This window comes from Coregonus clupeaformis, unplaced genomic scaffold (genome assembly GCF_020615455.1).
Source record: "Coregonus clupeaformis isolate EN_2021a unplaced genomic scaffold, ASM2061545v1 scaf0978, whole genome shotgun sequence".
Lineage (NCBI taxonomy): Eukaryota > Metazoa > Chordata > Actinopteri > Salmoniformes > Salmonidae > Coregonus > Coregonus clupeaformis.
In genome coordinates this window covers 8,325-72,500 of record NW_025534432.1, presented here as the reverse complement: position 1 = coordinate 72,500, position 64,176 = coordinate 8,325, and the positions used below count along the sequence as shown (strand labels likewise).

Genomic DNA, 64,176 nt, shown 5'->3' with positions numbered 1-64,176 from the left:
TCTGTTAAGGTGAGGTGTTGTAAATGTAGTGTAGTCAGTCTGTTAAGGTGAGGTGTTGTAAATGTAGTGTAGTCAGTCTGTTAAGGTGAGGTGTTGTAAATGTAGTGTAGTCAGTCTGTTAAGGTGAGGTGTTGTAAATGTAGTGTAGTCAGTCTGTTAAGATGAGGTGTTGTAAATGTAGTGTAGTCAGTCTGTTAAGGTGAGGTGTTGTAAATGTAGTGTAGTCAGTCTGTTAAGGTGAGGTGTTGTAAATGTAGTGTAGTCAGTCTGTTAAGGTGAGGTGTTGTAAATGTAGTGTAGTCACCTCTGTTAAGGTGAGGTGTTGTAAATGTAGTGTAGTCAGTCTGTTAAGGTGAGGTGTTGTAAATGTAGTGTAGTCAGTCTGTTAAGGTGAGATGTTGTAAATGTAGTGTAGTCAGTCTGTTAAGATGAGGTGTTGTAAATGTAGTGTAGTCAGTCTGTTAAGGTGAGGTGTTGTAAATGTAGTGTAGTCAGTCTGTTAAGGTGAGGTGTTGTAAATGTAGTGTAGTCACCTCTGTCAAGGTGAGGTGTTGTAAATGTAGTGTAGTCAGTCTGTTAAGGTGAGGTGTTGTAAATGTAGTGTAGTCACCTCTGTCAAGGTGAGGTGTTGTAAATGTAGTGTAGTCAGTCTGTTAAGGTGAGGTGTTGTAAATGTAGTGTAGTCAGTCTGTTAAGGCGAGGTGTTGTAAATGTAGTGACGTCACCTCTTAAGGCGAGGCGTTGTAAATGTCCCAACACAGGAAGTCCATGTATAAGGAAGTAGAGGAAGAAATGGACGTTATGGGTAGAAGACAAAAACATCGGAGGTTTGTAGCTTTCTTTTACAATTTAATGTAGAAAAGTGTTCTGGAGAAGTTAGGCTATCATAGAGAGACAGATGATTTAGGGGTAAGACATCTACAGAAATGTAAAGTTAATACAATACTGATTTCTACTTTCAAGAATGCTAATTTTACTGTACATTGGTGTTGATTCATATTGCTTAGCCTAATCAATATGATCCAATGTGATGTGATGTTATAGGCTACAGGGCTATGACGTAGGGTATTATTGGTAAAGGCGATTGACATCACATTATCGTGATTATTATCCGCATGTCGAAACTGCGTTAGAAAGACGTGCATCGGAATTATGTAAAGCTGTCACTAAAGAAAATAGTCTGTTTCGACAAGTCAGTCAAGTAAAAATGACGCGCAACAATAGACATAGAAACTATTTAAATGTTGGGATAAATCAAAGTTCAAGTTGAAAATGCTTTCTGGCGACACGGATCAGAAAGGCTGTGGTCCGTTTTGCTCAGTGCTGTACGCTTCATATAACTTGGCCAGCGCACTGTTGCGTAATGTTCCGCATCGTTGTCGGCACACCTGAATACAAGCCCGGGTGCAACGGACGAGATAAACTGTTGGCACCTCATGTGAAGTCAAGCAGTGCATGGGTGTATTCACTAAGGGCACTAGTCCAACTTATGAAATGACGCCTTTCCTACGCACTGCTCATAGTTTCTATTCAGACTTTACCTTATTAAGTTGCACAACGGGCTTTGCAGGCGTGGTTCGCTTGCGTGCGCTGAATACATGTAATTCAACTGCTGAAAACACTCCCACTTGCATCGTAGATTTAAAAATACTCCGATTTTGTAGATTATTTAGGCACATTTTAGGGTTTGGAAAGTATGTATGAATCATTAAAAAAAATTGGTTTGGAGAACCTTTACACACTAAATATATTGATTAATAAAAAAATACAGTGGTTTGATTCATCCTGAAAGTTGTCATATTCAAGTTCAATCCATGAAATATTGGAAGGTGGAAAAAAAGTGTACAATAGGGGTTGAATAGGGGGGTCCTATACATTTACCCTAATTCTCACTAATCATGGAACTGTATGAAACCGGTTCGGTCGTCGTGAACCGTGAACCAGGCTACAGGTTTAACCTGCTACGTGTGGTCTGAGTTCCATAATGATTCAAACAGGCTACATGTCCTAAATTCTTGCACAACGTTAGCCTAATGCTAACGACCCTCAGGAACAACTGACGTGACAGAGGAAAGAAAGGGAAACAGAATGGAATGATGCAAAATGTAAGCTACACATGGAAGAAAACGAACACTAAAGTGACAGTTATAAATATATGTGGGTTTTACTGACGGTGGTTCTCGATAGTGGCTGATATTTAACATGATACAACTTGTAAAATAAACGGAGAAAAGCCCGGGCATAGCCTATAATTAAAACATTCCGAAGCTCATACATCAACTCGGCAGGTTCAGTCCTACAGAAGCCTAAAGCTTGGGGGTCCAAATTGCATCCACGCCTATTATGAGGTCACACCAGTAGAGGTGCGTGCGTAAAATCACTGGGGAAGACAGAAAAATACAATACAACCTATGTGTTGTAATAATGTTTTTGCTCTATAACCTGTTAATTCATATGCCTTGTGACCCTGATATAGGCTATAGGTCTAAAGGTCGAGACAATAAGAAGACACAGTGGGAGAATAAATTCAACCACACCTTTGTTTTATCACAAAACCAGAGAGCAACTTCTGTCTGGTTAAGTCCACAAAGCATATTCTATGTAACAGACAGTTACATGACCTACATCATGGTCAAGCAAGTTAATGTTTCCGATCACTAAACAACTATTGATTTAGAACCACAGAGAGTTACCGCAAGTTGTAAATGCAGTGTAGTCACCTCTGTTAAGGTGTGTGTGTGTGTCTGTGTGTGTGTGTGTCTGTGTGTGTGTGTGTGTGTGTGTGTGTGTGTGTGTGTCTGTGTGGTGCCGATCACTAAACAACTATTGATTTAGAACCACAGAGAGTTACAGCAAGTTGCAAAGAATGGTTCATGGTCCTGATTTATGTGTTTGTTCAAGTAGAAAAAAAACATGTTGACTCACCCTACTTGTAGAGAAACGGCAATGACATCCTCCTCTCTTTCATGTTGACAAAATGGTCTATCACTCTGTCATACAGTACACGGTCTATCACTCTGTCATACAGTACACGGTCTATCACTCTGTCATACAGTACACGGTCTATCACTCTGTCATACAGTACACGGTTTATCACTCTGTCATACAGTACACGGTCTATCACTCTGTCATACAGTACACGGTCTATCACTCTGTCATACAGTACACGGTCTATCACTCTGTCATACAGTACACGGTCTATCACTCTGTCATACAGTACACGGTCTATCACTCTGTCATACAGTACACGGTCTATCACTCTGTCATACAGTACACGGTCTATCACTCTGTCATACAGTACACGGTCTATCACTCTGTCATACAGTACACGGTCTATCACTCTGTCATACAGTACACGGTCTATCACTCTGTCATACAGTACACGGTCTATCACTCTGTCATACAGTACACGGTCTATCACTCTGTCATACAGTACACGGTCTATCACTCTGTCATACAGTACACGGTCTATCACTCTGTCATACAGTACACGGTCTATCACTCTGTCATACAGTACACGGTCTATCACTCTGTCATACAGAGCTTTTAAATCAAAGGCCAAATGCTCGCAGGCTTCCCTTGTCTTCAATGCTACGGGCAACAATGTCATACTCGTTTGGACCAGACAGCATCAGATAGATGGCCTACACATAGAGAGACAGAGGGGCGCTGTTTAGCTCGCTCGGATACTTTCTCCTGTGAGATACATTCAGCCTCTTGCAAATTAAAGGACAATTATGAAGCAAAGAGAGACGAAAGATACATTATAGCCTGGCTTCCCTTGGTATAGAATAAATACCTGTCAGCTATTTTAACTGTATATAATGTCTACTTGGTAAATGTTTATAATGTCTGTCAATCTAAGCTGTAACGTATTTTTTTGTTGTGTTTTCCCCAGGTAGACTAGCTGTTGTTATGGAGTCAGCTAATGGGGATCCAAGTCAAATCAAATCAAATTAATAACATATTGGACTGTGCATGTTTAAATGCAACATGAAGTCTCTGTTTGAACTTTGACCACAGACAGTAAAAGTGTTGTCATTGTTAATGTTCGGAAATATTGACTGTTCTGTTATTTCTTATTGTAGCTGAGTGAGCAGTGACTTACATCTAAAATGAGTCTCTCTGGGGAGAGAGAGGAGGGGACCACTGCCTCTAAAATGAGTCTCTCTGGGGAGAGAGAGGAGGGGACCACTGCCTCTAAAACGAGTCTCTCTGGGGAGAGAGAGGAGGGGACCACTGCCTCTAAAATGAGTCACTCTGGGGAGAGAGAGGAGGGGACCACTGCCTCTACAATGAGTCTCTCTGGGGAGAGAGAGGAGGGGACCACTGCCTCTAAAATGAGTCTCTCTGGGGAGAGAGAGGAGGGGACCACTGCCTCTAAAATGAGTCTCTCTGGGGAGAGAAAGGAGGGGACCACTGCCTCTAAAATGACTCAAGACACTAGTTCTAAGAGGTAAGTGATGTAAAATATACAGTTCTCTTAAATATATAAAACTAAAGGGAAAGGTTTTCCCAAATTACATCAAATGTAGGCCTATATCATTCATTTAAAAGGCCAAAAACAGATTTACCAATTGCAGACTGTAGCTTTATAAAGAAACATCAGGACTTCTATGAGTTCAGCTATACACTTGTTGAAATGATGTAGATGAGGTACTGATGAGATATTGATGAGGTGATCTGCCTCCCTGTTTTGTTCAGTGTCCAGAAGCCCAGAGCAGAGTCACCTGCCCCCAGCCTGCTATCAATGAAGAGTGATCAGCCACCTGCTTTCAGCCAGGAACCATTACCAGATGACAATAAGGAAGTGGAGAGTTTGGACAGTGAGGATGCATTAAAGATCATACACAACCTTCTGGACAGAAGAAGTAAGACTGTGTTTCATACAATATTACAAAGAACGGGACAAAGGCCCCTCTAACACACACACACACACACACACACACACACACACACACACACAAACTTATGAGTCCCAACTCTCATTGTTTTCCTACAGGTCAAACTCTTCTGACAGTCCAACAAGACATTAAGGCTAAACTGAAACACAAGTATCAACACATATCTGAAGGAATTGGACACCATGGAAACCAAAGTCTGTTAAAGGACATCTACACAGAGCTCTACATCACAGAGGGTGGAAGTGGAGGGGTCAATAATGAACATGAGGTGAGACAGATAGAGATGGCATCCAAGAAACAAACCACACAAGAGACACCAATCAAATGCAACGACATCTTCAAGCCTTTACCTGGACAAGACAAACCTATCAGAACTGTGCTGACAAAAGGAATCGCTGGCATTGGAAAAACAGTCTCTGTGCAGAAGGTCATCCTTGACTGGGCAGAGGGAAAAGCAAATCAGGACGTTCATTTCATGTTTCCTCTTCCTTTCCGTGATCTGAACCTGAAAAAGGACCAATACAGTCTGATGCAACTTCTTTCCCACTACTTCTCAGAGCTGAAAGAGATTGACAACATTGAAGATGGTGAAACCAAAACTGTTTTCATTTTTGATGGTCTGGATGAGTGTCGACTTCCTCTAGACTTCAAAAACAATGAGAAGTGCTGTGATGTCATGAAGCCAACCTCAGTGGACGTGCTGCTGACAAACCTCATCAAGGGGAATCTGCTTCCCTCTGCTCTCCTCTGGATAACCTCACGGCCTGCAGCAGCCAATCAGATCCCTCCTGAGTGTGTTGACCAGGTGACAGAGGTACGAGGGTTCAATGATCCACAGAAGGAGGAGTACTTCAGGAAGAAAATCACAGATCAGAATCTGGCCAATGAAATCATCAAACACATGAAGACATCAAGGAGCCTCACATCATGTGCCACATGCCAGTCTTCTGTTGGATATCAGCCACTGTCCTTGAGATGATGCTGAAAGAGGCAGAGAAGGATGAAGTCCCCAAAACTCTGACCCAGATGTTCACACACTTCACGCTCATCCAAATCATTGTGAAGAACAAGAAGTACAACAAAGCCACAGAGACAAACCCAAAGGAACTGTCTCAGTCAGACAAAGAGATGATCCTGAAACTGGCAAAGCTGGCTTTCCAACAGCTGCAGAAGGGCAACCTGATCTTCTATGAGGAGGACCTGAGAGAGTGTGGCCTTGATGTCACAGAGGCATCAGAGTACTCAGCATTGTGTACAGAGATCTTTAAAGAAGAATCTGGGCTGAACCAAGAGAAGGTCTACAGCTTTGTGCATCTGAGCATGCAGGAGTTTCTAGCAGCAGTGCATGCTTTAGAATCATGTCTGGACAAGAAGGAAAATGTTTTTTCCACCACTAGTGAGGATGAAGAGGAGGAGTCAATCCAGTTGTCTGACTTACACAGGAGAGCAGTGGACCAGGCCTTGAAGAGTGAGAATGGACACCTGGACCTGTTCCTCCGCTTCCTTCTGGGTCTCTCACTGGAGTCCAATCAGAATCTGTTACGAGGCCTTCTGACACAGACAGGAAGTACAACACAGAGCAATGAGGAAACAGTCGAGAGAACAGTCAGGTACCTTTCAGACAAGATCGAAAGGGAATCCTCACCAGAAAGGATCATCAACTTGTTCCACTGTCTGAATGAACTTGGTGCCAACTCTCTAGTTGAAGAAATGCAAACCTCCCTGCGATCAGGAACTCTTTCAGAAACAGAGCTAGAACCTCAACAATGTTCAGCCCTGGCCTACCTGTTACTGATGTCAGAGGAGGTGCTGGAGGAGTTTGACCTGAAGACATACACCACATCAGAGAAAGGTTATCAGAGGTTGCTGCCGGTAGTGAAAACCTGCAAGAGAGCACTGTAAGTTCTGTTATTGAGTTGATGTATACAGTATCATTATTCTGAAGGATTTGTATATCTAACAGATGATCTCCTCTCTCCAGACTGGATCGCTGTAACCTCACATATAAATCCTGTGAGACTCTGGCTTCAGCTCTGCAGACACCAAACTCCCCACTGAGAGAACTGGACCTCAGCTACAATAAACTGAGAGACGGAGTGAAGCTGCTCTGTGTTGGACTAACCAGTCCTCTCTGCAACATACAGACACTAGTGTGAGTTAAATATCTTCAGTATCCACTGTGAGTGTTTATATATTATGTATGTAGTTAGTATGTGTATGTTTTTAACATTATTTGAACATCTTAGTAAATATGCAGAAACATACATAAAATGTGATAAATATATCAAACTAAGGTTAAATGTCTTGAGTGAGTTAGTATGTTTTTAACATTGTTTAATCATGTGTCCTTCTGTTATTGTCTTAATGCATCTCATTATTCTTAAAGCTTTGCATATTTAACAGTATATCACTATAACTCCTCTCTCCAGACTGTCTGACTGTGAACTCACATATGAATCCTGTGAGACTCTGGCTTCAGCTCTGCAGACACCAAACTCCCCCCTGAGAGAACTGGACCTCAGCTACAATGACCTGGGAGACAGAGGAGTGGAGCTGCTCTGTGTTGGACTAACCAGTGCACTCTGCAACATACAGACACTAGTGTGAGTTAACTATCTTCAGTATCCACAGTGAGTGTTTATATATTCTGTATGTACTAATACTGAACAAGAATATAAACGCAACATGCAACAATTTGAAAGGTTTTACTGAGTTACAGTTCATATGAGGAAATCAGTCAATTGAAATAAATTCATTAGAACCCTAATCTATGGATTTCACATGAATGGGAATTCAGATATGCATCTGTTGGTCACAGATACCTTAAAAAAAATAAGTATGGGTGTGTATCAGAAAACCAGTCCGTATCTGGTGTGACCACCATTTGCCTCATGCAGCGCGACACGTCTCCTTCACATAGAGTTGATCAGGCTGTTGATTGTGGCCTGTGGAATGTTGTCCCACTCCTCTTCAATGGCTGTGCGAAGTTACTAGGAAACTGCCGGGAACTGGAAGACGCTGTCGTACACGTCGATCCAGAGCATTCCAAACATGCATGTCTGGTGAGTATGCAGTCCATGGAAGAACTGGGACATTTTCAGCTTCCAGGAATTGTATACAGATCCTTGTGACACGGGGCCGTGCATTATCATGCTGAAACATGATGGCGGCGGTTGAATGTCACGACAATGGGCCTCAGGATCTCGTCACGGTATCTCTGTGCATTCAAATTGCCATCGATAAAATGTGATTGTGTTCATTGTCCGTAGTTTATGCCGGCCCATACCATAACCCCACCGCCACCATGGGGCACTCTGTTCACAACGTTGACATCAGCAAACCGCTCGCCCACACAATGCCATCACGACGCCATACATGCTTTCTGCCATCTTCCCGGTACAGTTGAAACCCGGGATTCATCCGTGAAGAGCACACTTCTCCAGTGTGCCAGTGGCCATCGAAGGTGAGCATTTGCCCACAGAAGGCGGTTACGACGCCAAACTGCAGTCAGGTCAAGACCCTGGTGAGGTTGACGAGCACGCAGATGAGCTTCCCTGAGACGGTTTCTGACTGTTTGTGCAGAAATTATTTGGTTGTGAAAACCCACAGTTAAATCAGCTGTCCTGGTGGCTTGTCTCAGACCATCCTGCAGGTGAAGAAGCCGGATGTGGAGGTCCTGGGCTGGCGTGGTTACAAGTGGTCTGCAGTTGTGAGAACGGTTGGATGTACTCCCAAATTCTCTAAAACGATGTTGGAGGCGGTTTATGGTAGAGAAATTAACATAAAAGTCTCTAGCAACAGCTATGGTGGACATTCCTGCAGTCATCTGGCCAATTGCACGCTCCCTCAAAACTTGACACATCTGTGGCATTGTGTTGTGTGACACAACTGCACATTTCAGAGTTGCCTTTTATTGTCCCCAGCACAAGGTGCACCTATGTAATGATCATGCAGTTTAATCAGCTTCTTGATATACCACACCTGTCAGGTGAATGGATTATCTTAACAAAATGGATTATCTTAACAAAGGAGAAATGCTCACTAACAGGGATCTAAACAAATTTATGCACAACATTTGAGAGAAATAAGCTTTTGTGCGTATGGAACATATCTGGGATCTTTTATTTAAGCTCATGAAACGTGGAACCAACACTTTACATGTTGGGTTTATATTTCTGTTCAGTATAGTTAGTATGTGTATGTTTTTAACATTATTTTAACATTTTGGGACATATCCAGAAACATACATAACATATATCAAACTAAGGTAAATATCTTGAGTGAGTTAGTATGTTTTTAACATTGGTTAATCATGTGTCCTTCTGTTATTGTCTTAATGCATCTCATTATTCTTAAAGCTTTGCATATTTAACAGTGTATCACTATATCTCCTCTCTCCAGACTGGCTGACTGTAAACTCACATATGAATCCTGTGAGACTCTGGCTTCAGCTCTGCAGACACCAAACTCCCCCCTGAGAGAACTGGACCTCAGCTACAATGACCTGGGAGACAGAGGAGTGGAGCTGCTCTGTGTTGGACTAACCAGTGCACTCTGCAACATACAGACACTAGTGTGAGTTAAATAGCTTCAGTATCCACTGTGAGTGTTTATATATTATGTATGTAGTTAGTATGTGTATGTTTTTAACATTATTTGAACATCTTGGTAAATATGCAGAAACATACATAAAATGTGATAAATACAGTGGGGGGAAAATGTATTTAGTCAGCCACCAATTGTGCAAGTTCTCCCACTTAAAAAGATGAGAGAGGCCTGTAATTTTCATCATAGGTACACGTCAACTATGACAGACAAATTGAGGAAAGAAAATCCAGAAAATCACATTGTAGGATTTTTAATGAATTTATTTGCAAATTATGGTGGAAAATAAGTATTTGGTCACCTACAAACAAGCAAGATTTCTGGCTCTCACAGACCTGTAACTTCTTCTTTAAGAGGCTCCTCTGTCCTCCACTCGTTACCTGTATTAATGGCACCTGTTTGAACTTGTTATCAGTATAAAAGACACCTGCCCACAACCTCAAACAGTCACACTCCAAACTCCACTATGGCCAAGACCAAAGAACTGTCAAAGGACACCAGAAACAAAATTGTAGACCTGCACCAGGCTGGGAAGACTGAATCTGCAATAGGTAAGCAGCTTGGTTTGAAGAAATCAACTCTGGGAGCAATTATTTGGAAATGGAAGACATACAAGACCACTGATAATCTCCCTCGATCTGGGGCTCCACGCAAGATCTCACCCCGTGGGGTCAAAATGATCACAAGAACGGTGAGCAAAAATCCCAGAACCACACGGGGGGACCTAGTGAATGACCTGCAGAGAGCTGGGACCAAAGTAACAAAGCCTACCATCAGTAACACACTACGCCGCCAGGGACTCATATCCTGCAGTGCCAGACGTGTCCCCCTGCTTAAGCCAGTACATGTCCAGGCCCGTCTGAAGTTTGCTAGAGTGCATTTGGATGATCCAGAAGAGGATTGGGAGAATGTCATATGGTCAGATGAAACCAAAATAGAACTTTTTAGTAAAAACTCAACTCGTCGTGTTTGGAGGACAAAGAATGCTGAGTTGCATCCAAAGAACACCATACCTACTGTGAAGCATGGGGGTGGAAACATCATGCTTTGGGGCTGTTTTTCTGCAAAGGGACCAGGACGACTGATCCGTGTAAAGGAAAGAATGAATGGGGCCATGTATCGTGAGATTTTGAGTGAAAACCTCCTTCCATCAGCAAGGGCATTGAAGATGAAACGTGGCTGGGTCTTTCAGCATGACAATGATCCCAAACACACCGCCCGGGCAACGAAGGAGTGGCATCGTAAGAAGCATTTCAAGGTCCTGGAGTGGCCTAGCCAGTCTCCAGATCTCAACCCCATAGAAAATCTTTGGAGGGAGTTGAAAGTCCGTGTTGCCCAGCGACAGCCCCAAAACATAACTGCTCTAGAGGAGATCTGCATGGAGGAATGGGCCAAAATACCAGCAAAAGTGTGTGAAAACCTTGTGAAGACTTACAGAAAACGTTTGACCTGTGTCATTGCCAACAAAGGGTATATAACAAAGTATTGAGAAACTTTTGTTATTGACCAAATACTTATTTTCCACCATAATTTGCAAATAAATTCATTAAAAATCCTACTTTTTTTCTCATTTTGTCTGTCATAGTTGACGTGTACCTATGATGAAAATTACAGGCCTCTCTCATCTTTTTAAGTGGGAGAACTTGCACAATTGGTGGCTGACTAAATACTTTTTTTCCCCACTGTATATCAAACTAAGGTTAAATATCTTGAGTGAGTTTGTATGTTTTTAACATTGGTTAATCATGTGTCCTTCTGTTATTGTCTTAATGCATCTCATTATTCTTAAAGCTTTGCATATTTATCAGTGTATCACTATATCTCCTCTCTCCAGACTGGCTGGCTGTAAACACACATATGAATCCTGTGAGACTCTGGCTTCAGCTCTGCAGACACCAAACTCCCCCCTGAGAGAACTGGACCTCAGCTACAATGACCTGGGAGACAGAGGAGTGGAGCTGCTCTGTGTTGGACTAACCAGTCCACTCTGCAAAATACAGACACTAGTGTGAGTTAAATATCTTCAGTATCCACTGTGAGTGTTTTATATATTATGTATGTACTATATACTGAACAAGAATATAAACGCAACATGCAACAATTTGAAAGGTTTTACTGAGTTACAGTTCATATGAGGAAATCAGTCAACTGAAATAAATTCATTAGGCCCTAATCTATGGATTTCACATAAATGGGAATTCAGATATGCATCTGTTGGTCACAGATACCTTAAAAAAATAAGTATGGGTGTGTATCAGAAAACCAGTCCGTATCTGGTGTGACCACCATTTGCCTCATGCAGCGCGACACATCTCCTTCTCATAGAGTTGATCAGGCTGTTGATTGTGGCCTGTGGAATGTTGTCCCACTCCTCTTCAATGGCTGTGCGAAGTTGCTGGAATCTGCCGGGAACTGGAAGACGCTGTCGTACACGTCGATCCAGAGCATCCCAAACTTGCATGTCTGGTGAGGATGCAGTCCATGGAAGAACTGGGACATTTTCAGCTTCCAGGAATTGTATACAGATCCTTGTGACATGGGGCCGTGCATTATCATGCTGAAACATGAGGTGATGGCGGCAGATGAATGGCACGACAATGGGCCTCAGGATCTCGTCACGGTATCTCTGTGCATTCAAATTCCCATCGATAAAATGTGATTGTGTTCATTGTCTGTAGCTTATGCCGGCCCATACCATAACCCCACCGTCACCATGGGGCACTCTGTTCACAACGTTGACATCAGCAAACCGCTCGCCCACACAATGCCATCACGACGCCATACACGCTTTCTGCGATCTTCCCGGTACAGTTGAAACCCGGGATTCATCCGTGAAGAGCACACTTCTCCAGTGTGCCAGTGGCCATCGAAGGTGAGCATTTGCCCACTGAAGGCGGTTACGACGCCAAACTGCAGTCAGGTCAAGACCCTGGTGAGGATGACGAGCACGCAGATGAGCTTCCCTGAGACGGTTTCTGACAGTTTGTGCAGAAATTATTTGGTTGTGAAAACCCACAGTTAAATCAGCTGTCCTGGTGGCTTGTCTCAGACCATCCTGCAGGTGAAGAAGCCGGATGTGGAGGTCCTGGGCTGGCGTGTTTACACATGGTCTGCAGTTGTGAGGCCGGTTAGATGTACTGCCAAATTCTCTAAAACGATGTTGGAGGTGGTTTATGGTAGAGAAATTAACATTAAATTCTCTGGCAACAGCTCTGGTGGACATTCCTGCAGTCATCATGCCAATTGACTAACCCGTTCACTCTGCAACATACAGACACTAGTGTGAGTTAACTTTCTTCAGTATGAGTTATTATGTGGATGTTTTAAACATTTGTTAATCATGTGCTCTTCTGCCCTCTAGTCTAGGTCAGTGTGGTCTGACAGAGGGTTGCTGTTCAGATCTGGCCTCAGTCCTGAGTTCACCCAACTCACAACTGAAACAACTGGAGCTGAGAGACAATGACCTGCAGGACTCAGGAGTTACACTGCTGTCTGCTGGACTGGAGGATCCAGACTGTAAACTACACACACTGGGGTAAGTACAGCTGTTTCAGTCAGGTCGGTACTGAGCTGAGTTACACTGCCCTCTGCTGGACTGGAGGATCCAGACTGTAAACTACACACACTGGGGTATGTACAGCTGTTTCAGTCAGGTCGGTACTGAGCTGAGTTACACTGCCCTCTGCTGGACTGGAGGATCCAGACTGTAAACTACACACACTGGGGTATGTACAGCTGTTTCAGTCAGGTCGGTACTGAGCTGAGATACACTGCCCTCTGCTGGACTGGAGGATCCAGACTGTAAACTACACACACTGGGGTATGTACAGCTGTTTCAGTCAGGTCGGTACTGAGCTTAGTAAAACAAATACTCTGAACATCTGATGTTTCTTTAAAATGTTTGTGTCATGGACAAATATATGGGTGTCCTACAAGATGATTGACACCAGTCCACCAACCTAGACAGCTGTTGTGTCTCTCTGTAGGCTGTCTGGCTGTCTGGTCACAGAGGAGGGCTGTGCTGCTCTGTCTTCAGCTCTGAGGTCAAACCCCTCCCACCTGAAAGAGCTGGACCTGAGCTACAATCACCCAGGAGACTCTGCAGGGGGACTGCTTTCAGCTGCTCTGGTGGATCCCACAGATAAACTGATGAAGCTGAAGTAAGTCAGAATAGATGTCCTAATAGTGTGAGCAGTGGTTGTGTCCTCTGTAGTGTAGTAGGTTCAGTAACATGAGGACATGATGGTAGAATACAGGGGACGTTTACCCAGCAGGCTTAGCACTCCAACACAGCATACATCATCACCACATGAATACTCTTCTTCTGCATCTCTGATATCCTGTTGGAATTGTACTCTGTTCTGTATGCAGTAGGTAGGCTAGAATACCTGTATTTCTCTAGTAATGAATTGTACTCTGTTCTGTATGCAGTAGGTAGGGTAGAATACCTGTATTTCTCTAGTAATGAATTGTACTCTGTTCTGTATGCAGTAGGTAGGATAGAATACCTGTATGTCTCTAGTAATTAATTGTACTCTGTTCTGTATGCAGTAGGTAGGATAGAATACCTGTATGTCTCTAGTAATGAATTGTACTCTGTTCTGTATGCAGTAGGTAGGATAGAATACCTGTATGTCTCTAGTAATGAACTTGGATAGTGCACCAGAACACAACAATATGGTTTAAATGTTGACTGCTTTATTAGGGCTTTGTCAGTCAATAACCTGTTTCTCCTTCAGTGTGGATCATGGTGGAGAGTTCAGGCTGAAATCAGGGCTGAGGAAATGTAAGTCTCTTCAATCCTAATCAACTACATATTCAGAACTACAGTAACATAGTAACTAATCAATACTTGTTCTCTACCTACAAAACAACATTTTATATGAAGATGTGGTTTGATTAAACTCTCCTTTTGTCTACAGATGCCTGTCATCTCACCCTGGACCCAAATACAGCAAACCCAAACCTGATACTGTCTGAGGGGAACAGGAAGGTGACACGGGTGGAGGAGAAGCAGCATTATGAAGACCATCCAGACAGATTTGACCGTCATCCCCAAGTTCTCTGCAGAGAAGTCTTATCTGGATCTCGTTATTACTGGGAGGTGGAGAAGGGTGGTGACTGGGCTCACATTGGTGTGGCGTACAAAGGAATGCAGAGGAAGGGAGAGGAGAAGGACAGTTGGATTGGATACAACAGGAAGTCCTGGTGTTTATTCTGCTCTGACAGAGGTTATGCCTTTTACCATGCTGGAGTCATCAGATTCTTCCCTGGTCCTGTTTCTAACAGAGTTGGAGTGTATCTGGACTGGCCAGCTGGTACTTTGTCCTTCTATAGTGTGTCCTCCTCTGGTACACTGACACACCTTTACACAGAACACACCACATTCACTGAACCCCTCTATCCTGGGTTTGAGGTTTCCTCCTCCTCAGTGACCCTGTGTCAGATAGATGACCAACACATTCAAAGGTGAGTCATAGCAATGTTTTATCATGTGTTTTCCTCTGGAATCATTCCTACAATTAGATTAGTAGTAGTGGTGTGTTTTAATGTGTTCTGTTGGACCTACAGACAGTTAGATTAGTAGTAGTGGTGTGTTTTAATGTGTTCTGTTGGACCTACAGACAGTTAGATTAGTAGTAGTGGTGTGTTTTAATGTGTTCTGTTAGACCTACAGACAGTTAGATTAGTAGTAGTGGTGTGTTTTAATGTGTTCTGTTGGACCTACAGACAGTTAGATTAGTAGTAGTGGTGTGTTTTAATGTGTTCTGTTGGACCTACAGACAGTTAGATTAGTAGTAGTGGTGTGTTTTAATGTGTTCTGTTGGACCTACAGACAGTTAGATTAGTAGTAGTGGTGTGTTTTAATGTGTTCTGTTGGACCTACAGACAGTTAGATTAGTAGTAGTGGTGTGTTTTAATGTGTTCTGTTGGACCTACTAAAGTTTTGTAATGTTCATAATGTTATTTCAATATGTCTGAAACTACATGACTAACCTCGTTCCCAGGCCAATTGCACTCAGCACATATAAACCTGGAACACCAGCCACTCAATGTGTGTGTCACCAGAGCAGGGTTTTAGACAGTGTGTGCTTGTCTGGCAGGGTATGTAACTCATGGTGCCTGTAACATCACATCTCTAGGGGCTTTCCTCAAGGTAAGCAATGTCACCTGTAATGTCACCATCAGTATTGACTTTATCATAGAGGGTTATGTCACATTTAGGTAATTTAGCAGACACTTTTATCCAGAGTGACTTACAGTAGTGAGCCCGAGTGGCGCAGTGGTCTAAGGCGCTACATCGCAGTGCTAGCTGTGCCATTAGAGATCCTGGTTCGAATCCAGGCTCTGTCGTAGCTGGCCGTGACCGGGAGACCAATAGGGCGGCGCACAATTGGCCCAGGGTAGGGGAGGGAATGGCCAGCAGGGATGTAGCTCAGTTGGTAGAGCATGGCGTTTGCAACGGCAAGGTTGTGGGTTCGATTCCCACAGGGGGCCAGTATGGAAAATAAAATAAAATATTTTAAAAAACTGTAAGTCGCTCTGGATAAGAGCGTCTGCTAAATGACTAAAATGTAAATGTAATGTGAGGGCATATATTTTTCATATATATATTTTTTACTGGTCCCCCAATGGAATCGAACCCATAACCCTAACATTCAAAGCACCATGCTCTACCAACTGAGCTACACGGGACCACATTTTGAAGTTGACATAGTGTTATGTCACATTTGGCAATGCACCCTACATAGGGAGCTGTTCTGTCACCCTTTATACACCCTTTGTATTGCTTATGAAGACTGTATGTATGCTTTATAAAGCCTTTATAAGTTGTATTTAGTTTAATCACAGTCTATCCATCTGCTTTCCCAACAGCAGAGACCATGGTGGAGAGTGTTGTATCAAGCCTGGACCTGAGAACACCAGAGACTGTCAGACAGGTGTGTGTGTGGATGAGTGTCGGAATCAAGCGCAGGCACCAGGATGACTTCAACCGTCTTTAGTAACGTAACCAAGCACGTACACAATAATATAACCAACCCAACCGGGTGGCGCAAAACAATTACGCACCAAACACAGTGCGCAAATAACAACAGCGCACGCAGTGCCGAACTCTCGGGCACAAGCCAACAACGAGAGAAACTAGACACGATACAGAGGCAGTCTGACATAAACAATCACGCATAACACCTGCCCCAAACCAAGAAACTAAATAGGAGAACAATCAAGACACAAACAAGGGACAGGTGTTATGCACAGACAAAACCAAACGAAACAAGAAACATAGAACGGTGGCAGCTAGTACTCCGGAGACGCGACCGCCGAAGTCCGCCCGAACAAGGAAGAGGAGCAGCCTCGGCCGAAACCGTGACAGTACCCCCTTGACGCTGCGGCTCCAGCCGGCGCCGACCAGGGCTCGGGACGACCCGGACGACGCGGAGCAGGGCGCGCAGGATGACCCCGATGGAACTCGGTCAGTAGGGACTGGTCCAATATGTCCCTCCTGGGCACCCAGCACCGCTCCTCCGGACCGTACCCCCTCCCACTCCACGAGATATTGAAGACCCCCATCCGGCGTCTAGAATCCAGGATGGACCTCACGGTGTCGCCGGAGCCCCCTCGATGTCCAACGGGGCGGAGGAGTCTCCTCAATCTCAAAGTCCTGGAGTGGACCAGCTACCACCGGCCTGAGGAGAGACACATGGAACGAGGGGTTAATATTCTTGTAGTCAATAGGTAATTCTAACCTATAACTCACCTCGTTCAATCTCCTCAGGACTTTAAAGGGCCCTACAAACCGCCGACCCAGCTTCCGGCAGGGCAGGCGGAGGGGCAGGTTTCTGGTTGAGAGCCAGACTCGATCTCCCGGTGCGTACACTGGCCCTCACTGCGGTGTAGGTCGGCGCTCGTCTTCTGTCGACGTATGGCACGCTGCAGATGGACGTGTGCAGCGTCCCACGTCTCCTCCGAGCGCCGCACCCACTCATCCACAGCGGGGGCCTCGATCTGGCTCTCGTGCCATGGTGCCAGAACCGGCTGGTACCCTAACACACACTGAAAAGGGGTTAGTTGGGTGGAGGAGTGGCGAAGAGAGTTCTGTGCCATCTCGGCCCAGGGCACATATCTCGCCCACTCCTCCGGCCGGTCCTGACAGTATGACCTCAGAAACCTACCCACATCCTGGTTGACACGTTCAACCTGCCCATTACTCTCCGGGTGATAACCCGAGGTAAGGCTTACCGAAACCCCCCAACCGTTCCATAAAAGCTCTCCACACTCTGGACGTGAACTGGGGGCCTCGGTCAGACACTATATCCTCGGGTACCCCGTGAATGCCGGAAGACATGGGTGAACAGAGCCTCAGCGGTCTGTAGGGCAGTGGGTAGACCCGGCATGGGAAGGAGACGACAGGCCTTCGAGAACCTATCCACAACGACCAGGATGGCCGTATTCCCCTGTGAGGGTGGAAGGTCGGTAACAAAATCCACCGAGAGGTGGGACCAGGGTCGCTGTGGAATAGGCAGGGGTTGTAACTTACCCCTGGGCAAATGTCTGGGTGCCTTACACTGGGCACACACCGAACAGGAGGAGACATAAATCCTCACATCCCTAGCTAACGTTGGCCACCAGTACTTCGTGCTAAGGCAGTGCACTGTCCGGCCGATACCCGGATGGCCAGAGGAGGGGGACGTATGAGCCCAACAAATGAGGCGATCGCGTATCTCGAGCGGAACGTACGTCCGACCCACAGGACACTGAGGAGGACTCGGGTCGGTGCGTAACGCCCGCTCGATCTCACCATCAACCTCCCACACCACCGGAGCAACCAGACAAGACTCCGGTAGTATGGGCGTGGACTCAACTGACCTCTCCCTGCGTCATACCGCCGGGACAGAGCATCTGCCTTCCCGTTCTGGGACCCAGGGATGTATGTGATCTTGAACACAAACCGGGCCAGGAACATAGCCCAACGAGCCTGGCGAGGATTCAGTCTCCTAGCTGCCCGGATGTACTCCAGGTTACGATGGTCAGTTTGAATGAGGAAAGGGTGTTGAGCCCTCGAGCCAATGCCGCCACACCTTTAGGGCCTGTACTACGGCTAACAGCTCCCTGTCTCCTACGTCATAATTCCGCTCCGCCGGACTGAGCTTCTTTGAGTAGAACGCACAGGGGGCGGAGTTTAGGTGGAGTGCCAGACCGCTGGGAAAGAACGGCCCTATCCCGGCCTCTGACGCGTCCACCTCTACTTGGAACGGTAAGGAGGGATCCGGATGCGCCAACACCGGCGCCGAGGTAAACAGGTCCTTCAGTCTCCCAAATGCCCTGTCCGCCTCAGCTGACCACCGCAAGCGCACCGGACCCCCCTTTAACAGAGACGTGATGGGAGCTGCCACCTGTCCAAAACCCCGGATAAACCTCCGGTAGTAATTCGCAAAACCCAAGAACCGTTGCACCTCCTTCACAGTGGTTGGGGTCTGCCAATTACGCACAGCCGAGACCCGGTCTACCTCCATCTTCACCCCTGACGCAGACAACTGGTAACCCAGAAAGGAGACCGACTTCTGAAAAAACAGACATTTCTCTGCCTTGACATATAGGTCATGCTCCAACAGCCTCCTCAATACTCGGCGCACCAGGGCTACATGCTCAGCACGGGTAGGGCTATACACCAGAATGTCGTCGATGTACACAACCACTCCCTGTCCCTGCATGTCCCGGAAAATCTCATCAACGAAGGATTGGAAGACTGAGGGGAGCATTCATCAACCCATATGGCATGACTAGATACTCGTAGTGCCCAGAAGTCGTGCTAAACGCTGTCTTCCATTCATCGCCCTTACGTATGCGCACCAAGTTGTATGCGCTCCTAAGATCCAATTTTGTAAAGAACTGCGCACCGTGCAGTGACTCCGTCATAGTCGCAATCAGAGGAAGTGGATAGCTGTACTTCACTGTGATCTGATTGAGACCGCGGTAATCAATACACGGCCGCAGACCTCCATCCTTCTTCTTCACAAAAAAGAAACTTGAGGAACGGGTGAAACGGAGGACCGTATGTATCCCTGTCTAAGAGACTCAGAGATGTATGTCTCCATAGATCTTTTCTCCTCTTGAGACAAGGGATACACATGGCTCAGCGGGAGAGCTGCGCCTGACTGAGATCTATCGCACAATCCCCCCGTCTATGAGGCGGCAGCTGAGCAGCCCTAGTCTTACTGAACGCCAGTGCCAAATCCTCATACTGGGAATCTGCAATGCTGGCATTAGATTCGGACTCTCCACCGAGGTCGCCCCTATGGAAACACCCAGACATCGCCCCTCACATTGAGCAGACCACCCTTTAAGAGCTTTCTCTGCCACCCAATAATAGGGTCATGAGTTATCAACCAGGGAAGACCCAACACCACCGGATACGCAGGAGAGTCAATCAAATAAAGCTGAATTCTCTCCTCATGACCCTCCTGCGCCATCATCTGAAGTGGTGCTGTGACTTCCCTAATCAAACCAGACCCTAACGGACGGCTATCTAGGGCATGGACGGGGAAAGGCTTATCCACTGGGATGAGGGGAATCCTAACTCTAAACAGAACTGGCGATCTATAAAATTCCCAGCTGCGCCTGAATCTACCAGCGCCTTATGCTGGGAACGAGGTGCAACCTGTGGGAAACAAACAGGCAAGGTTAGGTGCACGACAGAAAGCTCTGGGTAAGCAGGGCGCCTACTCACCTGGGGTGACCCCCAATGCCTGTCCTGCCATCTCCTCCTCTGGAGGACCCGCCCCAGCACCTAGCCGCAGTGTGCCCTCCACGACCACAGTTGGTGCAAGGGCCGGGTCCCCGTGGGCTCCTCCTCCGTTCCCCAGCGCCAGCACCCCGAGCTCCATGACTCGGCTCGGAGGCGTTGGAGAGTGGAATGGGCGAACCCCCCTTCCGGGACGCCCACGGGTGGCGAGCAGGGTATCCAGCCGGATGGCCATGTCGACCAGTTGGTCGAAAGTCAACGACGTGTCCCTGCACGCCAACTCTCGCTGGACGTCCTCTCGGAGGCTGCAGCGGAAATGGTCAGTCAGGGCCCGCTCATTCCACCCTGCATCAGCCGCTAGGGTCCGAACTCTAATGCAAAGTCCTGGGCGCTCCTCATCCCCTGTCGGAGGTAGAACAGACGTTCCCCGCCGCCTTCCCTTCTGGTGGATGGTCGAATACCGCCCGGAAGGCGTGGAGAACTCCGCGTAGTTCGCCGTTGCGGCGTCCATTCTCCCTCCACTCGGCGTTGGCCCACTCCAACGCCTTGCCGTGAGACAGGAGATGAGGGCTGAGACGCTCTCGTGTCCCGAGGGCGCCCGGGTGGACGGTGGCGAGGTAGAGCTCCACCTGCAGCAGGAACCCTTGACACCCGGGGTGGAGCCGTCGTACGCCTCGGGAGCGAGAGCCGAATCCCACTGGGTTCCGAAGAGGACACTGGAGGGCTGACCGCTGGATCTGGGTCGGTGTGTGGAGGTTTGGGAACCCCGCTGGTCTCCCAACGGTGCAGCGTGGTCATCACCCTATCCAGAGCGTGGCAGACCTGGTTCATCCGGTCCTCCTGACCTCGAAGACGTTCCGCCAAATCAGCTGGTGGCGCGGTCGCTCCTGCTGATTCCATCTTGATGCGTGATTCTGTCAGACAGGTGTGTGTGGATGAGTGTCGGAATCAAGCGCAGGCACCAGGATGACTTCAACCGTCTTTAGTAACGTAACCAAGCACGTACACAATAATATAACCAACCCAACCGGGTGGCGCAAAACAATTACGCACCAAACACAGTGCGCAAATAACAACGAAAAGCGCACGCAGTGCGAACTCCTCGGGCACAAGCCAACAACGAGAGAAACTAGACACGATACAGAGGCAGTCTGACATAAACAATCACGCATAACACCTGCCCCAAACCAAGAAACTAAATAGGAGAACAATCAAGACACAAACAAGGGACAGGTGTTATGCACAGACAAAACCAAACGAAACAAGAAACATGAACGGTGGCAGCTAGTACTCCGGAGACGACGACCGCCGAAGTCCGCCCGAACAAGGAAGAGGAGCAGCCTCGGCCAAACCGTGACAGAGACCAGATATGTGAGTGTTAACTGATAATTGTTTTAAAATCAAAATACGATTAAAGGACACACACAGTCCCAGGCAAGGAACACAATCAGGATCTATTTGGTCAAAACAAACTTACAGGTAGAGTCAGCAATATGATGTAGATGCACAAAGTAAACATCATAGTGGGTCAATTTCTACAACAACTAAGGGCGTTGGAGCGCGATGCTAAACTTCTCTGTTTTGGTCCCGTGGCTACCTCACAGGAGAGTGAAGAGAACCCGTGCACATGGGCAGATACTGTGTGAGAGAGAAGTCAGGCATCTTGCTCATCACAATATCTGCGGCGCTGCTCGTACAACATCATTTAGCTGACTCTAGCTTTAAACTCTCATCCTGGGATCTACCAGAAATCAGGCCCCCAACATCTCCAAAACATGGACCAGAACCATGTTGTTTCCTGCTTCCACAAACATTCATTAATATAACACTAATGTCAGATTATGGTATGATAATGAGTGTACATTCTGAGACTGTTGCTCACTTACATTCATTTTTATTACAAGTCTGTTTAATATTTATTCATTCATTATTACGAGATTGTCCGTTTTAAATAACAACTACTTTTGACTTCAGGGATTCCTCAGAGCTGTAAGACTTGTGACCATGTTGAGGTAAGTCATAATGTCAATTCTCACTTTGACATACCTTCAGGAGTCAGGCACAGTCTGAAAGCCAGGTGTGTACTGACCAACCATTCATACTGGGATATAGACAGTCCTGTGTTCTGCTTGTAGGAATGCAGGATTTTAACTTCTGTCATATTTTGTCATTAGACAGTTTAATTGGATCAATCACCAGCATTCCATGTTACATTGAATAAATACATTAGATAAATTACTTTGTTCATTTAATGGGCCAGTTTCCCGGACAAAGATTAAGCCTAATCTTGGACCTTAAAAAACTTTCTATTGAAACTTCCATTGATCATGCTTTAAGTCCAGCACTAGACTCAATCTGTGTCCAGGAAACTGGCCCCATATGTATAACTGACATGCTTGTCCTTGTTCAGGACTCCACACACTGGCTTCAGATTGAACCTTTGACTTCCACTGTCCAGGGAGTGACAATGTTCAGGTAAAATAACTACTTTTAACATTTCATTCCACTTGCTAGTGTATTTCCCCATTACCTTTGGGAACAGTCTTCTAATCCAACCTCTCCATTTGACGATTGACCCTCTCTACCATATATTGTTGTTGCCCTCAGGCACAGGACACCCAAAGGGCGTTATGAGTGCACAGTGTCTGGGCTCCGCTGGGTGTGTGAGAGAGATGTCATTCTGAAGTATCACTTCAGGAACTGGTATCCCTACAGTCAACTTCTGAAAGACATGCAGTACGGACAAGGTGGTCCATTGCTGGACATCACTATGGAGTTAGGTGAACTGGAGGAAGTTCATCTGCCACACTTTGTCTGTTTAGGTAAAACCATATAGAAATAGTATTCAGAAAGACATTTCCATGTAACTGAGTTTCACTTCCTGAATGAATGAATGAATGAATATTCTGTGAGTTTGAGTTTACTGTGATCTGATACAGTATATTCTTTGTGTTTTAGTTGGATGAATAATACAATATTTGTCTTTCTGTCTCCTTTTTATTGTGTTGTTCAGGGACCAACCCTTCCCTGAGGAATGAGATGAAGATTTTTCATGTAGAGGAACATGGAGTGTCTGTTGAGGAAGTGCATGAGGTCACCAGATTCCATGCTAAGATTCTCCATCCCAAGTTCTCAGTTATCTCTGTTATACTGAGCTATATCTTTTGGCGGAACATAGATGTCCACTGTGAGCTGATGCTCTATCTGACAGTGAAAAAGCAAACACTAATTCCACGCCTATACCTGTTCCCCAGTAACCCCAGCCAAATACAGGTGAGGTACCATTCTTTTAGAGGTGACCTTAACTAAGCAGTGGTACGGTTTATGTTGACACTCATAACATGAAGTTAATAGTTTTCTGAATAATGTTTGAATAAGACTATACATTGACTGGCTGTGTATTTCATGCCTCGTTTCGCAGGCTGTGGAACAACAGGAAAAGTCTCAAGGGTCTTCAAGGGTTCTCATCTCAAGACCGGAGCAGGCCTTCAAACTGAATAGTTTCTTCAGACTGAACATTCCCTGTTCTACCGCCATCAATCCACAGGTACAGTTTTAGTAAAGTAAGAACATGAATCGGACATTTAAATCACATTTCTATCCATTGCTCTCTCTAGCTCGCTGGCTCTCAATTCACATGGCTTTATTGGCATGGGAAACATATGTTTACATTGCAAGCAATCTCTCTCTCGCTCTCTCCATCTCTCTCCAGAAGATTCATCTCATACATAGAGACTCCACACCAAGCTTTTTCAGGGCGGTTGTGAAAATGACAGGGGTTAACATTGAGATGGAGTTATTCGGTGATGATGAGAGGATTGCATGGAAAGAAGTGGTATCACAAGGTAGGAGCATATGTCAATCATAACTTTGTACTTTTGTAACAGATGCTATTTAGAGTGATATAACCTCATTTGGTTTATCTTTCAGATGAATACATCACTGCCACCCATTCAACAAGTAAGTAAACATGAGAGATACAGTGCATTCAGAAAGTATTCAGACCCCTTGACATTTTCCACATTTTGTTACGTTACAGCCTTATTATAAAATTGATAAAATTGTTTTTTCCCCCTCATCAATCTACACAAAATACCCCATAATGACAAAGCAAAAACAGGTTTTTAGACATTGTTGCAAATGTATACATAAAAAAAACCCTGAAATATCACATTTACATAAGTATTCAGACCATTTACTCAGTACTTTGTTGAAGCACCTTTGGCAGCGATTACAGCCTTGAGTCCTCTTGGGTATGACGCTACAAGGTTGGCACACCTGTATTTGGGGAGTTTCTCCCATTCTTCTCTGCAGATCCTCTCAAGCTCTGTCAGGTTGGATGGGGAGTGTTGCTGCACAGTTATTTTCAGGTCTCTCTAGAGATATTAGATCGGGTTCAAGTCCGGGCTCTGGCTGGGCCACTCAAGGACATTCAGAGACTTGTCCCGGAGCCACTTCTGCGTTGTCTTGTCTGTGTGCTTAGGGTCGTTGTCCTGTTGGAAGGTGAACCTTCGCCCCAGTCTGAGGTCCTGAGCGCTCTGGAGCAGGTTTTCATCAAGGATCTCTCTGTACTTTGCTCCATTCATCTTTCCCTCGATCCTGACTAGTCTCCCAGTCCCTGCCGCTGAAAAACATCCCCACAGCATGATGCTGCCACCACCATGCTTCACCGTAGGGATGGTGCCAGGGTTCTCCCAGATGTGACGCTTGGCATTCAGGCCAAAGAGTTCAATCTTGGTTTCATCAGACCAGAGAATCTTGTTTCTCATGGTCTGAGAGTCTTTTTGGTGCCTTTTGGCAAATTCAAAGCGGGCTGTCATGTGCCTTTTACTAAGGAGTGGCTTCCATCTGGCCACTCTACCATAAAGGCCTGATTGGTGGAGTGCTGCAGAGATGGTTGTCCTTCTGGAAGGTTCTCCCATCTCCACAGAGGAACTCTGGAGCTCTTTCAGAGTGACCATCAGGTTCTTGGACACCTCCCTGACCAAGGCCTTCTCCCCCGATTGCTCAGTTTGGCCGGGCGGCCAGCTCTAGGAAGAGTTTCGGTGGTTCTAAACTTCTTCCATTTAAGAATGATAGAGGCCACTGTGTTCTTGGATACCTTCAATGCTGCAGAACTGTTTCGGTACCCTTCCCCAGATCTGGGCCTCGACACAATCCTGTCTCGGAGCTCTACGGACAATTCTTTCGACCTCATGGCTTGGTTTTTGCTCTGACATGCACTGTCAACTGTGGGTCCTTATATAGACAGGTGTGTTCCTTCCCAAACATGTCCAATCAATTATATGTACCACAGGTGGACTCCAATCAAGTTGTTCAAACATCTCAAGGATGATCAATGGAAACAGGATGCACCTGAGCTCAATTTCAAGTCTCATAGCAAAGGGTCTGAATACTTATGTCGATAAGGTATTTCTGTTTTGGAATATTTTTTTATTCTGTATATTTGTATTCTTCTTTTCACTCTGTCATTTAAGTCGTTATTGTGGAGTCACTACTATGTTGTTGATCCATCCTCAGTTTTCTCCCGTCACAGACATTGAACTCTGTAGCTGTTTTACAATCACCGATGGCCTCATGGTGACATCACTAAGCAGTTTCCTTCCTGCCCTGCAACTCAGTTCAGAAGGACGACTGCATCCTTTGATGTGTCTGGGTGGTTTAATACATCACCCACAGGATAATTATTAACTTGACCGTGCTTAAAGAGATATTCAATGTCTGATGTGTTATTGTTACCCATCTACCAATCACTGCCCTTCTTTATGAGGCTTTCGAAAAGCTCCCTGGTCTTTGTATATAGTTGAATCTGTGCTTGAAATTCAATACTTGACTGAGTGATCTTACAGATGTTGTATGTAAGGGGGACATGTCCACTTTGACATTAGAGTATTCTGAGTAGATTGTTGATAAAACATTAATAATATATTTTCAATGACTTCTCAATAAACCTAACAGGAAAAATTATTATTTCAATTTTCTATTTTAAATTGACTGACTTTAATTGGAATTGACCACAACCCTGGAGTCAGCTCTATACAATAAATGACTATCAGAGGAATGATAACTGGAGAGACTGGAAGATGTAGAAACAGCTGCTGTTAACCCTAAAGACATATTAATTTAATTGACCCCCCCTTCAGCATTAACAGTCCCTGACATTCCTGCTGAGGAGTTCCTGAAGAAACACTGGGCTAAACTAATTCAGCGAACCAAAAACTCAATGCCAATAGCAGATGATCTGTGGTCAAAGAACATGATTGGTGAAGAAGAGCACTCCAGAATAACAGCTGAAACAACTGAACAGGACCGAATGAGAAAACTACTGAAAGCAGTCATCCCCAAAGGACCAGAAGTGACAGGAGCTTGTCTCAAAGCTCTCGTTGAACATGAAAACCATCTTGTTAAGGACTTGAGTGAATCTAGGTAAGATAGTTTTCATTGCTCCCTCCCTTGAATATGTGTAATGATTTAAATATAGGTCAAATAAAAACACAGCAAACCAGATCAAAGAGGAACTGTTTTTCCAGAATGGAAGCATGTTTTAGTGTTTCTGTCTGTAATAAATGACTGTTATCTTATTGTAGTTACATCATAGGACCATCATCACATCATTATCTCAGGTGGAACTCCTCCTTCTCCTCCATACTTTCTGATCTCTCTCTTCCCTTCTCCTCCATACTTTCTGATCTCTCTCTTCCCTTCTCCTCCATACTTTCTGATCTCTCTCCCCTTCTCCTCCATACTTTCTGATCTCTCTCTTCCCTTCTCCTCCATACTTTCTGATCTCTCTCTTCCCTTCTCCTCCATACTTTCTGATCTCTCTCTTCCCTTCTCCTCCATACTTTCTGATCTCTCTCTTCCCTTCTCCTCCATACTTTCTGATCTCTCTCTTCCCTTCTCCTCCATACTTTCTGATCTCTCTCTTCCCTTCTCCTCCATACTTTCTGGTCTCTCTCTCCCCTTCTCCTCCATACTTTCTGATCTCTCTCTTCCCTTCTCCTCCATACTTTCTGATCTCTCTCTTCCCTCTCCTCCATACTTTCTGATCTCTCTCTTCCCTTCTCCTCCATACTTTCTGATCTCTCTCTTCCCTTCTCCTCCATACTTTCTGATCTCTCTCTTCCCTTCTCCTCCATACTTTCTGATCTTTCTCTTCCCTTCTCCTCCGTACTTTCTGATCTCTCTCTTCCCTTCTCCTCCGTACTTTCTGATCTCTCTCTTCCCTTCTCCTCCATACTTTCTGATCTCTCTCTCTTACCTTCTCCTCCATACTTTCTGATCTCTCTTCCCTTCTCCTCCATACTTTCTGATCTCTCTCTTCCCTTCTCCTCCATACTTTCTGATCTCTCTCTTCCCTTCTCCTCCATACTTTCTGATCTCTCTCTTCCCTTCTCCTCCCTACTTTCTGATCTCTCTCTTCCCTTCTCCTCCCTACTTTCTGATCTCTCTTCTTCCCTTCTCCCTCCATACTTTCTGATCTCTCTCTTCCCTTCTCCTCCATACTTTCTGATCTCTCTTCTTCCCTTCTCCTCCGTACTTTCTGATCTCTCTCTTCCCTTCTCCTCCATACTTTCTGATCTCTCTCTTCCCTTCTCCTCCATACTTTCTGATCTCTCTCTTCCCTTCTCCTCCATACTTTCTGATCTCTCTTCCCTTCTCCTCCATACTTTCTGATCTCTCTTCCCTTCTCCTCCATACTTTCTGATCTCTCTTCCCTTCTCCTCCATACTTTCTGATCTCTCTTCCCTTCTCCTCCATACTTTCTGATCTCTCTCTTCCCTTCTCCTCCGTACTTTCTGATCTCTCTTCTTCCCTTCTCCTCCATACTTTCTGATCTCTCTCTTCCCTTCTCCTCCATACTTTCTGATCTCTCTCTTCCCTTCTCCTCCATACTTTCTGATCTCTCTCTTCCCTTCTCCTCCGTACTTTCTGATCTCTCTTCTTCCCTTCTCCTCCATACTTTCTGATCTCTCTCTTCCCTTCTCCTCCATACTTTCTGATCTCTCTCTCCCCTTCTCCTCCATACTTTCTGATCTCTCTCTTCCCCTTCTCCTCCATACTTTCTGATCTCTCTCTTCCCTTCTCCTCCATCCTCTTTCTGATCTCTCTCTTCCCTTCTCCTCCATCCTCTTTCTTGTAGAAGCTAATCTGATGATGCTGAGGCCTGTCTCCTAGTCTGTGGACTAAGACACTTCTTCACCTAATCTGAAGACGCTGAGGCCTGTCTCCTAGTCTGTGGACTAAGACACTTCTTCACCTAATCTGAAGACGCTGAGGCCTGTCTCCTAGTCTGTGGACTAAGACAATTCTTCACCTGATCTGAAAATGCTGAGGCCTGTCTCCTAGTCTGTGGACTAAGACACTTCTTCACCTAATCTGAAGACGCTGAGGCCTGTCTCCTAGTCTGTGGACTAAGACACTTCTTCACCTAATCTGAAGACGCTGAGGCCTGTCTCCTAGTCTGTGGACTAAGACACTTCTTCACCTAGGAATGTATTTTGTGTGTGTGTATCTTTGTATATACTGTGTGTGAGTTGGTCTCTGATTACTGTGATTAGTTCAATGTAACGTCATATACTATACATTATAATCAGTCTGTTTTGGGTTTGCAGAATCATTGTTTATCGTTGGTTTTCCATCCTATCATGTTACCACACAGATGTGACTGTCTAACTCAGCGGTTCCCAAACTTTCCCATTCTGGAGACCATCAAATCACCGTCCAAAGCTCTTGAGGACCACCATTCACGGAGTCGCTGTTTTTTTTCACATCAAATATATTGCCGGTCAAATTCTATCAATAGATGAGAATGTAACAAAGCCTGTAAAGGTCTATTATTATTATTATAAACTAGTTGCATTGTGAAAAGGAATGTAAAATTGCTTATAATACCATTAATACTCCCAACTGTTATTATTTTTGAATAATAAAATACTACAATCTAAAAGTAATTGAGGACCACCTGCACCACCCCCCAAGGACCACAGGTTGGGAACCACTGGTCTGGAGTCCTTCTGCCAAACCTGGTTGTTGTGTCACACTGCCCCCTCCTGGTAGCACTGCAAAACATCACCTTTTAAAATTAAATAATGTAATTTCAGTTTTACTAGATAGAATCTTAACTTATAGGCTGAATACTTGTATTAAGTGTATATAGACTTTACATGAACCTATGGGTGTTGAATCCGCCCACTGTGTTGAAACAGGAAGTCCATTTATAATGAAGTAGAGGAACGGGTCTACCTCTTATTGTAGATCAATGATGATAGTGATTTTTTTAATACTGAAATTAGGAAATGTTAGCAGACTTAGAATTTTGTTTAACAATATGAAAAAAGCAATAAAGTCCATCGCCTTTATAGCACAAATAATATTATAGCACTGACATTTGTTAACAGCATTGAAGTAATGATTACTAGATAGTTGTGAGATTTATCAATATAAATGTTAGCTTGAGAGTGTTCAGCCCCATGACCACGATCAGTGCCAAGTGGTGGAATAAGGGAACTGCTTGTCAAGCGTAGAACGGGGAAAATATACTGTATGTTGAAAATGTGTGAAATTGTGAGAGTAATAATGACATTATTTTATTTATTTAATTATATTGACATTGTGAATTCATGCAACGGGCTTGACAGGCTAAATATAATTTGACCACATCGGTGCATTTGTAACGATAATAATCCATATAAAGTACAGTCATTTGTTAAATTAGAGGTACGTGTGAAAGTGAAACTATTGTGTAAATCCTATAAAAGACTGAGATAATGGAAATCCAATGAGAGATGGCTGATCTGCTCTGTTGGAAGATCTGGCAAAGCAGCATTTCACAGAGAGCACGTTTTTAGAGACAGGTGGGACTTTTTAGCAGAAAGTACAGATTGGCTCATCAGATATCGTTTCCCAAAACCAATCTTATAGGATCTTTACGAGGATTTTAAGACCTACTTTAGAAAGGCAAACCCATGCCATTCGGGTGCGCGTCAAAGTGTTATCCATCCTCGGGTTTTTGGCAACAGGGCACTTTTCAGCCGGAGCTTGCCGATCGGCCAGCGGCGGCATCTCACATCCCTTGAAGAGCCAATGTTTTGGATGCAATCATCAGCAAAACGTACTGTAACATACAATTCCCACCATCGCACAACAGGTTAAGAGGGGTTTCTTTGCCATCAATGGGTTCCCAAATACGAACGGAGAAATAGACGGCCCCCACATCGCCATAAAAGCACCATCCCAAAACGAGTTCAACTAGGCTATGTGAACAGAGAAGGCTTCTACTCTTAATGAGCAGGTGATAGGTGATGTTATGTGCAAAAGACGCTACTGAATTTAGTGCCCAGGTGGAAAGCACGACTTGTTCATTCTGCAGAACAGCAATGTTGCCGATCCGCCTACAGGGGGAGCTGTTGAGGATGGATGGCGTATTGGTGAGTATTGCCTACTGCTAGTGTCAGATATTGAATACAACCAAAAGGTTTATTTTTCTCACTCAGTTGTGGTTTGATGAGTAACAATGAGCGTTATAGCTCCACGTGAAATACGCCCATCATTCACCCTTTATGGTGACAATAACGCCCTTATTTGCTGTATACTTTGGAAGGATTGGAATTAGGCCCAGACAGTATACAGTGGGGAAAAAAGGATTTAGTCAGCCACCAATTGTGCAGGTTCTCCCACTTAAAAAGATGAGAGAGGCCTGTAATTTTCATCATAGGTACACGTCAAGTATGACAGACAAATTGAGATTTTTTTTCTCCAGAAAATCACATTATAGGATTTTTAATGAATTTATTTGCAAACTATGGTGGAAAATAAGTATTTGGTCACCTACAAACAAGCAAGATTTCTGGCTCTCACAGACCTGTAGCTTCTTCTTTAAGAGGCTCCTCTGTCCTCCACTCATTACCTGTATTAATGACACCTGTTTGAACTTGTTATCAGTACAAAAGACACTTGTCCACAACCTCAAACAGTCACACTCCAAACTCCACTATGGCCAAGACCAAAGAGCTGTCAAAGGACACCAGAAACAAAATTGTAGACCTGCACCAGGCTGGGAAGACTGAATCTGCAATAGGTAAGCAGCTTGGTTTGAAGAAATCAACTGTGGGAGCAATTATTAGGAAATGGAAGACATACAAGACCACTGATAATCTCCCTCGATCTGGGTCTCCACGCAAGATCTCACCCCGTGGGGTCAAATGATCACAAGAACGGTGAGCAAAAATCCCAGAACCACACGGGGGGACCTAGTGAATGACCTGCAGAGAGCTGGGACCAAAGTAACAAAGTCTACCATCAGTAACACACTACGCCGCCAGGGACGCTGCCAGACGTGTCCCCCTGCTTAAGCCTGTACATGTCCAGGCCCGTCTGAAGTTTGCTAGAGTGCATTTGGATGATCCAGAAGAGGATTGGGAGAATGTCATATGGTCAGATGAAACCAAAATAGAACTTTTTGTTAAAAACTAAACTCGTCGTGTTTGGAGGACAAAGAATGCTGAGTTGCATCCAAAGAACACCATACCTACTGTGAAGCATGGGGGTGGAAACATCATGCTTTGGGGCTGTTTTTCTGCAAAGGGACCAGGACGACTGATCCGTGTAAAGGAAAGAATGAATGGGGCCATGTATCGTGAGATTTTGAGTGAAAACCTCCTTCCATCAGCAAGGGCATTGAAGATGAAACGTGGCTGGGTCTTTCAGCATGACAATGATCCCAAACACACCACCCGGGCAACGAAGGAGTGGCTTCGTAAGAAGCATTTTAAGGTCCTGGAGTGGCCTAGCCAGTCTCCAGATCTCAACCCCATAGAAAATCTTTGGAGGGAGTTGAAAGTCCATGTTGCCCAGCGACAGCCCCAAAACATCACTGCTCTAGAGGAGATCTGCATGGAGGAATGGGCCAAAATACCAGCAACAGTGTGTGAAAACCTTGTGAAGACTTACAGAAAACGTTTGACCTGTATCATTGCCAACAAAGGGTATATAACAAAGTATTGAGAAACTTTTGTTATTGACCAAATACTTATTTTCCACCATAATTTGCAAATAAATTCATTAAAAATCCTACAATGTGATTTTCTGGAGAAAAAAAATTCTCATTTTGTCTGTCATAGTTGACGTGTACCTATGATGAAAATTAAAGGCCTCTCTCATCTTTTTAAGTGGGAGAACTTGCACAATTGGTGGCTGACTAAATACTTTTTTTCCCCACTGTATCTAAAGGAAATATCCATGGCGAACTTCAAATGTCTTTGGAGGTGTTGGCAGAATGTTTTATTTTACAGTGACATTTGCTGTCGGTCTATCTGACCGTTTCTGAAAAACAAAAACACTTGCAAATAGTTGTGGACCTGTAAACAGATCGTTTGAATGCAGTAATGTTTTTGCATTCACTTTTTCCCGAAACTAAATATGCTTCACTGCCCACAAATTCGGAAACATTGTCTACTCGAAAAAATAAAAATGAACTACAGTTTATTGGTAGCCTACACACTTCAATACAAAAGATCATCTGTCTGTTCACCTGTTCCATTCTGCTGTATGTTATAAACCGCGCCGCGCACCCTGTCATCTGCATAGAGCAAACACTTTAAATAATAGCCTCTCTGATAGGCCCAATTAAATGAGAAATGCGCATGGTAATTTGTTGTATGGCTACATCGGGAATATGAACTCATCATGGCCAGAAAAGGTGAGGAATGTATTATGCAATGATTATGATAATGTATTATGTTTGTAAATGAAATATTGTCTACGCAAGAAATGTCACATTACATCATTCAGACGTCGCCTACAAACGTCAATGGAAAAGGTGAATCGTCTGTTCTAACGTTAAACTGCGCTTCGGATCGGATCGCATAGAGCAAAATAGGCTGCTGGAAATACTGTAGCTGATCTATTTACTACTGTGAAGTGGGTCCTATTAAATGAGAGATGGGACGAATGGTAGCCAATCCGAACTTGTTGTTGGCCTATAGGATATTTCGCGAGTATAGGCTTTATTCTGCAATAACAGGCAATGTATGCCTATTTCTAATTATTTTAGAATGTAAAGATAAATGGATTTTCACTAGGGGCAAATGATTGCATCTTGTTATTATATTTAGCTAGGCCTACCGGTTGTTTTGTTCTGAATAAGAGTCTCGTCATATATTCCCCATCTGCACAAAGCTACTAGGCTACTTTTGCCTTCTTAATATGCAAGACTTCAACCACTAGAAACTGTGCGCACGCATGGTCTAAAGTTTGCAGCAAATTCTCAGGTCAAGTTCAGTTTTTATAAATGACAACGTTTGCGTGAAAAGTGCCACATGCATGTTTTGTTGCATATTTTGTGTGTAGGCAACGTTTATAAATGAGACCCCTGGTATTTTGCATAGAGCAAAATACTTGAAATAGCTGATCTATTTACTGCTGTGAAGTGGGTCCAATTAAACGAGAGATGGTTGGAACAGTAACCTTGTTGTAGATCTATATGCTACCACGTGAGTATGAAACCATCACAGAAAAGGTGAGGAATTTATTATGCAATGATCATGGAAACGAAATAAATAACAGCCTAGGAAATAGATGTCTATTTGTAATTATCTAACGGCAAATGATTGCATCTTGTTATCAACCTTTTTATTGTTATGAATAAGCTTGTCCATCATATTCTCCATTTACACTAAATACTAATCGACTTGCCTGTGTGTGATGATTTTGCGGATACACGCTGTGTTGGTATTTACATACGTGTGTGTTTTGGACGTGTGTTTGCCAGACCTTACCGAAATAGTATTTGTTTTCTTTCTGGACGCCAGCAGGTATTGAACTAACCTCTTGTAGTCCTCCTCCTCCTCAGACTCCTCCTCCTCCTCCTCAGACTCCTCCTCCTGTTCAGACTCCTCCTCTTCCTGCTCAGACACTCCTCAGACACCTCCTCCTGCTCAGACACTCCTCAGACACCTCCTCCTGCTCAGACTCCTCCTCCTCAGAGTCCTCCTCCTCCTGCTCAGACTCCTCCTCCTCCTCAGACACCTCCTCCTGCTCAGACACTCCTCCCCCTCCTCCTCCTGCTCAGACCCCTCCTCCTCCTCCTCCTCCTCCTCCTCCTCCTCCTCCTCTCTTTAGACAGGGCTCCAGATGTTGTAGTAACAACCTCCCCCTGACTCTGGAAGACCACATGCTAAGCTGGAGTTAGTAGAACATGTTGTCCCAAATGGAACCCTATTCCCTTTATAGTGCACTACTTTAGACCTGTCTCTGTGTGCGTCTGTCTGTCTGCCTGCCTGCCACAGTGTTCGTTGTCTCTTCCACCACCATCTTCCTGTCTACCTGTCCAGACTGTTATCTGACCCAGACTACAACCACCATCCATGGACACACCTACACCTCTCTGGAAATCTCCAGTAACAACCGAATTGAATCATATTGAATGGATTGGAATTGAATTGATTGGACTCTGTTGAATTGAATTGAATGGATTGGATTCAGTTTAATTGAATTGGATTGAACTGAATAAAATAAAGAAATGAGTCATGTAATTCACTAAATGAAGTCATGTGTATTCCCTATTATGACTTAATGTTCCAGGTAAGTGAAGGGAGCTCACCACTGCTGAACTGGACCACTTTAAGAGACAGGTTGACTGTCTCAACATGCCACCTGCCATGTTCATCAACCCCAAGACAGGTTGGTTGACATCTTAACCCAGTCTCTGCAGTGCAACTGACAAGTGCTGTGGCTCAAAACTGACACAGAATGGTTCTGCCTCAAAATGGCCCCTGTGTGTGAGAATTCATCATTGAAAAATATATTGAGAAAGGTTGGTAAACCAATACATAGTCAGGGTTGGGGTCAATTCCATTAAAATGTCAGTCAATTCAGGAAGTATACTGAAATTCTAATTCCAATTTTCCTCAATGCTTTTCAATGAAGACAATTTGGATTTGGAATTTGGTTAACTTTCTGACTTGACTGGAATTCAAAATGAATTGACTCCAAACCATGTACATAGTCGCTATGAAAATATAGACTTATATTTTTAGTAAAAGTTAATTATTGTGTTTATTATCCTGTAATGTTTTCATCTATGTGTGTGTGTGTGTGTGTGTGTGTGTGTGTGTGTGTGTGTGTGTGTGTGTGTGTGTGTGACCTGTTGGCCTTCATGGAGATAGATTCAGTCCAAATGATGATGAGAATCCCAGATTATCTCATTGAGAAGTCAATCTACCTGGGTGTCTTGGATGTTGGAAATGTTAAAAGGTTCAGTGGGGAAACTAGTAGACTGGATTACTGGAAAGTTTTATGAGACATTTGCCTGGTTGCAAAAATGCTGATAGTTTGTCTAATTTCAGTTTGTGTGACAAAACATGGTACCACCTTAACCGCTGAGAAATAACCGTTTGAAGCTGGTGTACAAAACAGAAAGTCAAAAGATGCCAAAACGAAACTTTATGAGGTAATCGGCAGTTGCTAAATCCATTTTTTGACTTATAAATTAATGATACAGTATGTACCCATTGATTCTTGAAGAATATAACTTATAAATGCCTCATGAGCTCAGTTCAACTGTCATACCCCATCAGAACCCAGAATCTAACTTATAAATGCCTCATGAGCTCAGTTCAACTGTCATACCCCATCAGAACCCAGAATCTAACTTATAAATGCCTCATGAGCTCAGTTCAACTGTCATACCCCATCAGAACCCAGAATCTAACTTATAAATGCCTCATGAGCTCAGTTCAACTGTCATACCCCATCAGAACCCAGAATCTAACTTATAAATGCCTCATGAGCTCAGTTCAACTGTCATACCCCATCAGAACCCAGAATATAACTTATAAATGCCTCATGAGCATGGTCATGTGATGAGGATAACAGACTGTCTCATTGAGAAGGCGGATCACCTGCGTTTTACACGGGAAGCCCAATTCTGATATGTTTCCTGTTCATTGGCAAAATAAGCTGATCTGATTGGTCAAAAGCCAATGAGTGAAAGAAAAGAACCCAGAATTGGTCAGCCTGTGTAAACACAGCCATAGGGACCTGTAAAGTCCACACTGAAGTTGTACAACTGATGTAGGACTACAACGTGTCAGTTAGTTCATTAACAAATAATGACTTCATTTGAATGACGTTATTCTGGCTCAGCCTTTTTCAAAGCTCTCCTCCAGGGCCCCCCAGGAGGTGCATGTTTTAGTTTTTGGTCCTAGAACTAACACCTTAGATTCAACTAATTAACTTTATCATCAAGCCTTTGATTTTTTGTATCGGGTGTGTTAGTGCTAGGGCCATTTTATTTTGTATCTACCTGCCCAGGGACTACAGTTGGAAACTAGCTAGCTGGCTAAATCTGACACCTTTACTGAAATGTTGATTGATGTGCAGTATCCCTGTCAAATACATTTCATAGATTAAATTAAAAGGAATGGAATGTTTCTATGTGTCTGTCTATCTGTGTATGTGAATTTGTAATACATGAGGGAGAACAAAAAAGTGACCCTCCCCTATACCCATTATTACCCTCACTCCTAGGACAGACCACAGCCTTTAGATATGGAGTTTTAGAAACTGTTCGTTGTTTTGTAACCATCACATGGCAAAGTAGCCAGAAGGTTGTGGATTCGCAGACCACCACGGACAATGGTAGGGGTGAAGAAAAGATAGCTTTTATAAAAGGCATTTCATGCAATTCTTTGTCATTTTACATGACTGGAGACAAGCAGAAATCTATTTTAATACCACAACAGAGCATGACAACGAATGAGCGCACGCTGCAGCACCGGACACGTTTTGATTTCTATACAGGCTGTTCACCGGAGACGTTTTGATTTCTATACAGGCTGTTCACCGGAGACGTTTTGATTTCTATACAGGCTGTTCACCGGAGACGTTTTGATTTCTATACAGGCTGTTCACCGGAGACGTTTTGATTTCTATACAGGCTGTTCACCGGAGACGTTTTGATTTCTATTCAGGCTGTTCACCGGAGACGTTTTGATTTCTATTCAGGCTGTTGTTAAGAAAGAGGATAGTCTAAGTTTTGGAACAGTGCTAAAGTTGTATTCCAACTGTAAAAAATTAAGTGCAACAGAACCAGTTACAACTGAACTATTTGATCATCAATGAATTTGCAAAGTCAATGTTTTGTTTCCTTTGTCTTCCCGGCTGGGGCGGCAGGTAGCTTAGTGGTTAAGAGCGTTGTGCCAGTAACCGAGAGGTTGCTGGTTCTAATCCCCGAGCCGACTAGGTGAAAAATCTGTCGCTGTGCCCTTGAGCAAGGCACTTAACCCTAATTGCTCCTGTAAGTCGCTCTGAATAAGAGCGTCTGCTAAATGACTAAAAATTTAAAAACATAGAAAGTTGAAATTAAAATGAAGGTTGTTTAAGTGAATGAAGCCTTCTTGAATTAGCCTTTCAGCCCCCATGCACTGTCCATCTCCGCGGCTGCCGCTTCATGGGTAAGTTATTGAAATTACTGGTTTATGGTTTATTTCTTTATTTACCTGAATTTAAAATCAGGGGAGCCCAACTGAAACCAGTGTTCATTTGTACTGGTGTCTTGAGGACAAAAATTCCATCAACACAACAACAAAAGACAAAGAGAAACTACCAGACAGCTATAAATACATGACATCAGGTGATTACACACTTCAGTGGGACTCATTTAACAACAGAGTTTTAAACTGCCCTATCAGCACCTGGGAATCCAGATGGATTCGAATCATCGAATTGGTGATTCGTTTTGTATTCCATAACTGTGGTGCGTTAAAACTAAAGGCAGATTTACCAAAAAAAATTGTCGAGACAAGCGGGACCCCAAGAGTTAACCAACCTTGCGAACGTGTTTGGTATCTCATGTTGTTATATTTCAACAGGGAAGTGAGGTATGTTGGAAGCTTGTGGACAAGAGCTCTGTAAACAAGAAGGGAGTAATGAAGTGATCTATGGGATTTTAGTGAGGACCAGCCAACCTTTTAATACAGGATGCAGCGATGTGTATTAAAACTATCACCTGTGATAAAGTGAAAGGCGCTATGGTAGACGGCATCCAAATGTTTAAGAGTAGTGGCTGCTGCATTCTGGTAAATGGAGTCACCGTGGTCAAGAACTGGAAGGAAAGTTGACAGCACAATCTGCTTCCTGCTGTTAATAAAAAAGAAGCCCACTTTAAAATCTTAGCTTTTTAACTAGCTCATCAGTATGTTTTTTAAACGTTAGATCTTTATCAACCCAAATGCCCAGATATTTATAAGCGGGAACGCGCTCCATAACAGAGCCACACAATGAGTGAATATGTAGCCCATCTGAAACAGTTTATTCAGTGAATAAGAGAACAACATATTTAGTTTTGCCCGCAATAAGTACGGGTTTTAAATCAACAAGGGCTTCCTGTAATGTAACTAAATCAGATTGCAGCTCTAACATAGCTTGGTCAACAGTCGGCGCATTACCATATAGTCTGCATATAGAAGAATTTTACAGGATTTAATACATAGACCAGTAGTATTTATATAAATGGTAAAGAGAGGTCAATAACTCTGATAAATAGCTTCATTATGGGGCAACAAAACATATTGTTTTTATTCATATCAATTACAGCAGTAGCGAGCTTACCTCCTGTCTTCCTTCTCATGTTCACGTACTCCCTCTCAAACTGAACAGGAAGTATTTGCCTGGATAGCCCTGCTAAATTTGAATAAGTAAGACTAGTCCGCGCACACAGATATTGCATTTTTTTTAAACCTTTTTTTAAATTTATTTTTTCGTTAGAAGCCTTTGACTCGCCTCCTGAAGTCCCACGGTACACAGCACATCCATTGATTAGGAAGCACACCAGGGTTTACATCAGCAAGAGCAGGGTAGGACAGGGCTCATGATTGGGATAACCTATCCATTGCACTGTGTAACACTGTATACACCATCCCAGCAGCAGTGCAAAAACTCGGAAAAGGAAGTACTTTTTCTTAGAAATGGAACTTGGCGCTGTTCTTCTCCGAGCATTCTCTTCCTATAGCCTTAGGCCTACAGTAGAGGCCATGGATCATGTGATTGAGACCAAGCGAAAGATCATATGACCCTCCCCCATTGTGAACAATTGCGTGCATTTCGACCACTCCCTAATTTCATTAAATCAAGAAATACAAAATATATATCGACTTTTACTAGATAGAATATGAACGTATCGGCTGGATACTTGCCTTAAGTGTATGGAGACTTTACATGACCTAAATATCAATATATAATAGGCTATAAACCTATGAGTATTTTTGGTGAGCCGGTTCATTTGACTCCGTTCACATAAGAGAGCCACCATTTGGCTCCCAAACAGCTCTTCATTTAAAATGCTTAATTGCAAATCTACAATATAAAGGTCAAACGGTAGACTACCATTACGTCAGATAGTGAAATGCGCGTTCAAATACATTTTTACCTGGATAAATTATTAGATCACCTGCTTAAAAAATAAGTTTATTTTTAACGCACTACAAACATAAGCCTGGAGCAGAATGACGCGCTCTCCCCACTATTTACTGTTTCTGCAGTAAGGATTCACCCTCTTTAGATAATTATTGTGTAACTTATCTGCGGGTGATCGTTGTTTTGAGCTCAAAAAGCACCTCCTAGCTGCATGTAAATCAGGGAGAACAAATTAACGGCTCTTTCACCGATGCAATTCGATTCCCGACGTTCGCCAAAAAAGATCCGTTCACAAAGAGCCGTTCTTTCGCGAACGACCCCATCACTAGTTTGAAATAGGAAATACATGTATAAGGAAGTAGAGGACGTTGTCGTCGAGGGAACATGTTTAAGAGGTTTGTAGCGTTCTTGTACAATTTAATGTAGACTATTATTTATTGAGAAGTTATGCTATCATAAAGAGAGAGATGATTTAGGGGGTAAGACATCCGCCAAGTTATTACAATATTGATTTCAGCTTCCGTGAATGATAATTTTGGCTAATTAACATTGGTGTTAGTGATCAGCCTAATCGATAAGATCGAATGTGATGTGAAAGGCTACAGGGCTATGATTATGGGTATTATTGTTATAGGCGATTGACAGCACATTATCGTGATAATTATCCGCGTGAAAGACTGTGGAAACTGCGCACTTTCACTTCCTGAAAGAAGACGTGCATCGGAATTATGTAAAGCTGTCCACTAAATAAAATAGTATGTCTCGTCAAGTAAAAGTGACGTGCAACAATGTGCATATGAACTATTTAAATGTAGGGCTAAATCAAATTTTAAGTTTAAAGCTTTCTCGTGACAGAACAGAAAGGCGGTGGTCCGTTTGGCGCAGGAGCGCTCGATATAATTTACCGGCTCACGTACGCGCATTGTTAACCACAGGTTGGAATCGGCAGCACACATTTTCTCTGAATGCAAAACCCCGGTGCCCCGGGCGAGATAAACTGATCGCACCTCAAGGGAACTCAAGCGCTGCATGGGTGTATTCACTAAACCAGGGATGGGCAACTGGCGGGCCGCGACCCACCTTTTGTAGTCCCGCGGACCAATAATAAAAGACGTTGTTTTGGAACTCAGTCTGGGTCTCAACTTGCTGTTGACCGTTAGAATAATAGAACACACGAGGTGCAATTTCGAAATGTGGTTGTGCCTCAGCAGTCACTCAATTAGCCCATGTCGGCTACATTTGTTTTTAGATTGGTAGGTTACTGAATTACAGACCGCGGGTGGGGACCATTGATCGTCAGTTATCATATTAAAAACGGCAAACATTTGCCCCACCCTTTGGCAAAATGTGTAGAATTGCATGAAATGAGTTAGAAAATTGCGAAATATTCTCTCCGCCCTCATGGCGAAATGTGTAGAATTGCATGAAATTAGTTAGAAAATTGCGAAATATTCTCTCCGCCCTCATGGCGAAATTAAATTGCTAATAGTTAGATTGCGAAATATTCTCTCCGCCCTCATGGCGAAATGTGTAGAATTGCAGGAAATGAACATGAAAACTATTATGGATGTGGGTACGCAGAGACACTGCGGCACCCCATGATGAGTTCTGTTTTTTTTTTGTGGCACCCACCCCCATCAAAGTTGCCCATCCCACCACTAGGGACCTACCAGAATTTGTCCAATAGAAAGTCTAGTTGTTGAAACATTTTGCTACGGTTTGGTACGGTGTTCACTAATGAGTACACCCAAGCTCAGGCACTATCAAATGCACTTGCCAGACAAACAAACTTTTCCATCATTGGACATTTTTCTGCATAAGGTAATTTCCATGTAAAAGGACCCATGAGCACCATGTGTTCATAGGAGAATATCAAATTGGGTATCAAATGAAAGCTAAGAGTCTGTGTTTTAGGGAAATCAGAAGGCATAGATACATTTTTCAACCATTTTCCATCTTAAAGATTATGCATACATTTTCGATGGGACCATCTAGCCAATGAGAGGGCAGATATGTGTGTGAACAACAGGCCATAGAGATAAAGGGACTCATCTTTGTATCTGTGCCATTATAGCATCTGGGACAGCATGGGCAGAGCCATTCAGGCTATCTCCATTTTAAAGTAGTACATTTTCTTCTTCTTCATTGGCTGATTGCTCCCAACTCACAGGAATCCCCATCCAGTTGACTACTTTAAAATGGTGGAAGGCCTCAAGCGCAATGTCCATGCTAAAACCGGTTATATCCCTGATGAGTCCTCTATTTCTATGGCAACAGGCACAACTCCGATGGTTTGTTTACATTTCTACCGTTGTGGCTAGCTACAGCTCTGTCTAGTGGTTGCGTTGGGGACAACAGTTGTTGACAAATGTAGCATTTTAGCTAAGCCTAACCCTTTTCCTAACCTTAACCTCAGTCTCCTAACCTGCTGTGTTACTTCTCCTAACCTGCTGTGTTAGTTCTCCTCCTAACCTGCTGTGTTAGTTCTCCTAACCTGCTGTGTTAGTTCTCCTAACCTGCTGTGTTAGTTCTCCTAACCTGCTGTGTTAGTTCTCCTAACCTGCTGTGTTAGTTCTCCTAACCTGCTGTGTTAGTTCTCCTCCTAACCTGCTGTGTTAGTTCTCCTCCTAACCTGCTGTGTTAGTTCTCCTAACCTGCTGTGTTAGTTCTCCTAACCTGCTGTGTTAGTTCTCCTCCTAACCTGCTGTGTTAGTTCTCCTAACCTGCTGTGTTAGTTCTCCTCCTAACCTGCTGTGTTAGTTCTCCTCTAACCTGCTGTGTTAGTTCTCCTCCTAACCTGCTGTGTTAGTTCTCCTCCTAACCTGCTGTGTTAGTTCTCCTCTAACCTGCTGTGTTAGTTCTCCTCCTAACCTGCTGTGTTAGTTCTCCTCAACCTGCTGTGTTTTCTCCTCCTAACCTGCTGTGTTAGTTCTCCTCCCCAACCTGCTGTGTTAGTTCTCCTAACCTGCTGTGTTAGTTCTCCTCCCTAACCTGCTGTGTTAGTTCTCCTCAACCTGCTGTGTTAGTTCTCCTCCTAACCTGCTGTGTTAGTTCTCCTCCTAACCCGCTGTGTTAGTTCTCCTAACCTGCTGTGTTAGTTCTCCTAACCTGCTGTGTTAGTTCTCCTAACCTGCTGTGTTAGTTCCCTAACCTGCTGTGTTAGTTCTCCTCAACCTGCTGTGTTAGTTCTCCTCCTAACCTGCTGTGTTAGTTCTCCTCCTAACCTGCTGTGTTAGTTCTCCTCTAACCTGCTGTGTTAGTTCTCCTAACCTGCTGTGTTAGTTCTCCTCCTAACCTGCTGTGTTAGTTCTCCTCCTAACCTGCTGTGTTAGTTCTCCTAACCTGCTGTGATAGTTCTCCTAACCTGCTGTGTTAGTTCTCCTAACCTGCTGTGTTAGTTCCTCCTAACCTGCTGTGTTAGTTCTCCCTAACCTGCTGTGTTAGTTCTCCTAACCTGCTGTGTTAGTTCTCCTCTAACCTGCTGTGTTAGTTCTCCTAACCTGCTGTGTTAGTTCTCCTAACCTGCTGTGTTAGTTCTCCTCCTAACCTGCTGTGTTAGTTCTCCTCCTAACCTGCTGTGTTAGTTCTCCTCCTAACCTGCTGTGTTAGTTCTCCTCCTAACCTGCTGTGTTAGTTCTCCTAACCTGCTGTGTTAGTTCTCCTAACCTGCTGTGTTAGTTCTCCTAACCTGCTGTGTTCATTCTCCTAACCTGCTGTGTTAGTTCTCCTAACCTGCTGTGTTAGTTCTCCTAACCTGCTGTGTTAGTTCTCCTAACCTGCTGTGTTAGTTCTCCTAACCTGCTGTGTTAGTTCTCCTAACCTGCTGTGATAGTTCTCCTAACCTGCTGTGTTAGTTCTCCTAACCTGCTGTGTTAGTTCTCCTAACCTGCTGTGTTAGTTCGCCTCCTAACCTGCTGTGTTAGTTCTCCTAACCTGCTGTGTTAGTTCTCCTCCTAACCTGCTGTGTTAGTTCTCCTCAACCTGCTGTGTTAGTTCTCCTAACCTGCTGTGTTAGTTCTCCTAACCTGCTGTGTTAGTTCTCCTCCTAACCTGCTGTGTTAGTTCTCCTCCTAACCTGCTGTGTTAGTTCTCCTAACCTGCTGTGTTAGTTCTCCTAACCTGCTGTGTTAGTTCTCCCCCTAACCTGCTGTGTTAGTTCTCCTAACCTGCTGTGTTAGTTCTCCTAACCTGCTGTGTTAGTTCTCCTCCTAACCTGCTGTGTTAGTTCTCCTCCTAACCTGCTGTGTTAGTTCTCCTAACCTGCTGTGTTAGTTCTCCTCCTAACCTGCTGTGTTAGTTCTCCTCCTAACCTGCTGTGTTAGTTCTCCTCTAACCTGCTGTGTTAGTTCTCCTAACCTGCTGTGTTAGTTCTCCTAACCTGCTGTGTTACTTCTCCTAACCTGCTGTGTTACTTCTCCTAACCTGCTGTGTTAGTTCTCCTTAACCTGCTGTGTTAGTTCTCCTAACCTGCTGTGTTAGTTCTCCTCCTAACCTGCTGTGTTAGTTCTCCTCCTAACCTGCTGTGTTAGTTCTCCTCCTAACCTGCTGTGTTAGTTCTCCTCCTAACCTGCTGTGTTAGTTCTCCTCTAACCTGCTGTGTTAGTTCTCCTAACCTGCTGTGTTAGTTCTCCTAACCTGCTGTGTTAGTTCTCCTAACCTGCTGTGTTAGTTCTCCTCCCTAACCTGCTGTGTTAGTTCTCCTAACCTGCTGTGTTAGTTCTCCTAACCTGCTGTGTTAGTTCTCCCTAACCTGCTGTGTTAGTTCTCCTAACCTGCTGTGTTCGTTCTCCTAACCTGCTGTGTTAGTTCTCCTAACCTGCTGTGTTCATTCTCCTAACCTGCTGTGTTAGTTCTCCTCTAACCTGCTGTGATAGTTCTCCTAACCTGCTTTGTTAGTTCTCCTCCTAACCTGCTGTGTTAGTTCTCCTAACCTGCTGTGTTAGTTTGCCTCCTAACCTGCTGTGTTAGTTCTCCTAACCTGCTGTGTTAGTTCTCCTCCTAACCTGCTGTGTTAGTTCTCCTTAACCTGCTGTGTTAGTTCTCTTCCTAACCTGCTGTGTTAGTTCTCCTCCTAACCTGCTGTGTTAGTTCTCCTCCTAACCTGCTGTGTTAGTTCCTCCTAACCTGCTGTGTTAGTTCTCCTCCTAACCTGCTGTGTTAGTTCTCCTCCTAACCTGCTGTGTTAGTTTGCCCTCCTAACCTGCTGTGTTAGTTCTCCTCCTAACCTGCTGTGTTAGTTCTCCTAACCTGCTGTGTTAGTTCTCCTCCTAACCTGCTGTGTTAGTTCTCCTCCTAACCTGCTGTGTTAGTTCTCCTCCTAACCTGCTGTGTTCAGTTCTCCTCCTAACCTGCTGTGTTAGTTCTCCTCCTAACCTGCTGTGTTAGTTCTCCTCCTAACCTGCTGTGTTAGTTCTCCTCCTAACCTGCTGTGTTAGTTCTCCTAACCTGCTGTGTTAGTTCTCCTCTAACCTGCTGTGTTAGTTCTCCTCCTAACCTGCTGTGTTAGTTCTCCTAACCTGCTGTGTTAGTTCTCCTCAACCTGCTGTGTTAGTTCTCCTAACTGCTGTGTTAGTTCTCCCTAACCTGCTGTGTTCGTTCTCCTCCTAACCTGCTGTGTTAGTTCTCCTAACCTGCTGTGTTCGTTCTCCTAACCTGCTGTGTTAGTTCTCCTCAACCTGCTGTGTTAGTTCTCCTAACCTGCTTTGTTAGTTCTCCTCCTAACCTGCTGTGTTAGTTCTCCTCTAACCTGCTGTGTTAGTTCTCCTCCTAACCTGCTGTGTTAGTTCTCCTCCTAACCTGCTGTGTTAGTTCTCCTCCTAACCTGCTGTGTTAGTTCTCCTAACCTGCTGTGTTAGTTCTCCTCCTAACCTGCTGTGTTAGTTCTCCTCCCAACCTGCTGTGTTAGTTCTCCTAACCTGCTGTGTTAGTTCTCCTAACCTGCTGTGTTATTTCTCCTCCTAACCTGCTGTGTTAGTTCTCCTCCTAACCTGCTGTGTTAGTTCTCCTAACCTGCTGTGTTAGTTCTCCTAACCTGCTGTGTTCATTCTCCTCTAACCTGCTGTGTTAGTTCTCCTAACCTGCTGTGTTAGTTCTCCTAACCTGCTGTGTTAGTTCTCCTCCTAACCTGCTGTGTTAGTTCTCCTCCTAACCTGCTGTGTTAGTTCTCCTAACCTGCTGTGTTAGTTCTCCTAACCTGCTGTGATAGTTCTCCTAACCTGCTGTGTTACTTCTCCTAACCTGCTGTGTTAGTTCTCCTAACCTGCTGTGTTAGTTCTCCTAACCTGCTGTGTTAGTTCTCCTAACCTGCTGTGTTACTTCTCCTAACCTGCTGTGTTAGTTCTCCTCCTAACCTGCTGTGTTAGTTCTCCTCCTAACCTGCTGTGTTAGTTCTCCTCCTAACCTGCTGTGTTAGTTCTCCTCTAACCTGCTGTGTTAGTTCTCCTCAACCTGCTGTGTTAGTTCTCCTCTAACCTGCTGTGTTAGTTCTCCTCCTAACCTGCTGTGTTAGTTCTCCTCCTAACCTGCTGTGTTAGTTCTCCTAACCTGCTGTGTTAGTTCTCCTAACCTGCTGTGTTAGTTCTCCTCCTAACCTGCTGTGTTAGTTCTCCTCAACCTGCTGTGTTCGTTCTCCTAACCTGCTGTGTTAGTTCTCCTAACCTGCTGTGTTCAGTTCTCCTAACCTGCTGTGTTAGTTCTCCTAACCTGCTGTGTTAGTTCTCCTAACCTGCTGTGTTAGTTCTCCCCCTAACCTGCTGTGTTAGTTCTCCTAACCTGCTGTGTTAGTTCTCCTAACCTTCTGTGATAGTTCTCCTAACCTGCTGTATTAGTTCTCCTCCTAACCTGCTGTGTTCATTCTCCTCCTAACCTGCTGTGTTACTTCTCCGAACCTGCTGTGTTAGTTCTCCTCCTAACCTGCTGTGTTAGTTCTCCTCCTAACCTGCTGTGTTAGTTCTCCTCCTAACCTGCTGTGTTAGTTCGCCTCCTAACCTGCTGTGTTAGTTCTCCTCCTAACCTGCTGTGTTAGTTCTCCTCCTAACCTGCTGTGTTAGTTTGCCTCCTAACCTGCTGTGTTAGTTCTCCTCCTAACCTGCTGTGTTAGTTCTCCTTAACCTGCTGTGTTAGTTCTCCTCCTAACCTGCTGTGTTAGTTCTCCTCCTAACCTGCTGTGTTAGTTCTCCTCCTAACATGCTGTGTTAGTTCTCCTCCTAACCTGCTGTGTTCGTTCTCCTAACCTGCTGTGTTAGTTCTCCTCCCTAACCTGCTGTGTTATTTCTCCTCCTAACCTGCTGTGTTAGTTCTCCTCCTAACCTGCTGTGTTAGTTCTCCTAACCTGCTGTGTTAGTTCTCCTCCTAACCTGCTGTGTTAGTTCTCCTCCTAACCTGCTGTGTTAGTTCTCCTCCTAACCTGCTGTGTTAGTTCTCCTCCTAACCTGCTGTGTTAGTTCTCCTCCTAACCTGCTGTGTTAGTTCTCCTCCTAACCTGCTGTGTTAGTTCTCCTCCCTAACCTGCTGTGTTAGTTCTCCTTAACCTGCTGTGTTAGTTCTCCTCCTAACCTGCTGTGTTAGTTCTCCTCCTAACCTGCTGTGTTAGTTCTCCTCCTAACCTGCTGTGTTAGTTCTCCTCCTAACCTGCTGTGTTAGTTTACCTCCTAACCTGCTGTGTTAGTTCTCCTCCCTAACCTGCTGTGTTAGTTTGCCTCCTAACCTGCTGTGTTAGTTCTCCTCCTAACCTGCTGTGTTAGTTCTCCTCCTAACCTGCTGTGTTAGTTTTCCTCCCTAACCTGCTGTGTTAGTTCTCCTCCTAACCTGCTGTGTTAGTTCTCCTCCTAACCTGCTGTGTTAGTTCTCCTAACCTGCTGTGTTAGTTTGCCTCCTAACCTGCTGTGTTAGTTCTCCTCCTAACCTGCTGTGTTAGTTCTCCTCCTAACCTGCTGTGTTAGTTCTCCTCCTAACCTGCTGTGTTAGTTCTCCTCCTAACCTGCTGTGTTAGTTCTCCTCCTAACCTGCTGTGTTAGTTCTCCTAACCTGCTGTGTTAGTTCTCCTCCTAACCTGCTGTGTTAGTTCTCCTCTAACCTGCTGTGTTAGTTCTCCTCCTAACCTGCTGTGTTAGTTCTCCTCCTAACCTGCTGTGTTAGTTCTCCTCCTAACCTGCTGTGTTAGTTCTCCTAACCTGCTGTGTTAGTTCTCCTCCTAACCTGCTGTGTTAGTTCTCCTCCTAACCTGCTGTGTTAGTTCTCCTCCTAACCTGCTGTGTTAGTTCTCCTCCTAACCTGCTGTGTTAGTTCTCCTCCTAACCTGCTGTGTTAGTTCTCCTAACCTGCTGTGTTAGTTCTCCTCCTAACCTGCTGTGTTAGTTCTCCTCCTAACCTGCTGTGTTAGTTCTCCTCCTAACCTGCTGTGTTAGTTTTCCTCCTAACCTGCTGTGTTAGTTTGCCTCCTAACCTGCTGTGTTAGTTCTCCTCCTAACCTGCTGTGTTAGTTCTCCTCCTAACCTGCTGTGTTAGTTCTCCTCCTAACCTGCTGTGTTAGTTCTCCTCCTAACCTGCTGTGTTAGTTCTCCTCCTAACCTGCTGTGTTAGTTCTCCTAACCTGCTGTGTTAGTTCTCCTCCTAACCTGCTGTGTTAGTTCTCCTCCTAACCTGCTGTGTTAGTTCTCCTCCTAACCTGCTGTGTTAGTTCTCCTCCTAACCTGCTGTGTTAGTTCTCCTCCTAACCTGCTGTGTTAGTTCTCCTCCTAACCTGCTGTGTTAGTTCTCCTCCTAACCTGCTGTGTTAGTTCTCCTCCTAACCTGCTGTGTTAGTTCTCCTAACCTGCTGTGTTAGTTATCCTCCTAACCTGCTGTGTTAGTTCTCCTCCTAACCTGCTGTGTTAGTTCTCCTAACCTGCTGTGTTAGTTCTCCCAACCTGCTGTGTTAGTTCTCCTCCTAACCTGCTGTGTTAGTTCTCCTCCTAACCTGCTGTGTTAGTTCCTCCTAACCTGCTGTGTTAGTTTCTCCTAACCTGCTGTGTTAGTTCTCCTCAACCTGCTGTGTTAGTTCTCCTCCTAACCTGCTGTGTTAGTTCTCCTCCTAACCTGCTGTGTTAGTTCGCCTCCTAACCTGCTGTGTTAGTTCTCCTCCTAACCTGCTGTGTTAGTTCTCCTAACCTGCTGTGTTAGTTCTCCTCCTAACCTGCTGTGTTAGTTCTCCTCCCAACCTGCTGTGTTAGTTCTCCTCCTAACCTGCTGTGTTAGTTCTCCTCCAACCTGCTGTGTTAGTTCTCCTCCTAACCTGCTGTGTTAGTTCTCCTCCTAACCTGCTGTGTTAGTTCTCCTCCTAACCTGCTGTGTTAGTTCTCCTCCTAACCTGCTGTGTTAGTTCTCCTCCTAACCTGCTGTGTTAGTTCTCCTCCTAACCTGCTGTGTTAGTTCTCCTCCTAACCTGCTGTGTTAGTTCCTCCTAACCTGCTGTGTTAGTTCTCCTAACCTGCTGTGTTAGTTCTCCTAACCTGCTGTTAGTTCTCCCAACCTGCTGTGTTAGTTCTCCTAACCTGCTGTGTTAGTTCTCCTCCTAACCTGCTGTGTTAGTTCTCCTCCAACCTGCTGTGTTAGTTCTCCTAACCTGCTGTGTTAGTTCTCCTAACCTGCTGTGTTAGTTCTCCTAACCTGCTGTGTTAGTTCTCCTAACCTGCTGTGTTAGTTCTCCTAACCTGCTGTGTTAGTTCTCTTAACCTGCTGTGTTAGTTCTCCTCAACCTGCTGTGTTAGTTCTCCTCCTAACCTGCTGTGTTAGTTCTCCTAACCTGTGTGTTAGTTATCCTAACCTGCTGTGTTAGTTCTCCTCCTAACCTGCTGTGTTAGTTATCCTCCTAACCTGCTGTGTTCATTCTCCTAACCTGCTGTGTTAGTTCTCCTAACCTGCTGTGATAGTTCTCCTAACCTGCTTTGTTAGTTCTCCTAACCTGCTGTGTTAGTTCTCCTAACCTGCTGTGTTAGTTTGCCTCCTAACCTGCTGTGTTAGTTCTCCTAACCTGCTGTGTTAGTTCTCCTCCTAACCTGCTGTGTTAGTTCTCCTCCCAACCTGCTGTGTTAGTTCTCCTAACCTGCTGTGTTAGTTCTCCTAACCTGCTGTGTTATTTCGCCTCCTAACCTGCTGTGTTAGTTCTCCTCCTAACCTGCTGTGTTAGTTCTCCTAACCTGCTGTGTTAGTTCTCCTAACCTGCTGTGTTCATTCTCCTAACCTGCTGTGTTAGTTCTCCTAACCTGCTGTGTTAGTTCTCCTAACCTGCTGTGTTAGTTCTCCTCCTAACTTGCTGTGTTAGTTCTCCTCCTAACTTGCTGTGTTAGTTCTCCTAATCTGCTGTGATAGTTCTCCTAACCTGCTGTGTTAGTTCTCCTCCTAACTTGCTGTGTTAGTTCTCCTCCTAACTTGCTGTGTTAGTTCTCCTAATCTGCTGTGATAGTTCTCCTAACCTGCTGTGATAGTTCTCCTAACCTGCTGTGTTACTTCTCCTAACCTGCTGTGTTAGTTCTCCTAACCTGCTGTGTTAGTTCTCCTAACCTGCTGTGTTACTTCTCCTAACCTGCTGTGTTAGTTCTCCTCCTAACCTGCTGTGTTAGTTCTCCTCCTAACCTGCTGTGTTAGTTCTCCTCCTAACCTGCTGTGTTAGTTCTCCTCCTAACCTGCTGTGATAGTTCTCCTTAACCTGCTGTGTTATTCTCCTAACCTGCTGTGTTAGTTATCCTAACCTGCTGTGTTAGTTCTCCTAACCTGCTGTGTTAGTTATCCTCCTAACTTGCTGTGTTAGTTCTCCTAACCTGCTGTGTTAGTTCTCCTAACCTGCTGTGTTCATTCTCCTAAACTGCTGTGTTAGTTCTCCTAACCTGCTGTGTTCATTCTCCTAACCTGCTGTGTTAGTTCTCCTAACCTGCTGTGTTCATTCTCCTAACCTGCTGTGTTAGTTCTCCTAACCTTCTGTGATAGTTCTCCTAACCTGCTTTGTTAGTTCTTCTAACCTGCTGTGTTAGTTCTCCTAACCTGCTGTGTTAGTTTGCCTCCTAACCTGCTGTGTTAGTTCTCCTAACCTGCTGTGTTAGTTCTCCTCCTAACCTGCTGTGTTAGTTCTCCTCCTAACCTGCTGTGTTAGTTCTCCTAACCTGCTGTGTTAGTTCTCCTCCTAACCTGCTGTGTTAGTTCTCCTCCTAACCTGCTGTGTTAGTTTGCCTCCTATCCTGCTGTGTTAGTTCTCCTCCTAACCTGCTGTGTTAGTTCTCCTCCTAACCTGCTGTGTTAGTTTGCCTCCTAACCTGCTGTGTTAGTTCTCCTCCTAACCTGCTGTGTTAGTTCTCCTAACCTGCTGTGTTAGTTCTCCTCCTAACCTGCTGTGTTAGTTCTCCTCCTAACCTGCTGTGTTAGTTCTCCTCCTAACCTGCTGTGTTCATTCTCCTAACCTGCTGTGTTAGTTCTCCTCCTAACCTGCTGTGTTAGTTCTCCTCCTAACCTGCTGTGTTAGTTCTCCTCCTAACCTGCTGTGTTAGTTCTCCTAACCTGCTGTGTTAGTTCTCCTAACCTGCTGTGTTAGTTATCCTCCTAACTTGCTGTGTTAGTTCTCCTAACCTGCTGTGTTAGTTCTCCTAACCTGCTGTGTTCATTCTCCTAACCTGCTGTGTTAGTTCTCCTAACCTGCTGTGTTCATTCTCCTAACCTGCTGTGTTAGTTCTCCTAACCTGCTGTGTTCATTCTCCTAACCTGCTGTGTTAGTTCTCCTAACCTGCTGTGATAGTTCTCCTAACCTGCTTTGTTAGTTCTCCTAACCTGCTGTGTTAGTTCTCCTAACCTGCTGTGTTAGTTCTCCTCCTAACCTGCTGTGTTAGTTCTCCTCCTAACCTGCTGTGTTAGTTCTCCTCCTAACCTGCTGTGTTAGTTCTCCTAACCTGCTGTGTTAGTTCTCCTCCTAACCTGCTGTGTTAGTTCTCCTCCCAACCTGCTGTGTTAGTTCTCCTAACCTGCTGTGTTAGTTCTCCTAACCTGCTGTGTTATTTTGCCTCCTAACCTGCTGTGTTAGTTCTCCTCCTAACTTGCTGTGTTAGTTCTCCTAACCTGCTGTGTTAGTTCTCCTAACCTGCTGTGTTCATTCTCCTAACCTGCTGTGTTAGTTCTCCTAACCTGCTGTGTTAGTTCTCCTAACCTGCTGTGTTAGTTCTCCTCCTAACTCGCTGTGTTAGTTCTCCTCCTAACTTGCTGTGTTAGTTCTCCTAATCTGCTGTGATAGTTCTCCTAACCTGCTGTGATAGTTCTCCTAACCTGCTGTGTTACTTCTCCTAACCTGCTGTGTTAGTTCTCCTAACCTGCTGTGTTAGTTCTCCTAACCTGCTGTGTTACTTCTCCTAACCTGCTGTGTTAGTTCTCCTCCTAACCTGCTGTGTTAGTTCTCCTCCTAACTTGCTGTGTTAGTTCTCCTCCTAACCTGCTGTGTTAGTTCTCCTCCTAACCTGCTGTGATAGTTCTCCTAACCTGCTGTGTTACTTCTCCTAACCTGCTGTGTTAGTTCTCCTAACCTGCTGTGTTAGTTCTCCTAACCTGCTGTGTTAGTTCTCCTCCTAACTTGCTGTGTTAGTTCTCCTAACCTGCTGTGTTAGTTCTCCTAACCTGCTGTGTTCATTCTCCTAAAATGCTGTGTTAGTTCTCCTAACCTGCTGTGTTCATTCTCCTAACCTGCTGTGTTAGTTCTCCTAACCTGCTGTGTTCATTCTCCTAACCTGCTGTGTTAGTTCTCCTAACCTTCTGTGATAGTTCTCCTAACCTGCTTTGTTAGTTCTCCTAACCTGCTGTGTTAGTTCTCCTAACCTGCTGTGTTAGTTTGCCTCCTAACCTGCTGTGTTAGTTCTCCTAACCTGCTGTGTTAGTTCTCCTCCTAACCTGCTGTGTTAGTTCTTCTCCTAACCTGCTGTGTTAGTTCTCCTAACCTGCTGTGTTAGTTCTCCTCCTAACCTGCTGTGTTAGTTCTCCTCCTAACCTGCTGTGTTAGTTCTCCTCCTAACCTGCTGTGTTAGTTTGCCTCCTAACCTGCTGTGTTAGTTCTCCTCCTAACCTGCTGTGTTAGTTCTCCTCCTAACCTGCTGTGTTAGTTTGCCTCCTAACCTGCTGTGTTAGTTCTCCTCCTAACCTGCTGTGTTAGTTCTCCTAACCTGCTGTGTTAGTTCTCCTCCAACCTGCTGTGTTAGTTCTCCTCCTAACCTGCTGTGTTAGTTCTCCTCCTAACCTGCTGTGTTAGTTCTCCTCCTAACCTGCTGTGTTCATTCTCCTAACCTGCTGTGTTAGTTCTCCTCCTAACCTGCTGTGTTATTTCTCCTCCTAACCTGCTGTGTTAGTTCTCCTCCTAACCTGCTGTGTTAGTTCTCCTAACCTGCTGTGTTAGTTCTCCTCCTAACCTGCTGTGTTAGTTCTCCTCCTAACCTGCTGTGTTAGTTCTCCTCCTAACCTGCTGTGTTAGTTCTCCTCCTAACCTGCTGTGTTAGTTCTCCTCCTAACCTGCTGTGTTAGTTCTCCTCCTAACCTGCTGTGTTAGTTCTCCTCCTAACCTGCTGTGTTAGTTCTCCTCCTAACCTGCTGTGTTAGTTCTCCTCCTAACCTGCTGTGTTAGTTCTCCTCCTAACCTGCTGTGTTAGTTCTCCTAACCTGCTGTGTTAGTTCTCCTAACCTGCTGTGTTAGTTTACCTCCTAACCTGCTGTGCTAGTTCTCCTCCTAACCTGCTGTGTTAGTTTGCCTCCTAACCTGCTGTGTTAGTTCTCCTCCTAACCTGCTGTGTTAGTTCTCCTCCTAACCTGCTGTGTTAGTTTGCCTCCTAACCTGCTGTGTTAGTTCTCCTCCTAACCTGCTGTGTTAGTTCTCCTCCTAACCTGCTGTGTTAGTTCTCCTAACCTGCTGTGTTAGTTTGCCTCCTAACCTGCTGTGTTAGTTCTCCTCCTAACCTGCTGTGTTAGTTCTCCTCCTAACCTGCTGTGTTAGTTCTCCTCCTAACCTGCTGTGTTAGTTCTCCTCCTAACCTGCTGTGTTAGTTCTCCTACCTAACCTGCTGTGTTAGTTCTCCTCAACCTGCTGTGTTAGTTCTCCTCCTAACCTGCTGTGTTAGTTCTCCTCATAACCTGCTGTGTTAGTTCTCCTCCTAACCTGCTGTGTTAGTTCTCCTCCTAACCTGCTGTGTTAGTTCTCCTCCTAACCTGCTGTGTTAGTTCTCCTAACCTGCTGTGTTAGTTCTCCTCCTAACCTGCTGTGTTAGTTCTCCTCCTAACCTGCTGTGTTAGTTCTCCTCCTAACCTGCTGTGTTAGTTCTCCTCCTAACCTGCTGTGTTAGTTCTCCTCCTAAGCTGCTGTGTTAGTTCTCCTAACCTGCTGTGTTAGTTCTCCTCCTAACCTGCTGTGTTAGTTCTCCTCCTAACCTGCTGTGTTAGTTCTCCTCCTAACCTGCTGTGTTAGTTTGCCTCCTAACCTGCTGTGTTAGTTTGCCTCCTAACCTGCTGTGTTAGTTCTCCTCCTAACCTGCTGTGTTAGTTCTCCTCCTAACCTGCTGTGTTAGTTCTCCTCCTAACCTGCTGTGTTAGTTCTCCTCCTAACCTGCTGTGTTAGTTCTCCTCCTAACCTGCTGTGTTAGTTCTCCTAACCTGCTGTGTTAGTTCTCCTCCTAACCTGCTGTGTTAGTTCTCCTCCTAACCTGCTGTGTTAGTTCTCCTCCTAACCTGCTGTGTTAGTTCTCCTCCTAACCTGCTGTGTTAGTTCTCCTCCCCTAACCTGCTGTGTTAGTTCTCCTCCTAACCTGCTGTGTTAGTTCTCCTCCCTAACCTGCTGTGTTAGTTCTCCTCCTAACCTGCTGTGTTAGTTCTCCTAACCTGCTGTGTTAGTTATCCTCCTAACCTGCTGTGTTAGTTATCCTCCTAACCTGCTGTGTTAGTTCTCCTAACCTGTGTTAGTTCTCCCAACCTGCTGTGTTAGTTCTCCTCCTAACCTGCTGTGTTAGTTCTCCTCCTAACCTGCTGTGTTAGTTTGCCTCCTAACCTGCTGTGTTAGTTTGCCTCCTAACCTGCTGTGTTAGTTCTCCTCCTAACCTGCTGTGTTAGTTCTCCTCCTAACCTGCTGTGTTAGTTCTCCTCTAACCTGCTGTGTTAGTTCGCCTCCTAACCTGCTGTGTTAGTTCTCCTCCTAACCTGCTGTGTTAGTTCTCCCTAACCTGCTGTGTTAGTTCTCCTCCTAACCTGCTGTGTTAGTTCTCCTCCTAACCTGCTGTGTTAGTTCTCCTCCTAACCTGCTGTGTTAGTTCTCCTCTAACCTGCTGTGTTAGTTCTCCTCCTCTCAACCTGCTGTGTTAGTTCTCCTCCTAACCTGCTGTGTTAGTTCTCCTCCTAACCTGCTGTGTTAGTTCTCCTCCTAACCTGCTGTGTTAGTTCTCCTCCTAACCTGCTGTGTTAGTTCTCCTCCTAACCTGCTGTGTTAGTTATCCTCCTAACCTGCTGTGTTAGTTATCCTCCTAACCTGCTGTGTTAGTTCTCCTAACCTGCTGTGTTAGTTCTCCTAACCTGTGTTAGTTCTCCCAACCTGCTATGTTAGTTCTCCTAACCTGCTGTGTTAGTTCTCCTCCTAACCTGCTGTGTTAGTTCTCCTCCCTAACCTGCTGTGTTAGTTCTCCTAACCTGCTGTGTTAGTTCTCCTAATCTGCTGTGATAGTTCTCCTAACCTGCTGTGTTAGTTCTCCTAACCTGCTGTGTTAGTTCTCCTAATCTGCTGTGATAGTTCTCTTAACCTGCTGTGTTAGTTCTCCTAACCTGCTGTGTTAGTTCTCCTCCTAACCTGCTGTGTTAGTTCTCCTAACCTGTGTTAGTTATCCTAACCTGCTGTGTTAGTTCTCCTCCTAACCTGCTGTGTTAGTTCTCCTCCTAACCTGCTGTGTTAGTTCTCCTCCTAACCTGCTGTGTTCATTCTCCTAACCTGCTGTGTTAGTTCTCCTAACCTGCTGTGTTAGTTCTCCTCCTAACCTGCTGTGTTAGTTCTCCTAACCTGCTGTGTTAGTTCTCCTAACCTGCTGTGTTAGTTCTCCTCCTAACCTGCTGTGTTAGTTCTCCTAACCTGCTGTGTTAGTTCTCCTAACCTGCTGTGTTAGTTCTCCTCCTAACCTGCTGTGATAGTTCTCCTAACCTGCTGTGTTAGTTCTCCTAACCTGCTGTGTTAGTTCTCCTCCTAACCTGCTGTGTTAGTTCTCCTCCTAACCTGCTGTGTTAGTTCTCCTAACCTGCTGTGTTAGTTCTCCTAACCTGCTGTGTTAGTTCTCCTAACCTGCTGTGTTAGTTCTCCTAACCTGCTGTGTTAGTTCTCCTCCTAACCTGCTGTGTTAGTTCTCCTAACCTGCTGTGTTCATTCTCCTAACCTGCTGTGTTAGTTCTCCTCCTAACCTGCTGTGTTAGTTCTCCTCCTAACCTGCTGTGTTAGTTCTCCTCCTAACCTGCTGTGTTAGTTCTCCTCCTAACCTGCTGTGTTAGTTCTCCTCCTAACCTGCTGTGTTAGTTTGCCTCCTAACCTGCTGTGTTAGTTTGCCTCCTAACCTGCTGTGTTAGTTCTCCTAACCTGCTGTCTTAGTTCTCCTAACCTGCTGTCTTAGTTCTCCTAACCTGCTGTGTTAGTTTGCCTCCTAACCTGCTGTGTTAGTTCTCCTCCTAACTTGCTGTGTTAGTTCTCCTAACCTGCTGTGTTAGTTCTCCTAACCTGCTGTGTTCAGTTCTCCTAACCTGCTGTGTTAGTTCTCCTAACCTGCTGTGATAGTTCTCTTAACCTGCTGTGTTAGTTCTCCTCCCTAACCTGCTGTGTTAGTTCTCCTCCTAACCTGCTGTGTTAGTTCTCCTCCTAACCTGCTGTGTTAGTTCTCCTCCTAACCTGCTGTGTTAGTTCTCCTCCTAACCTGCTGTGTTAGTTCTCCTCCTAACCTGCTGTGTTAGTTCTCCTCCTAACCTGCTGTGTTAGTTCTCCTCCTAACCTGCTGTGTTAGTTCTCCTCCTAACCTGCTGTGTTAGTTCTCCTCCTAACCTGCTGTGTTAGTTCTCCTCCCTAACCTGCTGTGTTAGTTCTCCTCCTAACCTGCTGTGTTAGTTCTCCTCCTAACCTGCTGTGTTAGTTCTCCTCCTAACCTGCTGTGTTAGTTATCCTCCTAACCTGCTGTGTTAGTTCTCCTAACCTGCTGTGTTAGTTCTCCTAACCTGTGTTAGTTCTCCCAACCTGCTATGTTAGTTCTCCTAACCTGCTGTGTTAGTTCTCCTCCTAACCTGCTGTGTTAGTTCTCCTCCTAACCTGCTGTGTTAGTTCTCCTAACCTGCTGTGTTAGTTCTCCTAACCTGCTGTGATAGTTCTCCTAACCTGCTGTGTTAGTTCTCCTAACCTGCTGTGTTAGTTCTCCTAACCTGCTGTGATAGTTCTCCTAACCTGCTGTGTTAGTTCTCCTAACCTGCTGTGTTAGTTCTCCTCCTAACCTGCTGTGTTAGTTCTCCTAACCTGTTGTTAGTTCTCCTAACCTGCTGTGTTAGTTCTCCTAACCTGCTGTGTTAGTTATCCTCCTAACCTGCTGTGTTAGTTCTCCTCCTAACCTGCTGTGTTCATTCTCCTAACCTGCTGTGTTAGTTCTCCTAACCTGCTGTGTTAGTTCTCCTCCTAACCTGCTGTGTTCATTCTCCTAACCTGCTGTGTTAGTTCTCCTAACCTGCTGTGTTAGTTCTCCTCCTAACCTGCTGTGATAGTTCTCCTAACCTGCTGTGTTAGTTCTCCTAACCTGCTGTGTTAGTTATCCTCCTAACCTGCTGTGATAGTTCTCCTAACCTGCTGTGTTAGTTCTCCTAACTCTGCTGTGTTAGTTCTCCTCCTAACCTGCTGTGTTAGTTCTCCTCCTAACCTGCTGTGTTAGTTCTCCTAACCTGCTGTGTTAGTTCTCCTAACCTGCTGTGTTAGTTCTCCTAACCTGCTGTGTTAGTTCTCCTAACCTGCTGTGTTAGTTCTCCTCCCCTAACCTGCTGTGTTAGTTCTCCTAACCTGCTGTGTTCATTCTCCTAACCTGCTGTGTTAGTTCTCCTCCTAACCTGCTGTGTTAGTTCTCCTCCTAACCTGCTGTGTTAGTTCTCCTCCTAACCTGCTGTGTTAGTTCTCCTCCAACCTGCTGTGTTAGTTCTCCTCCTAACCTGCTGTGTTAGTTTGCCTCCTAACCTGCTGTGTTAGTTTGCCTCCTAACCTGCTGTGTTAGTTCTCCTAACCTGCTGTCTTAGTTCTCCTAACCTGCTGTCTTAGTTCTCCTAACCTGCTGTGTTATTTTGCCTCCTAACCTGCTGTGTTAGTTCTCCTCCTAACTTGCTGTGTTAGTTCTCCTAACCTGCTGTGTTAGTTCTCCTAACCTGCTGTGTTCATTCTCCTAACCTGCTGTGTTAGTTCTCCTAACCTGCTGTGTTAGTTCTCCTAACCTGCTGTGTTAGTTCTCCTCCTAACTTGCTGTGTTAGTTCTCCTCCTAACTTGCTGTGTTAGTTCTCCTAATCTGCTGTGTTAGTTCTCTCTAACCTGCTGTGATAGTTCTCCTAACCTGCTGTGTTACTTCTCCTAACCTGCTGTGTTAGTTCTCCTCCTAACCTGCTGTGTTAGTTCTCCTAACCTGCTGTGTTACTTCTCCTAACCTGCTGTGTTAGTTCTCCTCCTAACCTGCTGTGTTAGTTCTCCTCCTAACTTGCTGTGTTAGTTCTCCTCCTAACCTGCTGTGTTAGTTCTCCTCCTAACCTGCTGTGATAGTTCTCCTAACCTGCTGTGTTACCTTCTCCTAACCTGCTGTGTTAGTTCCTCCTAACCTGCTGTGTTAGTTCTCCTAACCTGCTGTGTTAGTTCTCCTCCTAACTTGCTGTGTTAGTTCTCCTAACCTGCTGTGTTAGTTCTCCTAACCTGCTGTGTTCATTCTCCTAAATGCTGTGTTAGTTCTCCTAACCTGCTGTGTTCATTCTCCTAACCTGCTGTGTTAGTTCTCCTAACCTGCTGTGTTAGTTCTCCTAACCTGCTGTGTTAGTTCTCCTAACCTTCTGTGATAGTTCTCCTAACCTGCTTTGTTAGTTCTCCTAACCTGCTGTGTTAGTTCTCCTAACCTGCTGTGTTAGTTTGCCTCCTAACCTGCTGTGTTAGTTCTCCTAACCTGCTGTGTTAGTTCTCCTCCTAACCTGCTGTGTTAGTTCTTCTCCTAACCTGCTGTGTTAGTTCTCCTAACCTGCTGTGTTAGTTCTCCTCCTAACCTGCTGTGTTAGTTCTCCTCCTAACCTGCTGTGTTAGTTCTCCTCCTAACCTGCTGTGTTAGTTTGCCTCCTATCCTGCTGTGTTAGTTCTCCTCCTAACCTGCTGTGTTAGTTCTCCTCCTAACCTGCTGTGTTAGTTTGCCTCCTAACCTGCTGTGTTAGTTCTCCTCCTAACCTGCTGTGTTAGTTCTCCTAACCTGCTGTGTTAGTTCTCCTCCCTAACCTGCTGTGTTAGTTCTCCTCCTAACCTGCTGTGTTAGTTCTCCTCCTAACCTGCTGTGTTAGTTCTCCTCCCTAACCTGCTGTGTTCATTCTCCTAACCTGCTGTGTTAGTTCTCCTCCTAACCTGCTGTGTTATTTCTCCTCCTAACCTGCTGTGTTAGTTCTCCTCCTAACCTGCTGTGTTAGTTCTCCTAACCTGCTGTGTTAGTTCTCCTCCTAACCTGCTGTGTTAGTTATCCTCCTAACCTGCTGTGTTAGTTCTCCTCCTAACCTGCTGTGTTAGTTCTCCTCCTAACCTGCTGTGTTAGTTCTCCTCCTAACCTGCTGTGTTAGTTCTCCTCCTAACCTGCTGTGTTAGTTCTCCTCCTAACCTGCTGTGTTAGTTCTCCTCCTAACCTGCTGTGTTAGTTCTCCTCCTAACCTGCTGTGTTAGTTCTCCTAACCTGCTGTGTTAGTTCTCCTAACCTGCTGTGTTAGTTTACCTCCTAACCTGCTGTGCTAGTTCTCCTCCTAACCTGCTGTGTTAGTTTGCCTCCTAACCTGCTGTGTTAGTTCTCCTCCTAACCTGCTGTGTTAGTTCTCCTCCTAACCTGCTGTGTTAGTTCTCCTCCTAACCTGCTGTGTTAGTTCTCCTCCTAACCTGCTGTGTTAGTTCTCCTCCTAACCTGCTGTGTTAGTTCTCCTAACCTGCTGTGCTTAGTTTGCCTCCCTAACCTGCTGTGTTAGTTCTCCTCCTAACCTGCTGTGTTAGTTCTCCTCCTAACCTGCTGTGTTAGTTCTCCTCCTAACCTGCTGTGTTAGTTCTCCTCCTAACCTGCTGTGTTAGTTCTCCTCCTAACCTGCTGTGTTAGTTCTCCTAACCTGCTGTGTTAGTTCTCCTCCCTAACCTGCTGTGTTAGTTCTCCTCATAACCTGCTGTGTTAGTTCTCCTCCTAACCTGCTGTGTTAGTTCTCCTCCCCTAACCTGCTGTGTTAGTTCTCCTCCTAACCTGCTGTGTTAGTTCTCCTAACCTGCTGTGTTAGTTCTCCTCCTAACCTGCTGTGTTAGTTCTCCTCTCTAACCTGCTGTGTTAGTTCTCCTCCTAACCTGCTGTGTTAGTTCTCCTCCTAACCTGCTGTGTTAGTTCTCCTTAAGCTGCTGTGTTAGTTCTCCTAACCTGCTGTGTTAGTTCTCCTCCTAACCTGCTGTGTTAGTTCTCCTCCTAACCTGCTGTGTTAGTTCTCCTCCTAACCTGCTGTGTTAGTTCTCCTCCAACCTGCTGTGTTAGTTGCCTCCTAACCTGCTGTGTTAGTTCTCCTCCTAACCTGCTGTGTTAGTTCTCCTCTAACCTGCTGTGTTAGTTCTCCTTAACCTGCTGTGTTAGTTCTCCTCAACCTGCTGTGTTAGTTCTCCTCCTAACCTGCTGTGTTAGTTCTCCTAACCTGCTGTGTTAGTTCTCCTCCTAACCTGCTGTGTTAGTTCTCCTCCTAACCTGCTGTGTTAGTTCTCCTCCTAACCTGCTGTGTTAGTTCTCCTCTAACCTGCTGTGTTAGTTCTCCTCCTAACCTGCTGTGTTAGTTCTCCTCCCTAACCTGCTGTGTTAGTTCTCCTCCTAACCTGCTGTGTTAGTTCTCCTCCTAACCTGCTGTGTTAGTTCTCCTCCCTAACCTGCTGTGTTAGTTCTCCTAACCTGCTGTGTTAGTTATCCTCCTAACCTGCTGTGTTAGTTCTCCTCCTAACCTGCTGTGTTAGTTCTCCTAACCTGCTGTTAGTTCTCCCAACCTGCTGTGTTAGTTCTCCTCCTAACCTGCTGTGTTAGTTCTCCTCCTAACCTGCTGTGTTAGTTAGCCTCCTAACCTGCTGTGTTAGTTTGCCTCCTAACCTGCTGTGTTAGTTCTCCTCCTAACCTGCTGTGTTAGTTCTCCTCCTAACCTGCTGTGTTAGTTCTCCTCCCTAACCTGCTGTGTTAGTTTGCCCTCCTAACCTGCTGTGTTAGTTCTCCTCCCTAACCTGCTGTGTTAGTTCTCCTAACCTGCTGTGTTAGTTCTCCTCCTAACCTGCTGTGTTAGTTCTCCCCTAACCTGCTGTGTTAGTTCTCCTCCTAACCTGCTGTGTTAGTTCTCCTCCTAACCTGCTGTGTTAGTTCTCCTCCCTAACCTGCTGTGTTAGTTCTCCTCCTAACCTGCTGTGTTAGTTCTCCTCCCTAACCTGCTGTGTTAGTTCTCCTCCTAACCTGCTGTGTTAGTTCTCCTCCTAACCTGCTGTGTTAGTTCTCCTCCTAACCTGCTGTGTTAGTTATCCTCCTAACCTGCTGTGTTAGTTCTCCTCCTAACCTGCTGTGTTAGTTCTCCTAACCTGCTGTGTTAGTTCTCCTAACCTGTGTTAGTTCTCCCAACCTGCTATGTTAGTTCTCCTAACCTGCTGTGTTAGTTCTCCTCCTAACCTGCTGTGTTAGTTCTCCTCCTAACCTGCTGTGTTAGTTCTCCTAACCTGCTGTGTTAGTTCTCCTAATCTGCTGTGATAGTTCTCCTAACCTGCTGTGTTAGTTCTCCTAACCTGCTGTGTTAGTTCTCCTAACCTGCTGTGATAGTTCTCTTAACCTGCTGTGTTAGTTCTCCCTAACCTGCTGTGTTAGTTCTCCTCCTAACCTGCTGTGTTAGTTCTCCTAACCTGTGTTAGTTCTCCTAACCTGCTGTGTTAGTTCTCCTCCTAACCTGCTGTGTTAGTTATCCTCCTAACCTGCTGTGTTAGTTCTCCTCCTAACCTGCTGTGTTCATTCTCCTAACCTGCTGTGTTAGTTCTCCTCCTAACCTGCTGTGTTAGTTCTCCTCCCCTAACCTGCTGTGTTCGTTCTCCTAACCTGCTGTGTTAGTTCTCCTCCTAACCTGCTGTGTTAGTTCTCCTCCTAACCTGCTGTGATAGTTCTCCTAACCTGCTGTGTTAGTTCTCCTAACCTGCTGTGTTAGTTCTCCTCCTAACCTGCTGTGATAGTTCTCTTCCTAACCTGCTGTGTTAGTTCTCTCCTAACCTGCTGTGTTAGTTCTCCTCCTAACCTGCTGTGTTAGTTCTCCTCCTAACCTGCTGTGTTAGTTCTCCTCTAACCTGCTGTGTTAGTTCTCCTAACCTGCTGTGTTAGTTCTCTTCCTAACCTGCTGTGTTAGTTCTCCTCCTAACCTGCTGTGTTAGTTCTCCTCCTAACCTGCTGTGTTAGTTCTCCTAACCTGCTGTGTTATTCTCCTAACCTGCTGTGTTCGTTCTCCTCCTAACCTGCTGTGTTCGTTCTCCTCCTAACCTGCTGTGTTAGTTCTCCTCCTAACCTGCTGTGTTAGTTCTCCTCCCTAACCTGCTGTGTTAGTTCTCCTCCTAACCTGGTGTTAGTTCTCCTAACCTGCTGTGTTAGTTTCCTCCTAACCTGCTGTGTTAGTTCTCCCTAACCTGCTGTGTTAGTTCTCCTCCTAACCTGCTGTGTTAGTTCTCCTAACCTGCTGTGTTAGTTCTCCTCCTAACCTGCTGTGTTAGTTTGCCTCCTAACCTGCCACGTTGTCCTAACCTGCCATGTTCATTATCCTAACCTGCCATGTTCATTATCCTAACCTGCCACGTTATCCTAACCTGTCACATTAATTCACCTAACCTGCCACGTTAATGATCCGGTTATGTAAACAGACCATTAGTCCCGACATACCATCACTATCATCACAATGGCAACTTTGAGAAAAACGACTTAGTTGTGCCTGTTGTTCATGCGTGTGTATTCCCTCTCATTGGTTAGAATGGTCCCACCTGATCTCGCCTGCCTTTAATCATTGACGTAATATATTTCCATTGTTAGAGAGGTCACTCGGCTATCTTGTCAATATCATAGATAATATATGACAGAGAGAAGGAGTCGGAAATGGGACGCGTCACCGGTGACGTCACCGCTATATCCGCTTGTTGCCCTAGTGCACAGATTATCCATTATATTGACCAGGTACTATAGTGGCTGCTCTCAGATTATCCATTATATTGACCAGGTACTATAGTGGCTGCTCTATCAGATTATCCATTATATTGACCAGGTACTATAGTGGCTGCTCTATCAGATTATCCATTATATTGACCAGGTACTATAGTGGCTGCTCTATCAGATTATTCATTATATTGACCAGGTACTATAGAGGGTAATCTATCAGATTATCCATTAAATTGACCAGGTACTATAGTGGCTGCTCTCAGATTATCCATTATATTGACCAGGTACTATAGTGGCTGCTCGATCAGATTATCCATTATATTGACCAGATACTATAGTGGCTGCTCTATCAGATTATCCATTATATTGACCAGGTACTATAGTGGCTGCCTCTATCAGATTATCCATTATATTGACCAGGTAGTAGTTTGGACAAAAGACGGCTATTCCAACACTAAGATTTGTTCTACGAACCAACTTATGTATTGCGTCTTAAATTAAAATGTATTAAATTCTCTAGTGGCTGCTCTATCAGATTATCCATTATATTGACCAGGTACTATAGTGGCTGCTATCAGATTATCCATTATATTGACCAGGTACTATAGTGGCTGCTCTATCAGATTATCCATTATATTGACCAGGTACTATAGTGGCTGCTCTCAGATTATCCATTATATTGACCAGGTACTATAGTGGCTGCTCTATCAGATTATCCATTATATTGACCAGGTACTATAGTGGCTGCTCTATCAGATTATCCATTATATTGACCAGGTACTATAGTGGCTGCTCTATCAGATTATCCATTATATTGACCAGGTACTATAGTGGCTGCTCTATCAGATTATCCATTATATTGACCAGGTACTATAGTGGCTGCTCTCAGATTATCCATTATATTGACCAGGTACTATAGTGGCTGCTCTATCAGATTATCCATTATATTGACCAGGTACTCTAGTGGCTGCTCTCAGATTATCCATTATATTGACCAGGTACTATAGTGGCTGCTCTATCAGATTATCCATTATATTGACCAGGTACTATAGTGGCTGCTCTATCAGATTATCCATTATA

General features: G+C 44.7%; 2 protein-coding genes across 2 annotated transcripts; both read left to right on the top strand.

The window, feature by feature from the left end:
* The first annotated feature begins 4,372 nt into the window (after positions 1-4,372).
* On the top strand, positions 4,373-19,666 carry LOC121579434 (protein NLRC3-like). Its single transcript, XM_045217245.1, is given in 11 exon segments — positions 4,373-4,456; positions 4,705-4,871; positions 5,003-5,824; positions 5,827-6,802; positions 11,344-11,517; positions 12,871-13,044; positions 13,496-13,669; positions 14,249-14,295; positions 14,432-14,978; positions 16,386-16,415; positions 19,627-19,666. Coding segments are annotated over 11 exon segments (3,222 nt in total). The 5' UTR covers positions 4,373-4,385.
* A 1,950-nt stretch (positions 19,667-21,616) lies between these two features.
* On the top strand, positions 21,617-28,488 carry LOC121561142 (NACHT, LRR and PYD domains-containing protein 1 homolog). The gene is made up of 10 exons (XM_041873786.2): positions 21,617-21,624; positions 22,228-22,265; positions 22,664-22,728; positions 22,861-23,075; positions 23,267-23,526; positions 23,675-23,800; positions 23,966-24,098; positions 24,184-24,213; positions 26,397-26,679; positions 28,397-28,488. The coding sequence occupies exons 3-10, from the start codon at positions 22,721-22,723 to the stop codon at positions 28,401-28,403; spliced, it is 1,062 nt and encodes a 353-aa protein (XP_041729720.1). The 5' UTR covers positions 21,617-21,624; positions 22,228-22,265; positions 22,664-22,720; the 3' UTR covers positions 28,404-28,488.
* Positions 28,489-64,176: the final 35,688 nt, after the last annotated feature.

Coding starts and splice junctions, on each gene's coding strand:
- LOC121561142 (XM_041873786.2), top strand. Junction 23,527..23,674: donor GTAACCCCAGCCAAATACAG/GTGAGGTACCAT, acceptor CTCGTTTCGCAG/GCTGTGGAACAACAGGAAAA. Junction 24,099..24,183: donor GAAAGAAGTGGTATCACAAG/GTAGGAGCATAT, acceptor TTTATCTTTCAG/ATGAATACATCACTGCCACC.